At 41.2% G+C, this 60,948-nt stretch overlaps 2 protein-coding genes across 3 annotated transcripts; both read left to right on the top strand.

Moving 5' to 3' along the window:
• The first annotated feature begins 1,039 nt into the window (after window positions 1–1,039).
• On the top strand, window positions 1,040–14,668 carry LOC129754808 (DDRGK domain-containing protein 1). Its single transcript, XM_055751052.1, has 3 exons — window positions 1,040–1,243; window positions 13,781–14,268; window positions 14,359–14,668. The coding sequence occupies exons 1-3, from the start codon at window positions 1,153–1,155 to the stop codon at window positions 14,626–14,628; spliced, it is 849 nt and encodes a 282-aa protein (XP_055607027.1). The 5' UTR covers window positions 1,040–1,152; the 3' UTR covers window positions 14,629–14,668.
• A 33,264-nt stretch (window positions 14,669–47,932) lies between these two features.
• On the top strand, window positions 47,933–49,034 carry LOC129754811 (uncharacterized). Of its 2 annotated transcripts, XM_055751055.1 has the most exons (3): window positions 47,933–48,045; window positions 48,101–48,220; window positions 48,284–49,034. In XM_055751055.1, the coding sequence occupies exons 1-3, from the start codon at window positions 48,031–48,033 to the stop codon at window positions 48,578–48,580; spliced, it is 432 nt and encodes a 143-aa protein (XP_055607030.1). In that variant the 5' UTR covers window positions 47,933–48,030; the 3' UTR covers window positions 48,581–49,034. The 2 variants fall into 2 exon arrangements, with proteins under 2 accessions (XP_055607030.1, XP_055607029.1); XM_055751054.1 differs by having other exon boundaries at window positions 47,981–48,220.
• The last annotated feature ends 11,914 nt before the right edge of the window (window positions 49,035–60,948 follow it).

Genomic DNA, 60,948 nt, shown 5'->3' with positions numbered 1-60,948 from the left:
CCGGTGTTCCAACCAAAGTTCGCCCGTGGAGCGAGACCTCCGATAACGGGGATTGGCCACTGCTACGCCCTGTGACAGATATTAATTAGAAACATGAGGGATTTGGAAACTTTCAGATGAAACTTACTCTCGTCGTTCTTGGAGTGTAGAGGACTCCATTGACATTCGTTGAAGTAATCCGGCTAGTAACCGGTGTGGCCAATTCGTCAACGCTGTTGGAACGACCCACTTTCCCAACCGGGGTGCTAATGATTTCCTAAACCATTCGCAGCCTTTCCTCCTTGTCGCGCATCTCTTCCTTCAGCTTGCTCTTCTCCTCTTGGAGTTTCGATTCCAGCTCCCGGCTCATTTTTTTACGATTTTTCTATTGAAATAAGAGGAACACAATCAAACTTATTTCCAAAATAAATTTTTTATTCCTTCGCCTCACCTCCGGCCCCTCATCCAGAAACTGGCCCACGGTGAGGGCGTCGTTAGCGATGCCTCCATTGGAATCATGAACACCTTCGATTACGGCTTCAGGCATGCCCGGAAAATGTCCGGGAACTTGGTCAAGTTGACGTCGTCATGACGGAACCGATAGAAACGCGCTCGCCACTCAAACAAACTGCTGATGAGCACCGACGAGGCCTTCCGTGCTATCGTGGGCCAAGCTTTCCCTTCGATGAACTCAGATGTCAAAAACTAATTCAGTTATGACCATTCCATACTAAATAGGCTTAAAGTTTGCCAACTAAATAGAGTCCTACGAAAACCTACTAAATTAACCGATCCCCCCCGATTACGTCGATCAACTTATTGTGCTACCAAATCATGCGTAATTGTGTGAGCCTACTCATCAGTCGATTTAGTATGGCACCTATTTCATATTGGAGCGTAGCCCGATTAATCGGCAAACTAAATAGGGTCATTGATTTAGTATGGTGATTCGTAGCCAGACTAAATCGGCACCCTACTAAATATGTGAACGGCGAAATTTTTCATCTGTCAAATTTCCTATCGGGGAACTTAATTTTGAGTTTGAAATCGTTAGCGTGCATGGAAGTCAAAATAAAAAAAGTCAAAACGCTAAACATCTTTCATCACAGCGACACGAGTACAATTCAATTTAAAATATATGTTGTAATTGTAATAACTTAGTTTCCTTTTAAAATGGATTTACTTCTATTATCTGGTGTAGCAACCGCCCTTCTTGTCGTGTTAATAACCTTGTGGTTCTTATCGAGACAGAAGGACACAAAAGGTAAATTAACATAACTTAAAAAAAATATTTGTAATTTTATTGATTATCAACTTCAACGTAGCCTGTTAGTTACAATTAATTTTATAGTCAGGTTAAGGAAAACAATTTGTAACGTAAGCTCAAGGCCTTCATCAAAAGTTTTAGTAATTTATCAACTTTAACGTAGCTCTTCAGTTACAAGAACTAACAACATAACTTCGTACATAAAACTTGGAATGTAAGATTTGCTCCGCATAGATCAATAACAGTCACAACCCCGCTTTTCCGAGCCATGGTGAGCCCTTCACAAAGTTCGATACCGATTTTCTTTTTAATGTTTATTGTTAGAAGTACGTGAGACTGTCAGTTATTAACTATGATTCAGGTTAAGGATAATTAATTCAAACTGGTTTGAGAAAGATCCAAATCAAGCATAACTCCATTCCGCGTATTAATCACTGGAGTTTATTTTCCTCCTTGAATCCTATATGCATTTCAGTTAATGTTACAACGCGTCTACGGCATCATTCTAGTTCGAACGCGCACCGTGATGAGGCGATCTCTTATTTCTGATCTATGTTTCTAAGCCGGCCCCGTTTTTCTAGGTTTATTCAAAAATCTAGGAGGCTCAATATTTCTAGGTTTACCCAGAGCTAGGGACGATGATCTAAGGACATCCTCGCAATCCTGATTCATGTTTCTAGGACCGCCTTTTGAACATTTGAAACACGCCGCGAAGTGAGTTAGTTGCCAATTATCCATACCGCCAAAAGGCTTATCACAAATCGGGAAACCGCGAAGTTTTACAACCTGCTGAATGGTAAATCTCCAAACTGGTTCATACGCGAAATGTCATTGCGCCAAAATGAATACCGCGAAATGATTTATGAAATAATCACTAAGCAAACATAAAATTTATATCCTCAACAGACTCGCGTGCAAGTTTGTTGTTTATATACCACGTGATACGTGAGGTGTTAAATAAACGGTTTTTGCAAGCGAACGAAACAGTTAAAGTCCTTTTCAAGGATTTCCGGGTGACTCATAAGATATTGTGTACGCGACCTAACTGGAGTTTACTCGTGACATTATATCGGACGACGAAGATTTGTTACTTTATTTCGATCATTGTGGATTTTACATAACCGCCACAACTTGCATACAAGTTGCTGTCGGTCGTAATGGCGGAGCAGTGTCGAGAGCCTCCTGATAGGAGAGGGGGTAATAGTACGTCATATCCTGGATGGATGCTAGGACCAGATGACCTAGGCGAGACACGGATCCTACTAATGAGAGCCAAACCTAAACCAGACAAGAAAGGTGAAGAACGACTTCCATCTAAACCTTTCATGATCGCTCAAACAATACAATTGACCGTTGGGTATCACGAAGCTTCCAAAATACACACTACAAAAGAAGGGCAAGGTAGTAGATATGTTTTTCGGACTTCCTCTAAAAGCATCTCGGAAAAACTAATGGGAATCAAAACTCTACTAGATGATACCGAGGTTGAAGTCATACCGCATCCCTCACTTAGTTTCGTCGAAGGTGTTTTGTTTGATCATGACACCATTGATGAGGATGAAAGTTTTATTTTGGAGCAATTAAAATCCCAAGGGGTTACAAAAGTGAGAAGGATAATTAAAAAAATCGGAGAAAAAAGGAAAAATACACCTCTTCTTATTTTGACATTCCAAGCTTCCAAACGCCCGGAATACATATTTATTGGCATGATCAGATCGAAAATTCGCCCGTACTATCCATCGCCCATGATTTGCTTCCGCTGTGCAGAATATGGACATGGAAAAAACAAATGCCCTACTGAAAACCCGGTTTGTTTGAAATGCTCTAAAATACACACCCTTGAAGAAAACGAAACGTGCCAGAATGATCCATATTGTTTACACTGCCAAGGCAACCACTTTCCTATGGCTAGAGATTGTCCGAAATATAAAGAGGAAGCAGCAATAATCAAGCTGAAGGTCGACCAAGGTTTATCCTTCGGGGAAGCACGAACCATCTTCAGGGAGTCAATAAGGAATACAACGTTTAAAAGCATCGTACAACAACGTCTATCGACAGAAATTGATGAAAAAGATCGCACTATCCAAATCCTTCGGGAAGAATTGGCCGCAGTAAAAAACGAACTACGAAAACTACAAGAAACGGTCACACAAAAATCGAATATGGTCAGTACCGATATGATCCGATCGAAGCAATCTTCAAACAAAACACGGTCATCATCCCCACGGGCACTTAGTATCAGTCCAACCACTGACTCGATTATGAAGCCTTCCGGTAGTGATAAAACCACTGAGCAATCACCAAGATTATCCCGCATAGATTCAAAAGGATCCTATACATCGAATAGATCATACCAGCAAAAAGCTAATCCACAACATAACCGAAATTTAAGTAAAAAAAGAACTACTACTCCTCCAAAACTTAATGCCAAAAAAGGGAAAACCAACGGACCCCAATTAAGTGGTCCGTCTCCGATGGAACAATAATGGCCTCTCAACTTAACAAATCTCAAGATAGTTCAACCACCAACCTCACAGTAGTCTCTTCATCACAAAGTACCAATTCAAATAACGTTAAACAGAACACCACGGCACAGGACCCCCTCTCTCACCAGCAGGTTGATTCCTCCCGTGATATTATGAAAAGTCCTCACTCGGCAGTCTTGCGTTTATCCTCAAGACCAGACGAGCAACCGGGACTGGAGCTTGAAGAAATCAATGAACCAACTCCAAATCAAACATCGATAAACAACATCTACAACACCCATATTAGGCGGATTCCAGCAACCAGGCATTTTCCAGTGCCAACTACCAGCCAAAATGAACAAGATAATTATAATGAAGATATGGCAGGGGTTGGCACTGGAAGCCCGAGCAACCCTCAGGCAAGTATCTCTCGCACGATTCCATTCGAAACCCCTTCTGTCGCTTCTTCGTTTTCAAAACCAGACGAGCGGACGAGATTAAGGAATAAGTGGACGGGAACAAGGATTACAGAACGTTATCCCACGGAATGGTTCGAGGTCCAGCATCACGATCTTCTGGAAGGTTCCATTTTTCCAAACAGGCGGATTCCAGCAACCAGGCATGTTCCAGTGCCAACTACCAGCCAAAATAAACAAGAGAATTATAGTAACGATATGGCAGGTGTTGGCACTGGAAGCCTGCGCACTCCTCAGGCAAGTACCCTCCATTCTTTTCCAACCACAAATCCTCCTGTCGCTTTTTCATTACCTATGCCAGACGAGGGGACGAGACAGAGTATCCAAACAAAGATTACTGAATGTTACCCTACGGAAAACTTCGATAACCAGCAATACGATCCTATGGAAGGTTCCAGTTTCACTATCAGGCGGATTCCAGCAACCAGGCATGTTCCAGTGCCAACTACCGGCCAAAATGAACAAGAGAATTATAGTAACGATATGGCAGGTGTTGGCACTGGAAGCCTGAGCACTCCTCAGGCAAGTATTTTTTGCACTATTCCATCCGCAAATCCCTCTGTCGCTTCTTCGTCCTCAGATATCACAGAGTTGCAACACAAGTCGTCCAATACTCTGGCCATCCAATGGAACATCAGCGGCCTGCGATCACATCGGGATGAACTCCAGGTTCTCATCGCCAACTACCAACCTCACGTGGTGTGCTTACAAGAAACAAACCTATCCCCAAACAAAACGAATTCTAACATCTTAGGCCGAAACTACGAATTGCTTACTAGCTCATGCTCAACACACGGCAGACAAGGAGCTGGACTAGCTGTTAGATGCGGTACACCTTTTGAACGTCTTGTTATTCGAACTAATATCCAAGCTGTAGCCGCTCGGATCCACATTCCAATAGCTGTAACCACACAGAAAAAAAATCTGAATCCTTAAGAGCAAACGCACCAATACGAGAGTATACGCGGCCCGAGTTTGCTCATTTCAGCGGACCGATTTTGGTATACACACTCTTTCGCGCACCGGGTGGAAGCATATTATTTTTAAATTGTGCATTGCACTGAGAAAACTTTAACAGAAAATATTAAATTAAATTTACTGATCGAATAAATTTTCGGAGTCGATAGTTTTTTCGCTTCAATTTCGGTTATTATCATTTTTATTAATTATTAATTATTATTATGCATAGCGATTGTTGGAGGTTATTCGACGGGTTAACTGCTATCCGTTATGTGACGCCAAAGTCGACATGCTGATTGAAGATGCCATACAGCAGCAACAGGGCCACGCAGTTTCGAGCGACCAGCAACCGGGTCAGGTTGCGGATGCAGCTAGAACTTAAGTGAATTCTGTGCAGTGTCAGCCGGAATCATCCGAAATTCAGCGGAACTTGCGCGAAATATGCTAGCTGCTGTGGAGTTCCACGATCAAACAGGAGGTTTTCCGCCGCTGGTCCAAGACTTTGGCTTCAGTGAGTCGGAACCGTTTTCCCTGGTGCAGCGCAGCGAGAAGGAGGATTGTATGCGTCATTGCCCCGGTTCAAACTTATCTGCTAAAGATGCTGCTCATGGCCCCGGTCAGACAGTGAAGTTTTTTTTTCTATCTGCTGCCTATACTTTTCCAACCTGTACGGAGGGTAGAAAAAAATTTTAAAAAAATAAATTTTCGCTAAATAAACAGTTTTTTCACTTACCTGCATTGCTTACGTTGTTGTTACTCGATGCTGGTCAATTGCAAGTTCTGCACTGTTCAAAATTATGCTAATTCCGACGACCCACTCGGCTGCGAAGAACAAACCCTGGGCCACTGATTCCGAGGGCCTAAATTTTCACCTCTTTCGACCCAGCACAGAATACTTCCAAAATGGCTCTATATAATTTTCGACACATTTCCGATCCCCCCGCGAACAAAATTCCGTCCGCACGTTCGAACGAATCAAAAGAAAAGCCACAATTGCTTAATTAATCAACAAATTGTTTACCAAAATTACAAAATTTTAATAAACATCGTTTGTTGAACTTAGCCTTAAATGGTAGATTTTTTTCAGTGCATGTTTGCTCTCGCCCCTTTCTAGTGAGCAAATTTGGTGATTTTGTCGGTCCCGACGGCAACGGCCCTATTTTGCTCACCCACATACTAACCCCCGGTGCGGTTTAAAAGTGATCAAACGCGTGAGCATTTTCACTATACTCGCGATTGCTGCGGATGCCCTAACAACACTGAAATTGAAAACCTGTATCATTACATTACGTGGAACGCGATTTATTGATGTAAATTTACAAATTAAAAAAAGTTGAATCATTAACAGCACTGAATTCGTATGACACAAATATTACTTGACACGGAACACGATTACTTGATGTAAATTTACATCACATATGATGTAAATAAAAAGAACCATCACATACGACGGTATTTTCAGTGCGAATTAAATATTACACGTCTTTAATATTTTACATGTCTTTGAATTTTACACGTCTTTTGAAGTTTACAGACATGGAATATTCAACTCGCACTGAAAATCCAATCATATGTGATGCTTCGTTTTTATTACATCATATGTGATGTAATAGAAATAGAAATTTCTTAAAATTACACGACATGGAATGTGATGAGGACATTGAATTTAAATTTAATAGGATCAGACAAATTTAAACAAAGTGTCAAGTCAAAGTCGTGCACCAAAAAGTATTTTTTAAGCAGTTTTCCCGCGATTAAAGTTCCCAGAGATCTTCGTGAAGCAGGATGCGGTTCTGGAAGCGGCTCCAAGTTATTCAACTTTGGATCCGGTCTTCGAGAAAAAATAAAAGTGTGAATGTGACTCCTAATATAAAAAAAATGTGAGATTAAGAAAATCATTGTCACCAAATGAAATAAATTAAATTAATTACAAAAAGGTTTTATTTTTATTATGACATGAGATAATTCCATTATTGAATCATAATTACCAATAAATAAAACAAAACAGATTCCAATTGGAAAGTTTTTCTTCCAATATTCAGTGGTTTTATAATTTACATCATTTTTATTTTACATGTTGTAAAATTTTACATCATTTTTTATTTTACACGTTGCAACATTTCACTGACGTGTAATTTACAGCTAGCACTGAAAACTCCGTCATATATGATGCTTCTTTTTATTTACATCACATGTGATGTGATTTTACAGATTTTTTTCGTAGTGTGCATAGTATCTGTATATCTGTCTCCGAATGAAGATACCAATGTGCCAGTCAACATGTCTAATAACACCGTCAGAGAGTACACGAGGATCCTGGAGTCACACAACATGTTCGTTGTTAATAATGCTGTAACCCGTCCGGCCAGTGGGAATATACTCGACCACGTTGCTTGCTCTCAGAGTATCATCGGCTCGACAATAAACGAAACCATTTGCATGGATACAAGCGACCATAGTATGATCGTTACCACACTGTCAACTAGTTCCGATAAAAAGGCCCAATCCCTGAGCAAAAGCATCGTCAACCACCAGCAGCTGAACACTGAATTTGCAGAAGCCTTGATGAACATCCCAGAAAATCTATCCGCAAATGAAAAAATTGTTTTTATAGTTGACACATATAATAACACTCGAAATCGCGCCACAAAAACAATAACAGTGAAAGCAAAAGTGAAGAGGAATTGCCCGTGGATGACCTTCGACGCTTGGAACCTAATATCAACTAAAGACAAGATCTGGAAGCACTGTAAACGGAATCCTGCGGACGAACAGTCTAAAGCTGCCCTGAAACTTATCTCTAAAAGGTTGTCAAAACTTAAAAGCCACTGCAAACGGACCTACTACTTTCGACTTATGCAAACGGCAACCCCGAAGCAATCCTGGAAATTCCTAAATGAAGCCCTGGGTCGTAACACCAAAGAACACAACCCCATCACCCTCAAGTTTGGCGATGAAGTACAAACCGATCCAGCCCAAGTATCGAACAGTATCAACGAGTACTTTTGCAACGTGGGGCCTCAATTGGCTACAAATATCGTCAGCACCAGAGATATTCAACAGTTCAATGCTATTCGTTCGCATCCGCCCTCCCTGTTCTTGAGACCGGCATCTGTTGCAGAGGTTCTGTTAGAGATCAGTAACCTTGACACCAACAAATCATCTGGTCCAGATAATATTTCCGTAGCTACAGTGAAAGCCCATCACTTGGCTTTTTCCAACATCTTGACAGACATCTTCAACGAAACAATCGAAACTGGTGTCTATCCTGATGCATTGAAACTAGCCCGCGTAACTCCTGTCTTCAAGTCAGGTGACAGATCAAATGTATCAAACTACCGTCCAATTTCAACGCTCTCTGTCTTGAATAAAGTTATTGAAAAACTACTCGTCACTCGAATGAATGAATATTTAACTAGATATGACCTCATAAGCCCACGCCAGTATGGTTTCAGAAAGGGATGCAGCACTCTAACTGCAACAACCGAACTTTTGGAGGACGTGTACGATGATCTGGATAACCGTAGATATGCTGGTGCCCTATTTTTGGACCTGAGGAAAGCGTTTGACACCATTGATCATGCCTTGCTGTTACAGAAATTGGAATGGTATGGATTACGTGGACAACCCCTTCGGCTTATCGAAAGCTACTTAACATCTCGCCAACAATTTGTTTCCCTCAAAGGAGCTTCAAGTAGTAAAAGATTCATATCAACGGGAGTACCGCAGGGAAGCAACTTGGGCCCGCTGTTGTTCTTGATATTCATCAACGATCTCCCTCTGTTGAATCTGCACGGCAAAGTTCGGCTCTTTGCCGACGACACATTGATATCGTACAGCAATTCCAATCCTCTCCAGATAGTGGAATGGATTGGAAACGATCTGGAAATCCTTCAGCATTACTTCGACTGTAATCTTCTCTCGTTAAACTTGTTGAAAACTTCGTACATGCTGTTCAATTCTGGTCGTCGCTCCATACCTCAGCTGCCAATAATCCGTATAGGCAACACTCTAATTGAACGAGTGAACGAGTTTAAATATCTAGGACTACATTTCGATGATACCTTAAGCTGGGCAGCCCATATAGAGCATCTTAAACGAACACTCGCTCCGGTCGTTGGTGCCATATGGAAAATTTCTGCGTTCATTCCAACCCACTGGCTGAAAAATGTATATTTTGCGCTGTTTCACTCGAGACTACAATATCTGGTGTCACTATGGGGTAAAGCCTGTAAAAGCCGCCTAAGGGAGTTACAGGCCATGCAGAATAGAGCGCTAAAGGCTGTCTTTAGATTGCCGTATTTGTACCCTTCCGAACTGTTATATAGTATGGACGATTCAGTACTTCCCATACGAGGTGCCCAGGAATTTCAAACTCTGGTATATACCCACAAACTCCTAACAAGCAGGGATTCCCATCACAACATGCACTTCGAAAGAATGACGTCTCACCGCTCGTCCAGAAATGCAAATCACCTTCGTCTGCTCAGGGTTAGAACAGAATTTGGAAAGAAGAAACCCAGTTACTTCGCAAGTAAACTATACAACAATCTACCAGACACATTAAAGCAATGCCCAACGTCCTCCCGTTTCAAATCACAACTGCTGTCGATCTGCAAGCAAAACATCCATCGTTTCCTCCGCTAGTATCTTCTTGCCACATAGCTAAAAAAATTGTTATTCTTTTTATTCTCGCCCCTCCACCCAGACCACCGCCGCCCACAAGCCACTCCATCCAGCCGCCACCGCCAATCATCAAAACACCTCATCACCCTCCACCGCCACCACCACAACGCTGCAAACTAATGAATATACCACAACTCTATATTAAAAAATTGTGAAATAGCCTACGAGTAGTCCCTACCATTCCTTCAAAGAGCGATAATTTGTTCACTGGAATGGTTTTACATTTTGTGAAAAAAAAAAAATTGTATTGAAATGAAAAAAAAAAAAAAAAAAAAAAAAAAAAAACGCATCAACTAAGCTTAGAGAATTGATTGAGGAACTACCTAAACCTCTTCTACTCTTGGGGGACCTCAATGCACATCATCAAGCATGGGGTAGCCGAATCTCAACATCTTCGTATGCAGCACGTAGAAGAGGAAGCGAAATAATGCATATTATTATAGACCATGATATGATTGTTCTGAATACCGAAACACACACGCGAATCAACCCAGCTACCGGGAAAACTCAAGCACTTGATGTCTCGTTATGCTCCCCCTGCGTTTCATCGAAGTTAAGATGGAAGGTCATATCAGATTGTTGTGGAAGTGATCACTTCCCGATCTTAATAAACTTTGCACAAAATTCGCCTGAACCAATCAAACAAAGAAATTGGATCTACGATAATGCAAACTGGCAGCTATATGAGGAATTGATTTCTGAAAACCTTCATCCCGACGAGGAAATAAGCGTTACTGAGTTTTCCAACCGCATAATATCAGCAGCACAAAAATCCATTCCCAGATCCAGCGGAAAAGATGGCCCAAAATCAGTTCCTTGGTGGAACCAAGAAGTTGCCACTGCCATCAAAGACAGGCGAAAACACCTACGAGCGTTAAGAAAACTTAAGGAAGACGATGACAGAAAACAGGAAATTTTAGTCCAGTTCCACGAAGCACGTTCCATTTGCAGAAAGCTCATCAAAGATGCTAAGCAAAAAAGCTGGGAAGATTTTGTAGAAAGTATCAATCCTGAAACCTCTAGTAGGCAAATCTGGAACAACATTAACCGATTGAGAGGCAAACGTCAACACTCTTCTATAATCCTAACTACACCCTCCGGTATTACTGATGACGCTCTACAAATTGCGGAGACACTAGCTGACGCATATGAAGATCGTTCTAAGCGCCCTGATAATACTAATCGTATAGACGAACTCCTACCATCTCGGTTATGTTCCGATCATTACAACCGTTCTGGGTCAACTAAACTATTTAACCAAGACTTCACATTAGAAGAACTTTTATGGGCTCTAGACCGATCCACAGGTCGAGCCACTGGATTAGATAATATTGGCTATCCATTATTGCAAAAATTGCCCATAAGTTCCAAGACATCTTTACTCAATTTATTCAACCGCCTTTGGCACAAAGGAGAATTTCCCGAGGAATGGAAAGAGGGGAAAATAATTCCTATCCCAAAACCAGACGGAGATTTAGATAAACCAGACGGATTTAGACCGATCTCTTTACTCAGCTGTTTCGGTAAAGTCTTCGAAAGGCTGATAAATCGTAGACTAATAACTGAACTGGAAGATAATCGACGAATTGATAATCGCCAACATGCTTTTCGAACTGGTCGTGGAGTGGACAGCTACTTTGCCGAACTTGAACCGTTGATAAAACCGGAAGAAGAAGAACATGTTGAATTAGTTTCATTAGATATATCGAAAGCATATGACACCACGGATCGTCTCTGTATTATTAAAACCCTGCAGAAGTGGAAAATCACAGGACGGTTACTTACAATGATTAATAACTTCCTCTGTAACAGATCCTTCCGAGTTATGGCAAATGGTACCCTTTCATCTAACAGGATTGCTGAAAACGGCTTACCACAGGGATCCATACTATCAGTTACATTATTTTTGGTTGCAATGCAACCAATTTTTAATGACATTCCACAGGATATCTCCATCCTACTTTACGCAGATGACGTTCTCCTCATTTCTAAAAGCATCTGTAACAAAACTGTCAGAAAAAAACTAAGAGCAGCGGTTAATAATGTAGTAAAATGGACATCCAAAGTGGGATTTTCAATAGCACCAAAGAAATCAAAGCTAATGCACATCTGTACCATGAAGCATCCCCGAAAAAAACGTGCGATAAAAATTGATAAAATACCAATACCCCGGGTCAGAAAGATGAATATCTTAGGTATCCTTGTAGACCAAAATCTTAACTTTTTACAACATTTCCAAATAATTAAAAAAAGTTGTCAACAAAGACTCAACATAATTCGAATACTGGGTCGAAATCTGATCAGGAGTAACCGGACCTTGCTTCTTAAAGCGGGAACTGCACTTGTTGTATCTAAAATCTTTTATGGCTTAGGTATCACAAGCCTCAACATCGATGGGATGAATCGAACGCTTACGACCAAATATAATGAACTAGTGCGATTAGCCTCTGGAGCGTTTCGATCCAGTCCTGGGGAATCTATCCTAGTCGAAGCTGGTTGCTTGCCCTTCTATTATCTGATGATTGAACGTTTGTCATCCTTATCGATACGATTATTAGAAAAAGATTTTATTTCTGAGAATCTTCCACTACATCATCGAGTCGAAAATTTGTTACATACGACTGCAAATCTGAATTTACCTGAAGTTGCCAAAGTGAAACATAACTGCCAACGCAAATGGTACTCATCAAATATAAATGTTGACCATCACATGCGTAAGCATATAAAAGCAGGCACAGCTAGCACGATTGTAGTTCCCGTATTTTATGATTTTATATCTAATTATAGCAACCACGTTCAAATTTACACAGATGGATCGAAGGAAGACAACAGTGTCGGAGCAGGCATCTTAAAAGGTGAACTTGGTGAAAGTTTCAGCCTTCCAGGTATATGTAGCGTTTTTTCGGCAGAGACATTTGCCCTGAAACATGCAGTTAATAATGCTGATCCAAACAAAAACACCATCTTTTTATCGGACTCTGCTAGCTGCATTGATGCAATTCAACTAGGAAATTCAAAAAACCCTTGGATTCAACAGCTCAGTACAATGTTGGCTAACAATAATTTCACTCTAGCCTGGGTTCCTGGGCATGCTGGTATACTGGGTAACGATAAAGCTGACTCTTTAGCAAAAGCAGGAAGAAATGAAACACCTTTAGTTATACCTCTCCCAGCCCAAGACATAAAACGCTTTGTTAAAGACAAAATAAGAGCTGAATGGGAACAAAATTGGTACGCTTCTTCAAATTTCCTGAGAAGGATTAAGAAATGTACCACTAAATGGAATGATCGCAGGAACGCTTCTGAACAGCGAGTCTTGAGTAGGTTAAGGATAGGACATACTCGATTAACTCATTCATTCCTTTTTGAGAAAGACTCGCCACCTGTATGTCAATTCTGTGGAGTACGGACTTTTTTTTTTTTTTTTTTTTTCTTATTATAGAGACTTTCAGCCTTGGGCTGGTTCGTCTCTTTCTAAGCGCACATCTTTCGAAGTAATGATGGCTAGCATCTCACAAATGCTAAAACCACCAGACCACAGAAAGTGTACTATGTATGCCATGACCGGGATTCGATCTCATGAACTTTGGCGTAGATGACTTGAACTCTAACCACTACGCCGAAGCCGCTGGCGAGTACGGACTTCTGTTCAACATATTCTCGTTGATTGTGATGGATATGACCAAGCCAGACGAGATCATGGAATAACCGGAGATATCAGTGGAATTCTACATAACGATTCATCGAAAGAAACAGCAATTATAAACTTCATGAAAGCTATTGAAATGTTCGATAAGATTTAAGTTAGGATATCATTATGTAAATTAGCTTTTAAGAAACTTTAAGACACGAATGCCATGAAAATGGTAAAATGTCTTTAATAAAATAATAATAATAATAATATCCTCAACCATAGGCACATCTATTCAACTACATTTTTATTATAGATGAACGCCCACAAGCTCAAGATCTAAACCTGCCCCGTCGGGCTCAAGTCGTAAGAAATCAAAGAAACAGAGCGCGGATAGCTGCACCAGCTGTTGTTGCTGCCCAGGAAAATGATTCGGATGATGAAGGAATACCCCATGCTGCTCAAGATCTCAGCGGTGAAAAGATAGGCGCTAAAAAACGTGCAAAACTGGAGGCCAAAGCTGAAAAAAAGGCCCAACGTGAAGCTGAACAAAAAATGCGTGAAGATCAAAAAAAGAAGGATGCATTGCTTGAAGAAGAGCGTAAGCGGCAGGAGGAAAAGGAAGCCGAGGAAGAACGAAAACTGGAGGAGGCAGCCAAGAAAGCCCGTGAAGAAAAGGAACGACAGGAGTATGAAGAATACCTACGAATGAAGGAAGCATTTAGTGTCGAGGAGGAAGGATTCGACCAGGAAGAGGAATCCGATAAACAGAACATGGTGCAAGAATTCATCAACTACATCAAGGTTATTACATAATTTTTTATAACTATATAGAAATCTACTATGTATTGCAATTTTCTTTGACTATGTTCATATTAATTTTGTTTTTTTTAGGAAACCAAAGTTGTGGTATTGGAAAATCTGGCCGTTCATTTCAAACTGAAAACTCAAGCTGTCATCGATAGGATAGTTGATTTGCAAAAAGAAGGTCGCATTAGTGGAGTTATTGATGATCGAGGAAAGTTTATCTACATCTCTGAAGACGAACTTAATGCCGTTGCTAAGTTTATCAAACTACGAGGGCGTGTGTCAATCACAGAATTGGCAGAAAATAGTAACAATTTGATTAATTTAACTCCTGTTGAAATTGAAGGGGTTCATTGAAGCCCCGAATAATTAAAATAAATGTTTTCTGTTCTTACTACGAATTCCTTTTATAGCTTTGAACGTATTCGGCTTGTTTTCGTACACGGCACTTTTGAAGACAAAGACTAATGTTTTCTGAGAAGGATAAAAAATAGTCTTAAACGACGAAAATTATTATTATGTTAAAAATACCGGAAATTAAACACGAACAGGCTAAAAGAAAACCTACAGGCAGTGCTACAGGTATCGACAAAAGTCTGACATCTGGTTTTTCGCCCTACTTTTTTCATTCTTCGTTTTCCATTAAAATATTGTTTTCGTCCATTTCTTTCCATTTCGCTTCTACCTATATTTCTTTTTAGATTTTAGTAGTTTTATTAAGGCATTTAACTCAAAGTTTTTTTTGTGCCGAGTTTTAATTTCATTTTTGTGTGATGCTAGTAAGGCTGATGTCAAGCTGAGGCGACAAGCATCGCTTTGCGTTATAAATTCCAATAAGAAATCAATGCAACGCGCCATGGCGCTTTCAAAATTCACTACAAATTATCACTTCTCTACATCTGATAATGCTTGGAATCGTCTCCTTTCTTTCGGGAGCAATTAAACACTCATCAGATCATGATCGGAAAATGTCGGAATTTCAACCGACAAAATAATTTTTTTTTTGCGGGAACTAAGAATTTATGAAAAAAAAAAAACGAAATAACTGCTTAAACCGAGAAAAATCAACATTCCCATTGAATTTTCTATTTGTCGCGCTTCAAAACACCCTGGCATCAGCTTTGTCGCGCTTCCAATGCGCTCAGCATGACGGGTCTGTGCTTTTTCCATGGAGATCAAATGAGAGCAGGTATGTCGCGTGAACCCATAGTGAGACTGCGTCATTGTCGAGACCGACCAACCTATGCTGCATATTTTCTCCCTCCCTACTCACTTCTCCTATTTTCCATCGATTCTGCTATTTCGTTTAAGTTTAATTTTTTTTTGCACAAAAAACAACGCGACCCGTCTCTCGCAATATTAGTCAGAAAACTGATTTGTCTTTTCCTTCTAATCCGACGTTCTTCATCCTAAACTCTACACAATGTCTGTTCAATGAATTCTAGTCGAAACAAGTAGTTGGAAAGTGTCCCTTTCCAATAATTGGAATTAATTATTCAATTATTGACTTCGACCGATTTCTACCAAGTCGAAACGAATCCTGCTGTCGAGCTGGATTGGTTTCGACTATAGTTTCTACTTGCTCCATTGAACAACGACCTGACTAGCTTCGACCAAAACATTGGCTCGTTGAATATCTACCAGTTGACAGAAACCAGTTGAAACCGATTTTTACCAACCGTTGAACGAAGCTACAGTTCTCAAACGAAACGAACGCTTCTCTTCCCAAGCAACCAAAAGTCGCGTATTTTCTTAAACATGGGACTCCCAAGTTCACATTTGGCTGAAAAACGTATTTTCGCGACTTCTGGTACCTATATACCGTAGAAGTTACTCTGGAACTTTCAGCGCCTTTTGAAAGGTAGAAATGCTGAATACGGAACCTCTAAGCGCTTTATATGCGACATTTTTCAAGAAGGTTCCAAACATTCGCTAAGCACCTTCTAATGAACTGTTAAAGAACTATCTAAGTATCGAAAAGAACTTGTTTGGGACTTTTAAGAGAAATGTCAGAAATTTCTGTCAAATATCTGTCAAAATTTTTGTTGATTGTTTTCACGAGAGAAATTCTGAAAAACAACCAATAACGAAGAACGAAAACTGTTTTTTTTTTTTCGTTCGATAATAAGCCCGATCAGGATGGAGCAGGTGGAAATTTTATAAATTCACCATTACTTGGTTTAGTGGTAATGATCAATTGCAACAGGATCCAGCAAGTACCGTTGAGGATAGAAGCCGAGTCTACACACGACCGGTGTCCACCATAACAGTAAACAGCTACGAACTATGGCAAGTATTTTTGAAGAAATACATTCTGTCGATAAGCGAGGCCGCCGATTAATGACACCCGCAAACTGCTCGTTTTTTTTTATTAGAAAAGTAAATATCCTCTTTATATATGTGTATAAACAGAAATTGCTCACAAAGTGTAAATTTTTTTTTTAAAATGAAATAAAAGTTTAAAAAGAAAGCTTGTGTATTTATTGTCTTCAATTCATGGCCAAAATCCTAGTGGGAAAAGTAAACAAAATAAAATGATCCGCAGAAAGCCAGATGAAACATTTTCAAAAGTTTAGTTTAAATACCTCATAAAACCACAGTTAATAATAAGCAGCTTTGGTCAGGGGGTTAGCGCGTTTCATAGCAGCTTAGAGAGCCGTGGATCGATTCTCTATAGTCGAACAGCAGTTTATTTGTAAAAACAATCAAGTAAACATTGAAATCAATGAGATAAAACATGATAGACCGGCAACCTAGCAATCTGTCATCTGGTTGTCAGAGCAATCTGTCAACCGATTTTTTTTTTCGGCGCGTGGAAGTTCCTTGACATTCTCTTAGAGGCTGAATAGCGTTCTCTTCAGCCACATAAACGAACTTCAAAGTAGCTTTAAGAACTTAAATTTTGGGCTTATTAGCATTCTCTAGGACCACCTGCAGAAGCTGATTAAGCTTCTATGGTACCTCTTTATGGAACTTTTGGTTGCTTCCCAAGCAACCAAAAGTCGCATACTAACTTAAACACGGGATTCTGAAGTTCACATTTGGTTGCAAAAAGGTTTTATGGGACTTCCAAGGAACTCATATTACTTAAAAGTTACTCAGGTACTTCCATCGCCTTTTAAAGGGCTAAAGGATTAAAAATAGTACTTCAAAGGACCTTTTATGCGACATCTTCTTAAAGGCAATCATAGGGTGTGCTATGCTCTTCCTAACGAACCAATAAGTTAACATCTGGAATCTTTAGGAGAATTCCAAGCGACATGTCAAATATTTCTGACATTTCTGTCATTTTTTTTTTGGATTGTTTACATCTGCAGAACATTCAATGCAATTCGATAATTCAGAGTTTGTGCTAGCCAGGAGAGTGAGTTCCACCACCAGGAGGGAAAATTACTTAAGAGCCCTTGGCGAGCATTAACTGGACCTGGATCAACCGGAGATCAACTGTACCTATTTAGGAAATTTTTGAATCGTCATGGATATTATAAAAACCAGGCAGTTCCGCCTGGGCGAGGCTAAATTGTTACTCGTCATCAACCAGTTTCCCGTCTGCGAAATCGGAAATCCTTATGGTCAAGACCGGTGGCCTTAAGACTCCCAGCCAGCTCTTATTCGGATCATCATCGCAAAAATTGTCCACCGAAATTCCAAGAGAACCTTTAATCCAATCAAAGTCAACATCATAGACCGGGGAAAATCCTACGGCAAGTGTTTTATTCCGTGTTAGTAAATATCCGTTCAATTAACCATGCCGGCGATTTGTACACATCCACATCGTTTTGGAAGCCCGAGCCGCTGGACAAATCAATGGTTTGCGATTTTTTTTAAATTTCAAATGTGTAAATTGTATTGCTGTTGAAAATCGTGCGATTGAAAAAACCAAATGAATAAAAATTACGATGAGAAAGTGTGTTTCTTTTTTTAACCAATGCAAGTCCATTGTTAGTATAGATATTTTAAACTTTGACTACCTTGACTACCTTACACTTTATTTTATCATATAGAATTTATTTTCTAGCTAGAGAGCTCAAAAAACTCTTTAGTTTAAATACAGCTTTGAACAGTAGATGGGACATGAGTGGATGTGGTCGAGCGGCTAGAGGTTTTTACTTCTAACCTAGAGAGCAGTGGATCAAATCTCGAGGCGGTGAGCAGCTGTTTTTGGTTTCGAAAGTAAGTAAACAACGAAAACATACCTATAATTATGTAAACATTGAAGTCAATGAGAAAATTCTAGATAGACCGGCAATCCAGCAGGTTGTCAGAGCGATCTGTCAACCGATTTTTTTTTCGGCGCGTGGAGAGTTTTTTATATTCCCTTAAGGGCTGTATAGCGTTCTCTTCAGCCAATGAAACGAACTTGAAAGTAGCTTTAATGACTTAAAATTTGGGCTGATTAGCATTCTCTTCAGACAGAAACGAGAGCTGATTAAGCTTCTATGAACCCGTTTAAAGGGAATTCTGGTTGCTTGGGTTGGGTTTCTACCGACCAGTGCGAAGGTTCATAATTTTACTTTCTTGTTTAGAGATTTTCAATAACACTTTTCTGATGCTGAAAAGCACTTTTTTTACATTAAACAATTATTTAATTAGGTTTTTTTTTCACTCTGGCAAATTCTTGCATGTTCAGGCGTATTAAGTCGCTCAAATTTCGTTGCCGTTTTTGAAGCTTATAAATAAAAATTGTTTGATCAATGTATGCGGCCGGCCCAGGAATAAGGAAGGTTCCCTGCGACTGGATGGTTCTCGTCCGGCTGCGTGGCCCATCAAATTTATTTTTGCCGCCTCAATCTTCGACCTTTCGTTTTTTGCCGATCAGCTTGCTGAAAAGTAAACAAATAATGTATATTAGTTTATTAATATATTAAACGATCACACTAAACACATCCAATCAAACTTACCATTCCGGAGATAACATTAACATTTAAAATTGAAGGGAAACTACAATAACTATGAACTGGCGATTGCTTCGTACTGTTAAATGATGAAAAAAAAAACTGATTCCATGAATGAATGTGTTCATTTTTTTTCACAAAGCCGTTTCTTCTATTTTTCATAAGAACATCGTTTGAAAATTGAAAGAACTTCATAAGACTCTTATGAAACATTATTTTGCACTCTAAAAAGCGGTTCATAAGATGCATCTTATGAAAATTATAATAAGAATTTGCCTGAGTGTACAATATGAAATTCAGATTGCGCAGTTCAAGGTTCCTAAATAAACGATCGAAACTCTGAATAACAAACTTTAAATTAAAAATTTTGATTTCTGAATTCCTAATTTGAGGTTCGAAATTTGGAATTGCGATTCCATATGTCTTCAGATTTGATTTTTAATTCTGAATACCGAAATAAAGAAAGAACAAAAAATGAACACACCCTAGGTCAGACAAATAGAAATTTGCTGCAGCATTTTTTTTTCCTTTTGGACAGAAAAAGGAGCACATTTTGAAAATATTTTTAATCGGTTAAGATCAAAATTCGTGCCGGTGATGAGGCATGCTCAGTTTGGTGAAACTTGCAAACATACCCAATGCAAAACTCTCTCAAAGACTTAAAAAAAAAGTTTTAAGAATGATCATTCTAATGAAACAAAATTTAATACCTGCTCGGATACCTGGTCGGTGATTTAATCAGATCGATTTGAAAATTTAAAATATATTTTTTTGAAATGAAATTCGTTTTAAATAAATCGTCATATGTCACTTACCGAATGTTGCATTGCATCCTTATTGGCGATGTCTTTTGCACAACTTGACACCATTTTTTAAGGAATATCACTAAATCACAATAATTATTTAACACTACATTTTCTCAACACTTCACAATCCTTTGTGTCATTCGTTTCGCATCACTCGCCGAAGACGGTCGAGTATTCTTTCGCTAGTGTTTTGACAAAATAGTGGTGTGAAAAAAAAAAGTCTATTTGCTCTTCATATTCGGGTTTGTATACCGCAAAAGGTTACTATCCGATGTGCCGTTGTCGGATAGCGAAATAAAACGCTAGTGCAATATTCATTATCGTGTGTTGCTGCATCGAAAGTTATCACAATCGATATCGTTCCACTGACTCAAGACAATAGACCCTGGTGCTGTACGGCTGCGACGACATTCTGCCAGCAAACAAAGAACCACGTTGTTGGTTCGACACCAGGTTTGATTAGAGTGGTTCACAAATCATAATTGGTTTTTTTTCCAAAAAAAAAAAAAATTTTTTTTTGGTTTTTCTTTTCTTTTTGGTTTTATATTTATTTTCCTCCTCTTTATTGTTCAATAGTAATAAGTATTAGTTATATTATTTTTTATTTTTTTTTTTATTTTTATTTTTTTTTTATTATTATTAGTTAATTTTGGTTTTGCTCTCTGCTTACACCCATTAGCTCGGAACGTTGCCGACTAATGGATGACGACGGCGAGGCAGGTAAGGATCCTCCATTTCGAGAGGATCTCGTTTCTGAGGAAATACTTTCCGAAGAAATTGTCCCTGAAAATGAAGACCACGTTATGTGCATGTCGGACATGGAAAATACCGACTCCACTCCTGCTCAACCATACACCCTATCCATTTCCCCGATACCTTTCACGTTTGGTAGCCCCCGCCCCTCCGTTACGAATGTAATCCCTGCATCATCAATCTCACCTCAAATTAACTGCCCCCCTGCAGATCATGAAGATGAGCCTAAACCTCCTCCTCGCCGTCGGGTTTACCAACCTGAATCGACGGGACCTTGGGTGGTTTACATCCGGTCCAAAACGAATGGGAAATCACCTAATGTGATTTCAATCGCCAGAGACCTCGACAGATCTTACCCTTCCGTAATCAGCTACCAGCCGATGAGACCGCACAAGATGCGCATTGTTGTTGGTAGCCTGAAGGAAGCAAATGCCATTGCTTGTGACCCGAAGTTTACGATCGAATACCGTGTTTACGTTCCCGCTCGTGACGTGGAAATCGACGGAGTGGTAACCGAAGAGGGTTTGACCGTCGATGACCTAATGGAATCAGGGGTTGGCCGATTCAAGGATCCTGCTCTTCCAATGGTCAAGGTGTTGGACGCGCGACAATTACAATCAGCATCTGGCGAGGGGAAAAACGAAAGTTTTCCCTGTCGAACTCTTTTCGGGTTACCTTTTCCGGCACTGCACTTCCTGATTACGTTGCGATCGGGAAGGTTCGTCTACCTGTGAGACTTTATGTGCCTTCGGTCATGTTCTGCCAGAATTGCAAGCAGTTGGATCATACGGCCGCCTACTGCTGCAATCAGGCACGCTGCTCTAAGTGCGGGGAGAAGCATGCGGAAGCTTCGTGTGAAATACAAGCAGTAAGCAAGTGTTTGTATTGCACAGGCGAGGAATCTCATGCTCTCTCAGCGTGCCCAAAGTACATATCGCGCCGGGAAAAAATCAAGACTTCTTTGAAAACTCGCTCTAAAAAATCATATAGAGACATGCTGATGAAGTCTTTGCCAATCGTCTCAGAGAACCAGTTTGGCCTTCTAAGTGAGTATGAATCCGAAGGGGAGGATCCATGTGAAGGAACATCAGCTGGGCCATTTGTTAAAAAAAATGTTTCACAGGCTCCAAAAAGGAAACGCACAACCAACACACAACCCCGATCAGCTGCCAGCAAAGTTAATAAAACAAAAAATCCTCAAAGTGGAAATAGTTATTCTACCCCTCCTATTCAGAGACCTCCGGGTTTTAATCCGTCCCCGAAGGACTTCCCTCCACTTTCTGGTAAGTCAAAACCCCAGACTTCCCTTCAGAATTCAAGACCATCAGTAGCAAACAGGAATGCAACAATTCTCAGTGAAACTGCATCTGATCCATCGTCGAACAGTTTGCCCAGTTTTTCGTCTGATGGTAAGATGAAATTTTCGGAAATTGTTTCGTTCATCTTGGACTTTTTCAGTGTACCAGCAGGTTGGAGGACTATGATTAATATGTTTGTACCTCTTTTGAGAGAAGTCTTGAAAAAGAAAGCTTGCACTATGACCCTCATCGCAGAAGCAATTTCTTTTGATGAATAACTCGTCCACTGAGGTAAGAGAAATTGTTTCTGTATTACAATGGAACTGCAGAAGTATTTTACCAAAATTAGACTCCTTTAAGGTATTGGTACACAATTTGAATTGTGATGTGTTCGCCTTATGCGAAACTTGGCTCTCTCCAAACACTGATTTCAACTTCCATAGCCACAATATTATTCGCCTGGATCGAGATGGGCAAAGAGGGGGTGGCGTTCTTTTGGGGATCAAGAAATGCCACTCTTTCTATCGTATTCCACTACAACCATCTCCAGGTATTGAAGTCGTTAGTTGCCAAGCTAGAATTAAAGGCCAAGACCTTTGCCTAGCCTCGGTATATATTCCGCCAAATTCAAGCGTGAGCGGGAACCAATTGGCGAATATTATTTCACTTCTCCCAGAACCCCGGCTAATTCTGGGAGATTTTAACTCCCATGGCGTGGGCTGGGGTAGCTCACGTGATGATGAACGTGCTAACATTATTTATGAGCTGTGCGACGACTTCAACATGACTGTCTTAAACAATGGGGAAGTGACTCGAATTAATGGATCCCAATCACAGCATAGTATTTTAGACCTTTCTTTAGCTTCTTCCTCTCTGAGTTTGGATTGTACGTGGAAGGTAATCCAAGACCCTCAGGGAAGCGATCATTTGCCTATCAATATTTCTATCATCAGTGGTCGTAGTCCACCCGAAGAAATCAATATTCCTTATGACCTCACAAGGAATATAGATTGGAAAAAGTATGCATCGGATGTCATTGAAGCCATCGACTCAACAGACGAACTGCCTCCGGAGGCAGAGTACAGTTTTATTTCCGGGACAATTGTGGAATGTGCAATCGGGGCACAGATCAGACGGAGTGACAATTCGACGATACAAAAACGGCCTCCCACTCCGTGGTGGGATGGAGACTGCTCACGTGCGCGAGGAGAAAAGTGCAAGGCGTTTGTTGAGTTTCGCAGAACCGGATTGCCAGAGAAGTTCCAACGTTACTTGGCCTTGGAACGCAAGTTCAAGAACTTGATCAGGGGCAAGAAACGTGGGTACTGGCGGCGATTCGTGGATGGGTTATCTCGAGAAACGTCTCTGCACACGCTTTGGAAAACAGCTCGAAACATGCGAAATCACACACCTACGAACGAAAGTGAGGAAAGCTCGAGTCGTTGGCTCACACAATTCGCGAAAAAGGTCTGTCCGGACGCAGTACCAGCTCAGAAAAACTATCGGGATACAGAGAATAGTTCCGAAACGGAGGATCAATTCTCGATGGTCGAACTTTCACTTGCGCTCTGGTCTTGTAACAATTCTGCTCCCGGACTGGACAGAATAAAATTCAACTTGTTGAAGAATCTGCCAGATACCGCTAAGAAACGCTTGTTGAATTTATTCAATAAATGTTTAGAGATGAACATTGTTCCGCATGACTGGAGACAAGTGAAAGTCATCGCCATCCAAAAACCGGGAAAACCAGTTTCTGATTACAACTCGTATAGGCCGATTGCAATGCTCTCGTGTCTCCGGAAATTGCTCGAAAAAATGATTCTCTTTCGGCTGGATAAATGGGTTGAATCGAACAATCTGTTGTCAAGTACACAATTTGGATTCCGTAGAGGCAAGGGTACGAACGACTGTCTAGCATTACTTTCATCAGACATTCAATTGGCGTTTGCCCAAAAAGAGCAGATGGGGGCAGTATTTCTGGACATCAAAGGGGCATTCGATTCGGTGTCCATAGAAGTACTATCTAGTAATCTTAACTCTTGCGGGCTTTCACCAATATTGAATAATTTTTTATATAACCTGTTGTCTGAAAAAATCATGCATTTTAGTCATGGAGAAACCAAAGTTGAACGAATTAGTTACATGGGTCTACCCCAAGGCTCATGTTTAAGCCCCCTGCTATACAACTTTTATGTCCGAGAAATCGATGCTTGTATGGCACAGAATTGCACGCTAAGACAGCTTGCGGATGACAGTGTTGTTCATATCACAGGTAAAAAAGGCACTCAAATTAAACCTCCGTTACAAGAAACTCTAAATAATTTATCACATTGGGCCAGGAATCTAGGCATCGAGTTTTCGCCTAGTAAAACCGAGTTAGTAGTTTTTTCAAGGAAGCATTCCCCTCCTCAAATAGAGCTCCTTATGATGGGTAGAACTCTAACTCAATCTCTTAGCTTTAAATATTTGGGTGTCTGGTTCGACTCTAAATGCCTCTGGGGAAAACATATTAGGTACTTGACACAAAAATGCCAAAAGAGAATCAATTTTCTTCGAACGATTACTGGAACCTGGTGGGGTGCTCATCCACAGGACCTCATCAGGTTATACCAAACAACGATACTGTCGGTCATAGAATACGGAAGCTTTTGCTTTGGGTCAGCCGCGGATACCCACTTGATTAAACTAGAACGAATACAGTATCGTTGTTTGCGTATTGCCATGGGTTGTATGCAATCGACACATACGATGGGTCTCGAAGTACTGGCGGGAGTAATGCCGTTGAAAAATCGGTTCTTCGATCTATCGCTACGTTTCCTAATTCGAAGTGTAACTATGAATCCTTTGGTGATAGAAAATTTGGAAAGGCTTATGAATATTAATCCGCAAGTAAAATATGTAAATGATTATAAAACTTTTAGTCAATTAGAAATAAATCCTTCTTTATTAAATTCGGACACGAGTCACTTTTACCCTATTAGCAGTTCCTTGATAAGATTCGATCTGTCCATGACCGCTGACATCCGTGGAATACCAGATCACGTCCGACCCAACATTATTCCTTCAATCTTTGCTTCAAAAGTACGTGAAATTGATCCTTTAAAAATGTTCTTTACTGATGGTTCTAGAATCGACAACGCGACTGGCTTCGCAGTGTATAATGAGGGCTTTGAAGCTTCGTTCAAGCTTCGAGAGCCATGCTCCGTTTACACTGCTGAGCTAGCCGCTATTTACTGCACCTTGGAACACATTCGCACACTGCCCGCAGACCACTATTTCATCTATTCGGATAGTCTCAGCTCCGTTGAGGCAATTCGATCGATGAAACTGATGAAGCGCTCTTCCCATTTTTTGCTGGAAATTTCAGGGATATTGAGCGCTCTGATCGAAAATTCGTATAGGATTACCTTAACTTGGATCCCGTCTCATTGTCTTATTCAAGGCAATGAGAATGCGGACTCATTGGCTAAGGTGGGCGCGTTACAAGGTGAAATCTTTGAGAGGATAATAACTTACAATGAATACTTTTCAATACCTCGCACTTTAGCGATTAACGCTTGGCAGTCTAGCTGGGATAATGGCACAAAGGGACGTTGGCTCCATACGATTATCCCTAAGGTTCCGACGAAGGCATGGTTCAAGCATTTTAACATGAGTCGCGATTTCATTCGCGTGGTTTCTCGGCTCATGTCAAATCACTGCCGGCTTGACGCGCATTTGTTTCGTATACAACTAGTTACAAGCAATGTTTGTGTTTGTGGGGATGGCTACCACGACATTGATCATGTTGTGTGGACGTGTGAACGGTTTGATCGATCGAGGGCTTGGCTACTGGATACCCTTAGGGCCCGACGTAAACCACCTGGTGTTCCAATTCGAGACATCTTGGCAAACTTAGATCTTGAATATTTGTATCCTATATACAAATATCTTAAAATGTCTGACTTGGTCGTTTAGTCCTCTTCCCCTCTGTCTTACTCTATCTAATGCTCTTTTCGTCTATTCATTAGAACAACCTCTCGTCCGACCGGTCCGATAACACCGGGAAGAAGGCTGGCCAGGAAGACAATACCTGAGGTAGCTAACGAAACCACGCTACAGGAAGCCACCACCAACCCAAGACGGAAATCTGTACTCGAGAGCGACCCTACACAATCCTCTTTCCTTTCCTCTAGTTAAATTAATTAACAGTTGAGTAGCCGCGACGATTACGGCCCCCCTCTTACTAACATCACACAAAAGTGAAATTAATACTCGGCACAAAAAAACTTTATGAGTTAAATGCCTTAATAAAACTACTTGTAAAAAAAAAAAAAAAAAAAAACAATCCTTTGTTTAAAATTTACCGCCCGCTATCACCCGACCACACCACACGAGGGTACGTCTGGAACTGACAATGCTGTGCTTGCACACAGTTTATTCGAAACGAGTAACCCGGTGATATAATAATAAGAATAATATCAAACGAGCAGCTTTCGCCCGTCGGCCCAGTTAAGTTCTTCAGAAAAATGCTCCCATGACTCCCATGTCGAATAAGAAGAAATATCGGACACGGCGTGTGCGAGTGTCACCGAAATATAATCGTTTTTTCCTAAGTCGAGATACCCAGTACTCAATTTTCTGAATTCTCTGTCGATTTTTGAGAGGACGTGCTTACTGGGTTGCGACGTACGCTACACTGAACAAAATCCGGCTATAAGGTTTATTGGGAATTTTAGTGCTTTCGCACTAAAGGAAAATCCAATACTTTTTATCAGTAGACAAATGATTTATTTTATAAGAATTTTCAATAAATGTTATAGAGAGCGAAATTATTACAATTTATTATTTAACTTAGTGTAATGAATGGTTCTATTGTTGCAATGAAATATGTCTGTATTTTAATTTCTATTTCTCATCTGATTTATAAATAAACAAATTTACTTCGTTAAAACATTTATTATAACAATTAAATCAAGATATTAAAAAATCTTACAAAAATAAAGTTACACTGCACTGCACTTCAAACACTTTATGTGGGTGATGGGATGTGCTTGCATGCCTGATGCATATTGATCTTGGCTGGTGCATAAATAATCCTGTTTCCGTTGGTCGGGTGCTGCAGATCTGGAGGAATGATGTTCTTCCTGGGAATAAAAATCAGGATTTAGTTTGAAACGAATTATGTTATTTTGGAAAAATATGAATTACCTATGCATGGCGAAGAATGGAACCGTGAGTGTACTAGCTAAAGTCCGCGATCTGTATTTCTCCGCTGCTGGCCGCCATTTTAAGTCCCGTGTTTTATCTGTTAGGAGAGATATCAAATTATCAACACCAAGTCGTTCAGCCTTTCCACTTTTCTAACTTACGTTTTTAAATGTTTAGGTTTTATCAAAGCGATGGAATTTCCGTTTTCTTTGCTGCCACTCAACTGGTAAATCCTTCCTAAAAAATTACTGGCCCAACACAAACAATCGTTCTTCTTGATTTATGTTCCCCAAACAGTTGAAACGGACACGCCAACATGTACACATACTTTAGAATGATGGAATTTATAGGAATTTTATATATGTTTTCCTAGGTATAACAAGCTTCTGAAATTCATTGGATTTTTCTATATTTCGTAATGGATTTATCGTTAGTTTCTATAACACACTGTATGATAAGATCTATTAGATTGACCCTATAAATGTTATAGCCCAATTTGGTTCAATAATTATTGGATTGTTCTATGCATTTCACCAAGTGAGTGAAGCAGATACAATTTATTGGATTTTGCTATATCTTTTAAAGGATAATTTAGTAGCTAAAATTTGACTGTGAATAGTGAGATTTATTGGAATGACCTTATAAATTTAATCGCCCAATTTGGTTCAGTGTATGCTGTGTAATAGTGTAATATGCATAATTGAAAGGGCGTTTCTGAAGGCATTGAAATATAGCGCCACACACAATGGTTGTTCTTAAAAATAGAATTAGATTTTGGGTAGTTCCCATGGACCGAAAAACCTTTTTATATATTTCAAAGTTTATATTTACGACGGAGTTGACAGACTGGTATTGGATTATCTAGCTGGTGTATTCGACTTCGATGTTTACTTTTCAATCTGCAGCAATTAACTCAGAAGACGTAAATGTAGCACCTAAACAACTGAGTTACATGACTCGCTACACAAAACCTGATAATCGAAAGTTAAAATTTGAACGATTACAAATCTTTTCAACAATTGCTAGTAAAAAAACGATACAGCGAATGTCAGTCTTCCTTCCCCAGGTGAACGGTAGACAATGTGCAATTCGAGACCCCATATACACCCAACCTTCGGGTAGTGGTCATATCACCTCTTGTCTGCAACTCCGATTCTCTACCTCCCCGTGGTGCTAGCTGGGGTGCGAGCAACCTAAGCGGAGATCGAGTACCCAACCCCGGTGGATGCTTTGGTCGCATGCAGACTGAGTTAGGGGGCTTCGTACGCGTCTGTTCTCCATGTCAGGGGCGGCGTGCGGAGTGCAACAACATCCTGGTGGTGTTCGGGACTCAAAACAGCAACATCACGACGGTCCTCCTGCGAGATAGTGGGGTTAGCTGCGGGCCTTGCGAGCCCGTGGCTACGAAAAACATAAGCAACGAACAACAAATTTCGGATGGAAATCGACAAAGACCCACGCGACGAAAAGGGACTAGCGATTGGAAACTTGGAACATGGATCTCAACATCGATCTCTAAATTTTGTGGGCAGTATACCCACGTGCTCTCCAACGAATCATTAACGTGCACAGCCCTCACCTCTGAAGTGACGACAAAGACGAATTTTACGCGCAGCTGGAGCGTGAATACGACCGTTGCCCAAAACATGATATCAAGATCGTCATCGGAGATTTTAATGCTCAGGTCGGCCAGGAGGAGGAATTCAAGCCGACAATTGGAAGGTTCAGTGCGCACCAGCTGACCAACGAAAACGGCCTCAGACTTATAGATTTCGCCGCCTCCAAACGAATGGCCGCATGTAGTACCTTTTTCCAGCACCGCCTCCCACACAAGTACACCTGGAGATCACCGTATCAAACGCAATCACAGATCGACCACGTTTTGATCGACAGCCGGCACTTCTCGGACATCATCGACGTCAGATCCTGTCGAGGCGCCAACATCGAGTCAGACCACTACCTGGTGATGGTGAAGATGCGCCCAAAACTCTCCGTAGTGAACAACACACGAAACCGGCGCCCACCTCGGTTAAATATCGCACGACTGAAGCAACCTGAGGTCGCGGCAGACTACGCGCAATCGGTCGAAGCAGCGCTGCCGGCAGAGGGCGAGCTTGACGAAGCTTCTCTCGAGGACTGTTGGGATACCATCAAGACAGCCATCAACAGTGCTGCGGAGAACGTCATCGGTTATGTAGAGCGAACTCGACGGAACGACTGCTTCGACGAGGAGTGTAGGAGGGTGATGGACGAAGAGAATGCTGCGCGGGCGGCAGTAGTGCAAAGAGGCACCCGTCGAAATGTGGAAAATCACCGACAGCGGAAGAGGCAGCGAGTCCGAATTTTCCAGGAGAAAAGGCGTCGCCTGAAGAAGGGAAGCTCGAGGAGCTGGAGCAGCTGCATCGTTCCCAAGAAACACGAAAGTTCTATCAGAAACTCAACGCATCCCGCAAAGGCTTCGTGCCGCAAGCCGAAATGTGTCGGGATAAGGACGGGGGAATCCTGACGGACAAACGTGAGGTGATCAAAAGATGGAAGCAGCACTTCAATGAACACCTGAACGGCGCACATGCAGAAGATCAAGACGGTGGGAGAAGGTACACCGCCGGCGTAGCCAACAACGTAGAGGAGCTACTGCCAACGATGAGGGAAGTTAAGGAAGCCATTCGCCAGCTGCTATTTGCCGCTGGTAGTGTTCGTGATATTATGTTGGTTGTTTCACCAGCACTTATCAGTTTTGGGACAATCAACCTCAAAAACAACCATGTGTGCCCGTTTTTTGTAGGTTAATTGTCCCGAGAGTTTTTGAGGTTAATTGTCCCGTCTCATCTGTACACGCTCAGCAAGTGTGCGTAAGAAATGTCAAAAACAACTCTATAGAAACAAATCGGCAGGGAAGGATGGCATCGCAGCTGAACTCATCAAAATGGGCCCAGACAAGTTGGTCGATTGCCTACACCGGTTGATAGTTTGGATCTGGGACATAGAACAGCTACCGGAGGAGTGGAAGGAGGGGGTAATATGTACCATCTACAAGAAGGGCGACAAATTGGACTGTGAGAACTACCGAGCGATTACTGTCCTCAATGCCGCCTACAAAGTGTTTTCCCGAATCCTACTTCGCTGCCTAACGCCACAAGCAAACAGATTCGTGGAAAGTCATCAGGCCGGCTTCACGGAGGGACGGTCTACGACGGACCAGATATTCACATTGCGGCAAATCCTCCAAAAATGCCGTGAACACCAAGTCCCTACGCATCATCTATTCATCGACTTCAAAGCCGCATACGACACGATCGACCGTAACGAGCTATGGAAAATCATGGACGAGAACGGCTTTTCCGGGAAGCTGATCAGACTGATCAAGGCGACGATGGATGGAACGCAGTGCTGTGTGTGGATTTCGGGTGAATTGTCGAGTTCATTCGAATCGCGCAGGGGGCTTCGACAAGGTGATGGTCTATCCTGCATGATGTTCAACGTGGCGCTAGGAGGTGTTATACGACGAGCGGTGGCCGAAATGCGGGGCACGATTTTCAATAGATCCAGTCAACTTATCTGCTTTGCCGATGACATTGATATAGTCGGCAGATCATCTGCGGCAGTGGGAGAGATCTACCGCAAACTGAAACGCGAAGCAGGAAGGATTGGGTTGATGATTAATACGTCCAAGACGAAGTACATGCTGGCCTGCGGATCCGAGACCGACCGAACCCGCTTGTCCAGTAATAACAAGGTCACAATCGACGGCGACGAGCTGGAGATAGTCGAAGACTTTATCTATCTCGGCTCACTGGTGACCGCAGACAATGACACCAGTCGTGAGATCCGGAGGCGAATTATCAGCGTAAGTCGTGCCTACTATGGACTCCACAAGCAACTGCGGTCGAGAAGACTTAGCCCTCGCACGAAGTGTAACCTGTATATGACGCTCATTAGACCGGTTGTTCTCTACGGGCACGAGACATGGATATTGCTCGAGGAGGACCTGCGTACACGCGGAGTATTCGAGCGACAAGTGTTAAGAACCATATTTGGCGGCGTACAGGAGAACGGAGTGTGGAGGCGAATGATGAGCCACGAGCTCGCGCGACTCTACGGCGAACCCAGTATCCAGAAGGTGGTGAAGGCTGGCCGGATACGCTGGGCGGGACATGTTGCGAGAATGCCGGACGACTGTCCTGCAAAACAGGTGTTCGCTACGAATCCGGTAGGAACAAGGCGAGCGGGGGCTCAACGAGCGAGGTGGTTAGACCAAGTGGAGCGTGATCTGGCGAACGTGGGGTGCCCGAAAAATTGGAGAACGGTTGCCATGGACCGAGTGAATTTTAGGAATTATGTTCGTCAAGTTAGGTCGTGAGACGGAATACTATGTAAATAAAGTAAAATAATCTACATATTGTCAATGAAGCTGAAATCCGAAGTTTTTGCGCTGGTGATTGGTAACCTTGCCAAACAGCGACGATGAACAATTCTTCAAACACCTCGGCGATTGGCAACCCGTTCTTTATTTTGGTTCCGACACTCGGAAGATGTTTGACAGGTGTTTGGTCAACATAGAATGTCGTCAGTTAAGGAATATTGAAAGAACACACTTAATCTTTTCTCCTGTGGTCGGGACGATTTCGTCCTGTATTTTCAACAGCTGAAATTACAGGACGATTTCAGGACAGCAAAACAGTACAGGAAAACAACTGTCAAAATGTCCTGTGCGTTCGAAACGCTTTCCTCCCGAGATTTGTAGGGAATTCTGAATTGGTTTCCTGTACATTCGGAACCGTTTTTTTTAAATGCCAACCATGCAAAAAAAAAAAATTAAAAGAAAAAGCAACACAGATTATGAATATGAATAAATAGAGTATTTATTTCCAAACATTTCATTTTATCACAAGATCTATTTAAAAAATTGTCGCACGAAGTTCACAATAGCTGGAAGAACACACGGAACACTAATAACAAAAACACGGATTATGGAACCTGTTATGGGAAGCCTTCCCAGGAGTTTGGCAGCGGAGGCATAACTGCCCCTGTTGCGGAGAACTCGCTCTTTGACAACGCCTTCAAATCCTTGGAAATCAGCAGCTAGACACTGTTGTCATTGCTCTTGAACTGGTAATTTTATCGTACTGATTTAACTTACTTTGAACAGCGATTAAATCTGTCGTGCAAGAAGCTGTAAAACGAACTTAACACGACACACATAGACAAGTTGCGAAAAAAACTTTTGTTTTTTTTTTATTCACGACGGCGAAACGTGATTCAGGAAGAAACGGTCCCGACATTCAATCAAATACCTGAAATCTTGTTCGAAGTTTCTTTCGAATTTCAGGAGAAATTAAGTGCTACGGGAGTCGGTTTGCTATCTCCCAGTGCCACAGGAAAATCTTTTGTTTTTGACATTTCAAGTGTCATTTTGAACTGTTTTCCTGTGATTCAGAGGATCATAGTCCCGAGCGGAATAATTGCAATCTTAGTGTGAAGGTAGTGCCGAGAGCCATATTGGATTTTTTTTCGTGACGTCACTGTTGCCAAGCTGTCGAAGATTTATACTGGTAAAACTCAAATTTCAAGGTAAACACATTAAAGAACTAAATTAAATGCCAATTTGATTCGGATTGCGTTGTAAGGCCACTTGTTGATTGTGCTATGAGGTTTCTTTGTGTTTAATAGACTGCAGTGTGTATTATTCTTGAATTTGTTATTGAATGCACTGTCATGCTCTATGTGAAACGAGCAAAAATAATAATTTTCCCCTTTCAAAAGGTCTGATTGGTAGTTTATGGCAGTGCACCTCATCGACACCTCATGATTTGAATCTAACATGGTGTACCATGAATTTCTAATTTTGAACAATTAACCCCAATAAAACCATTGCCACTTTACTTTGGTTTACTAAATTCCAATTAAAGATTGTGGTTGGATTCGGAAAATACTAATTTTGGTTATTTTATTTTATCAACGATTCAAACCTAACTAGATACAACATTTACAAGCAAAATTTTGAACTAATTATCAAGTTTTGTCAATTTGAGTTAGGATACCTCAGCAACTTCAATCGTCTGAATTAAAGCAAAACAACTACTACATTTAACTTTTTTAGTATCAGTCTTAAAGAACAATAATATTTCTAGAATTGTGTGCCTCCAAAGTTGAAAAAATCTTCAAATTTTTTTAATTGCTAACAAAAAAGGAAAAATGTCCATATAAATTCACAGATTATTGGCAACAGTGACGTCACAGGCGGTACTAATACAAAAGCAAGGCTGCCTCGGCACTACCTCCTTTAAATATTCCTTGGTCGTCAGTGATGTCGCCAGTGATGTTGTCGTCGCTGATGTTGACGAAAACTCCGGTTTGGGGATTCAGCGACAATATATCTGGTGTAAAATTATAATAAACATATTTTGTTAAAACATTTTTTGAATACTTTTTCGAAAATGTCAATACACGAACGAACACAAACACTTTTCTAAATAGCGGTTCTCATTTTTATTTTATTCTTTAGAAACGGTATATGTATTGCCAACAAACTTGAAACCTATCTATAATTTTCGTGCATTCAACAAATGAATTTCAACGAATGACAGAACATCGTCTGCATTTTTTCACTATGATTCACATAAGTAGAAAGAACACAACAAGGATTAGGATAGAGGAAGAAGAAAAGTTTCAGTAAATATCATAATGGAAAACCAACATGTCCTCAGTTGGTTTCGCAAGCGCTAGTCTTGGCGAATTTGATCAATTAAGGTGCTGGGCCAGAGCCGGAGTCGGAGTCCTCCGTCGTTTGTTCTCGTCCTCCGTCCTCTATAGACGTAATCCCATCCTGCAGTTCGGACACTGTTTATTCACAACCTCCGAAGCACTTTTCTGCCATTTTGTGATACATTGTATGTGGAAACGGTGTTTGCATTCCGTTATATAGAGATCGTTGTTGTTTATGACGGAGAGACAAATTGTACATTCATTGCTGCAAAAGAAATTTCTATCAGTTTTTTTTTGTAAAATGCTAAGGGACCATTAAAATATTACGTAACGACTTTAGGGGATAGGGAACAGTTGGTTACGATTTGGAATTTGTGATTTTGAGAGAGAATTTTTTGTGAGAATGTATACGAATTTGTTACGTAGGGGGGACGAAAATTGTGTTACGTTATATTTGAACGGTCCCCAAGCAGATTTAGTAATGTTTACACATAACTTGCAAAGCCGAAAGAGGGATGAATAACACAAAAGTGTTAAAATCCTAGCAAAACAAACAAAAAAAAAAAAGAATGCAAAGCCGAAAAAATAAAAAAATTAAACTAATTTTGTCTAGAAAGTAAAGATAATGGCACACTGGGACGTTGGCTCCACACGTGCACTCAGGCAAATTCTTATTATAATTTTCATAAGATGCGTCTTATGAACCGCTTTTTAGAGTGTAAAATTGTTTTTCATAAGAGTCTTATGAAATTCTTTCAGTTTTCATAATAATATCGTATGAAAAATAGAAGAAACGGCATTGTGAAAAAATAATGAACACATTCACTCATTCTATCAGTAATTTTTCCATCGTCGCGTCGTACGGAGTTATTGAGTTTTTTTTTATAGTTAGAGATAGTATAGAAATAATTTTCTAAATGGTAAGTTTGAGTAATAGTTTATTTTTTATGACGCTGAAAACATTTGTGAATTAAATTACTTTTTCATTCACTTACTTTTCAGAAAATCACCGGCAAAATGCACAAGGCCAAAGGACCGGATGAGGAAGAAGAATTGTGTTGGATGGAACCGGGTGATTATGCCCGAATACGAAAATATTGTAACATAACAGTTCCTGTAGTAGTTATAAAACGATTAGAAACAGTGTAAAAAAACGTTAATAAAATTATATCTGAAACCATAAAAAACATTGCACTTATCTTGAATTCCAAAACGACGGTCTGTTGAATATGGCGTTAAGTTATGTTACTGTTTAAAACTGTTAAAACTTCTATATGGAGACACTGTTTTAGCAACAGTTAGGGAATGGTTTATAAAACGCTTATGGATAACGTTTTCAGGGCATTGAACTGTTTCTAGAATGAACATGTGTAGGCATATTTTTAACGGTTTGTCAAACCGTCAATCGAACTGTTACGGAAATCGAAATGATCATTGTACGAACCGTTTGTACTAAGATTACTGTTTTTTTGATGGTACCTCATATAACGTAACCATTGAAAAAGCTTTTAGATTATATCATTAAACTGATAAGAAACGTTACAAAAATACTGTAATACTTACAGTCAGTTTAAGAATAAAAAACGCTAGTCAGTAAGGTCTCAATGAAATATAACGATACAAATATTTTTGATAAATTTCTTTATTCATTGTATTTATTTAGTTCACATTTTAACACTTGCACTCTCATGTGGCACTTGCACTGTTACCCACCTTCGAAATAACGAAATATATCGGGTTTCATGTCCCTGCTGTTTAATTCCATGTCGCAATCGGCCTTTCCTCTGAATGTAAATAAGTGCCTCAGGAGCACTCCCAGGATGCTGAAAAATGCAAATCGATTACTTAAAATCTATCAACACACGACATTATGTTTAAAGCTTACCTTCATTAGCTGTTTTCCAATAAATTGCATCTTTTAAAAAGTGCCCAATTGATTTTCGCCGCAATAAGAAAAATTTTTGAACAAAAATGGCTGACTTGAACATGTGCTAGCAGCTGTCAATATTTGCTTAGCTCTGTTCAATGATGAATTACAATAAATGTTTAATTATTAATAATGGAAACCAAACGATTTATTTTACCGTTTTTTTTTCTAGACCAAATTTGAATGTACATAGAACAGGTCTGTAACATTTGACAGAAGACATGAACGCTACAGATAACGGTTCGAGATCTTTTGTACGATTATTGATAAAACTGAAGTAAATCGTTGAATGGTATCTTTCACCTTTTCAGAAACCATCACATTTTCATATTAATGTTCATTAAAGATTCTTATCGTTGTCGAAGTAAAGTTCAATATAATAGCTACGTTTACAGTGACAATCACTATTTACACAGCAGTAGACGAATCGTAGAGACTGTTTGAGATTCAGTTTTTTGGTATGCGGGTGTGCTTATGTGTGTGACCATGGTATAGTTTCGATCAAATATGCCGGAAAAATAAAATAAAAGTTTTATCCATCAAATTTCTTGAACTATTTACATTAAACATGACATTTCCTGTTTTCATAAGACTCTCTTATGAAAAACAACAAAAGCTCATTGGAGAAGGTGTTCATCTGAAGAATTCATTCGCGTCATAAGACAATCTTATGAATTTCAATGATTTCTCTTATGGCGCCACTTCATAAGAGAATCTTATGGCATACTTAATAGTATTTTTCTGAGTGTTATTATCCCTAAGGTTTCGACGAAGGCATATGGTTTAAGCATTTCAACATGAGTCGCGATTTCATTCGCGTGGTTTCTCGGCTCATGTCAAATCACTACCGGCTTGACGCGCATTTGTTTCGTATACAACTAGTTACAAGCAATGTTTGTGAAGCCTTGATTGAGTGCGGTCGTGTTTTTTCTGCTCGTGATTTTTTTGCTTTGAAGTTCCCGGGGAAAATAAAATTCAAATTTTCGTTTATTGTTGAAGTGTACTCAACCCCCTGGCAACTTGACAGTTCTGGCGAGTTTCGTGTGCCTGATTGAAATCCGCAGGTGTCGCTTGTGTACCGCTTGTTTACATACTTTTCGAGCCATGCGTATGGAAAGGGCAGATTATCAAATGTGGTGCAAATCATAAAATTCGAATGAATGAAAAAACATTTCAACCGAAATTATTATTTTCATTGAATATTCTACATATTTATTTATTGTATAGGAACAGTTTTCCATAAACCGAGAAATGTTCTGCTATAATTTGAAAGTTTTGTTATACTAAAATTATCATATGTATCGCAGTTTATAAAAATCATTCGATGATTGTTGTGGTAATGTTTTGTTTTACATTTATTTTGTACGATCGTCATCAATAGTTTTGGTGGAAGGGGTTCTTTTCCCAAAAATCTGCCGTATATCAGTGAATTATTTTGATCAGTCCAAAAGTTTTAAACGTAATAAAGGACATACAGATTTACGTCTGTGTGCCCTTTATTCGACTGAACTTTTGAAAACAGATTCACTTTACGTATAACAGAACTAATTTTCAATTCTGAACGTTTTTTTCATTTGTTGAATCGGTTAAAAGAAAACATATTTCCATATGGGTCCTTCCGACATGTTAAGTCGCTTGATTTTCGATTTGACAGAACCAGAGAACCAGAAAAAACTGGCACACGCGATTTGTATGGGAAACGTCAAGTTGCCAGGGGGTTGAGTGTACTCCAGTGTTTTCTAAAGTTTTTTTTTTTGCAGAAATATTAGAAGGAAACGGTTTTTTTCCAAACGATTAGGAACGCGATGTTTATGGGCTCGTGCAGGGTTTTTCAGAAATTTGGATATCATTCGTTTTTTTCGCTTATGTTTAGTTTTTCCTTATAGGTATCTTTTGTGCTAATCTTTGAAAATAATTTTCCGAAGTGAAGAGCTATGTAAAAAGATATGTGGCGGCCGTTTTGAAGAAGAGTTTGAAGTGGATTTCCCGCAACAGCAAATTTAGAGATCGCAAGAGGTTGATCGAAGCTGTTCGCTTATTTCCCGGAGCTTGTGCATCGATTGAAAAATATGGTTATCATTATCAAACTACTCGCGAAGTGTTCGGGAAAACCTTGTTGTTCCGTTGATCATAATGCTGAAAACATTCTTAGTTCGAATTGTGTATTTTCAATATATATTTTGTGCTTGTTGGTGTTATTATGCTTTTGCTAACTGGGTTGATTTGATGGGATGCAGTTTGCCGCTTGGTGCCTTTATCTCACCTAGAGCTACAGTATTCTGTTAAAATCATTTTATGCCACATATGGAAACTTTAAGTGTCGTAAAAAAGGTAAGATGCAAAGCATGATTAAAAATGTGTTAATATTTTTTTTATTTTAAATAGCTCAACTCTATTATTGGGGATAAGAGAGGGGTAGGACAGGGCATCAAACGAGCGAAAAACTGATATACAATGGATTGTGGGTTCAAGCCAGCCGGAGTATCTCGGCAAATCAGGAATCTTGAGTAGGCTACCTAGGTACCTTATCAGGATTCTTTATTTGTTTCGAACAGTTGGAAGCGAGTAAGATGAGTCAAACCTGTCCCAAGCCAGTGGTAACGGATCCCTTGGTTGTGCTTTCGACTCGGGTCGAAAGACCTATCAGCCACTGGTGGGTCAAACATACATACATACATACACAACTAGTTACAAGCAATGTTTGTGTTTGTGGGGATGGCTACCACGACATTGATCATGTTGTGTGGAAGTGTGAACGGTTTGATCGATCGAGGGCTTGGCTACTGGATACCCTTAGGGCCCGAAGTAAACTACCTGGTGTTCCAATTCGAGACATCTTGGCAAACTAAGATCTTGAATATTTGTACCCTATCTACAAATTTTTAGATTTAGATTTATTTGTAGGCATCTGTAGTGAATTCATGATATAGCATTCCTAGCGAGCAAGTAGTTGCTCTTTTAAAGGAATGTAACGTTGTTATGTTACAATGTTATTCGGATGAGTTTACATAGTTCGTGTAAAGCTGGATACATGACGATGAAGCGATGATGTAGATATTGCAGTGAAGGGATCGATGTGTTGAGGTTTGGTGGTATGGCGGTAGGCTGCGGCGGTGGCGTGTTGAGGCGGTAGTAAGTTGAGGCGGTGGTATGTTGAGGCGGTGGTGTGTTGAGGCGGCGGTGGTCTAAGCGGAGAGGTGGTAAATAAAAAAAAAGTATACAGAGGTATTAGTATGGCTGTTATCTCAGCGGAGGTAGCGACTGATTTGTTGTTTGCAGGTTGAGGTCAACTGTATTTTGAAGTGATGGATAGTTGAGGCTTGTTTCATTGTTTCCGGTAGGCTGTTGTACATCGTGCTGCCAAAGTAACTCAGCTTCCTTTTACCGAATTCGGTTTTGACCCTGGGTAACCGAATGTGGTTGATCTGCCGAGTCGATGTCACTCTGTTCAGCACTGTATTGTGATGCGTGTTTGGGCTCGTCAAGGGTTTGTGTATAAACGTTTTACTCTGGAACTCCCGTAAACCGCGGATTGGTAGGATTGAATCCTCGGGGTCATTGTACAGCGATACTGAAGGGTACAGGACGGTTTCCTGAATACAGCCTTTAACGCTCGGTTCTGCAAGCGCTGCAATTCCCTCATACGACTCCGAGCTGAGCTTCCCCACAGTGATACCGTGTATTGCAGTCTCGAGTGGAAGAGCGCGAAGTTAAGTTTCTTGAGCCATGCAGTTGGAACGAAGGAGGACATTTTTCACAGTGCGCCGCACACTGGTGCTAACTTTTTTTTTAACTGCTCGATGTGCACACTCCAGGTTAGATTTTCATCGAGTGTTACTCCAGGTATTTGTAATCTCTGACTCGATGTATTTCGGTGTTAACAAGGGATCGTTGGCAATTCAGGAATGGCGCGACGTCCGACATTGAATAGCATGTATGTTGTTTTTGTTGTGTTCAATGAAAGCAAATTACAGTTGAAGAACTCATTCAAACTGTCCGACTTGGTCGTTTAGTCCTCTTCCCCCTGTCTGTACTGGTTGTATACTGTTTGCCGGAATTCCATTAACCGGAAAACCATTTACCGGACTGCTATTTACCGGAAATTCATTTACCGGAATGAACCATTTACCGGACTGCTATTTACCGGAATGAACCATTTACCGGAAAGTCATTCACCGGATTAAGGTCGAATTCACAGTGCGCGCGAAGCGAAGTGCGAAGCGAATTTCCAATTCGCGCGAAAAACCGCTTCTCATTGAAACACGTTGAAAAAAACAGCGACCGGCCACAGTGCAAGCGAATTCTTGTGCGAAGACCCGGCTTGATCGCGCGAGTTCGTCCTGTTCATCCGGACATACACTGAAAATATTCTCTCGGATATTTTGTATCGCAAATGATTATTTTATCAAAAAAAATCTTTTTCAAAAGTTTATTTATTTAATTATCATTGCCGTTTCTGTGTTGGTTATGAAAAATGCAAGGTTTTTTAGCACGGATTTAAAAAAAAAACGCGGTTTCAGTATTTTTCATTTGAAACAAATTCTAACTGGCAATAAACGACCGGTGGCATGAAAGCCCCACAATATGTGTATAGGGTGAAGAAGCTGAACGGATAGAAGTTGGAATTCGTTGTCCGACGCCATCTTGAAATCCAATATGGCCCCTTCGACTCAACTTTAAAATGCTGGAAGTGACTGGAAAGCACATGAAACTCTCAAAATATGGGTTTCAGATGAAAGTGCTCAATAAGTAGAAGTCGAATTTGGCTGTCCGACGCCATCTTGAAATCAAAGATGGCGATTTCCGCTTTATTCAAAATGCAGTAAATAACTGAAAATTGCTTGATCCGTTCACAATATAAGAAATGAGTAAAAGTGATCAAAAAGTAGATGAAAAATGACTGACAAAAGTTTAACAAAAATTTTGAGAAGATTGCAAAAAATCACTGAAAGAATTAAACAAAAATATGACAAGTGTTATATAAATGAAGTAATGTTGACAAAAATATAACCAAACTATGGAAAAATATGAATAACTATTACTAAAATTTAAAATATGACAAAAATATGACAAACAAAATAGTGACAAATGACAACACTTTGAATAAAACACGACAAATGTGGTAAAAAAATATGAAAAATATTACAAAATTAGACAAAAATATGAGAAAAAAATCCCAAAAATGGCAAAACTATGACAAATGAGAAGAAAAATATATATGACAAAATTAGAATCAAAATTTGACAATAACGTGACCTGACAGAACTAATATAAGGACAAATATTTGACAACAAATTAACAAAACTGACAAAATAATAATAAAAAATTTACAATAAAATCACAAAAATCTGACAAACATATATGGCCGGCCTTCGACCAGACCGAACTGAGCGCCATGAGAAAATTTAAAAACAACAGAAACTCAATCTCGAGTTATTCATATTCTACATCACAAAACTATAAACGATTGACTAAGATGAATTCCTTGAATTATAAAATGTTGATTCTAGCCCACAAACTACAAAAATTTTGTTCCTAGATGAAAATATTTGTACATAAAGTTCAAATGTCTCGAAAAAATGCTGCGATGGCGTTCAGTTCGGTTTGGTCGAATCCCGACCATATAAAACTATAAAAAAATTATTACATAGGTGGTAAAAATATGTAAAAAATTTGACATAAAAATGAAAAAATATAGGCTACAATATGACAAAGTTCTGAACCAAATTTGACAAAATAATGATAAAAATTTGACAAAATTATGAAGAATGAGATAAAAATATAACAAAATACTTTCAAATATGTGTAAGAAAAATGATAAAATGATGACAAATACGACATTAAAACTACAAAATTTTAACAAAAAAAATGACAACTCTGAACATATAATGATGAATATGTTACAAATATTTGGCAAATATGACGAAAAAATTACAAAATCAAGACAAATCTATGGGCTTGTGATATGTGTAACTCAGTTGGCAAGTTAGCTCCCTCCTAAGCCAATGTCCGTGAGTTCAAATACAAGAGCAATCAACTATAACTATAGTAACTATAAAAAAAAATCAAATGAACAAAAAATCTCACAGAACTATGACAAAAATACGACAAATGAAAACATGGCAAAATTATGATAAAAATTAAAGAAAATGACAAAAATCTTACACTAGTAGCTCGCACAGTGCGGACGCGTTTCCGTTTACTGCAGTGCCGGGGTGTTTTTTTTATCTCTCGCCAAATAAAGTGAGTTTTTTTCCCGCGGAGTGATTTATTGTTGCTGGTTCGGTCGTTAATGTTAATTGCCGGACTTCCTCACAAGGACAATTGGCAAGTGTTCAATCGCCAAGTTGGAAGCATCATTTTGTCACCATCACCATCGCCTGGCCATAACCGTCAACAAGTGCGTTCCAGTTCGCCCTGCAAATCCGGGTTTTCAACACCGTCAGGGCGGCAACTCGGTTGTTATTTGCCGTAGCCGAGATCTCAGAGCGGTCAAGCATTCGTTTGGTTGGTTTCCTCCGGTTGACGTCGCCATCTTGTTGGATCAACGGAGGACCACGTTGATTGTCGTCAACTCCAAACTGCCACCGTCGTTAATGGAGTTAAAAAGTACTCCCCTTCGGCCTCATTTCGTGTGACCTTTGCGGGTACCGCCCTCCCTCACTACGTTTTGATTGACGGAGTTTTAAGGCTACCCGTGCGACTCTTTGTGCCTCGCCCAATGGATTGCAAAAATTGCATTAAGTTGGGGCACACTGCGTCGCACTGCTGCAACAAGCGGCGGTGCCCCAAATGCGGGGAGAATCATGGGGATGGAGCGTGCTCAGCAATAGAACAGAAATGTGTCTATTGCGGGGGCTCACCCCATGAAATCTCCTCGTTCGAGGCATTCAAGAGTCGCTGGCATAATCAAAAGCGTTCTTTAAAGGAACGATCAAAACGGTCTTATGCCGCCATATTAAAGGGTGCGGCGCCTCCGATCCAAACCCATACGAGCAACATTTTTTCTGCGTTGCCAGTTGACAATGTAGACACGGACACAGCTGACGAAGAACCAGTCATATTTAAAGCTAACTCTCGTAAACGTCCAAAACCAGCACCTAAGATCACCAGAATCCCAAACAAAATTCCTACGTTTAGCCTTCCAGTCGTCGCTAAGCAAAAACCATCAACAGTAGAGAAAGATAAACCAGTCCCTCCTGGATTCCGAATGAGTTTTACACCTCAGAATAAACCCGAAGTAGCGGGAACATCTAATAGCTTCAATCCCAACGTAGTTTCACCTGAATCAACTTCCCATTCTGGACTTTTTAAGTTGTCGGATATCTTGGATGGAGTTTTCAAGTTCTTCAACGTATCGGAATCAATCAGAGGCATTGTACTCTCAATGTGAATTCAATTGTGAAGACATTTTTGAAGCAATTGATGCAAACTTGGCCCCTCATTTCAGTGTTTATCTCTCTCGATGGCTAATTTACGCCCAGAGGTCGGAGATATCACTGTGTTACAGTGGAATTGTCGTAGTATTATCCCTAAACTGGATCCGTTCAAATTTCTTCTTCATGAAACTAGTTGCGATATTTTTGCCCTTTCTGAAACATGGCTTTCTTCTGAATCAAACATCTCCTTCCACGATTTTAACATCATCCGTCTGGATCGCAACGATTCTTATGGAGGGGTGCTTTTGGGGATCAATAAGCGCCACTCCTTTTATAGAATCCACCTCCCTTTATCAGGAGGAATTGAAGCTGTTGCATGTCATACAACTATAAGAGGTAAGGACTTATGCGTTGTCAGTTTGTACTGGCCTCATAGAGTTGCAGTGGATCGAAGTCACCTAGAGGACCTGTTCTCAGTACTTCCTGAGCCAAGGTTGATCCTGGGTGACTTCAATTCACATGGAACTGTCTGGGGAGAACAAATTGACGATAGTCGTTCTACTCTTATCTATGACATTTGTGACAGTTTCAATTTAACAGTTTTGAACACGGGTGAAAAAACACGAGTACCTAAACCTCCTGCAAGACCAAGTGCAATTGACCTCTCACTCTGCTCAAATTCACTATCATTGGATTGCCAGTGGAAGGTTATCCCTGATCCCAATGGTAGTGATCACTTGCCAATCAAAATTACAATCACCAATGGGGCCAGCTCTTCGAATTCTACTAATATTACATATGACCTTACAAGACACATCGACTGGAAAAAGTACTCGGACGAAATAACAACAGCCATCGATTCTATGAATGTTTTGCCTCCTTTAGAGGAGTACCACTTTCTTTCACGTTTGATACATGAAAGTGCACTTTGCGCACAAACAAAACCCATCCCAGATTCATCAGTTCCTCGAAGGCCTCCAAACCCATGGTGGGATCAGCAGTGTTCCAAGCTTTATAAGGACAAATCAAAAGCATTCAAAGATTTTCGGAAATATGGAACTCTCGTCCTTTTTGATGCTTATGTTTCCCTTGAAAATCAGTTCAAAAAATTAATCAAAGGGAAAAAGAAGGCGTATTGGCGGAATTTTGTGGGTGGTTTATTACGGGAAACTTCCTTGAGTACCTTATGGAAAGTTGCACGAAGCATGCGTAATCGATCATCAACAAATGAAAGTGAAGAACATTCACATAGATGGATATTCAACTTCGCACGGAAAGTCTGTCCAGATTTTACACCTGTGCAAAAAATAATCCGGAACGTGCCTCCTGATAGGTGTGGTCTGGATTCCAGCTTCTCGATGGTCGCATTTTTAACTTGCTCTCCTCTCTTGCAACAATTCAGCTCCGGGAATTGATAAAATCAAATTTAACTTGTTGAAAAACCTTCCGGACGCCGCAAAATTTCGCTTGTTAAATTTATTTAATCAATTCTTGGAGAATAACATTGTTCCCCAAGAGTGGAGACAAGTGAGAGTTATCGCTATCCAAAAGCCCGGAAAACCAGCGTCCGATGCGAATTCGTACCGTCCTATAGCGATGTTGTCTTGTATACGAAAATTGATGGAGAAAATGATTTTGTTTCGTTTGGATAAATGGGTAGAAGCAAATGGTCTCCTTTCAGATACTCAATTTGGGTTTCGAAGGGGCAAAGGAACAAACGATTGTCTTGCTTTGCTGTCTTCAGAGATACAAATGGCGTACGCAAAACGTGAGCAAATGGCTTCAGTGTTTCTAGACATAGAGGGAGCTTTTGATGCCGTGTCAATAGAGGTGTTGTCAGACAAATTGCACTCCCGGGGTCTGCCTCCTCTATTGAACAACATCTTATACAGCTTGCTTTGTGAGAAACATCTGAACTTTGCCCAGGGAGATATTGCAATTAAAAGGACCTCTTACATGGGCCTCCCACAGGGTTCATGTTTGAGTCCACTTTTGTACAACTTTTACGTAAATGACATCGACAGTTGTCTCTCTGAAGGCTGCACTCTAAGACAACTTGCAGATGACGGCGTGGTATCTGTCACAGGTTCTACTGAGTCTCATCTGCTCAGACCTTTACAAGATACTTTAGACAGATTGTCATCCTGGGCTTTGGGGCTTGGGATTGAGTTCTCTCCTCAGAAAACGGAGATGGTTGTTTTCTCTGAGAAACGTAGACCTGCTCAACCTAAGCTTCAACTTCTAGCCCGAACGATCACTCAATCGAGGGTATCTTGGGGTTTGGTTTGATTCCAAGTGTACTTGGAGAGCCCACATTGAGTATCTGAAAGGAAAATGCCAACAAAGAATGAATTTTCTCCGATCAATCACTGGCACCTGGTGGGGAGCCCATCCAGAAGATCTTTTAAAATTGTATCGAATCTTCTGTTTCCAGTCAGCTGCCAAAACTCACCTCCTCAAACTCGAGCGTATCCAATACCGTTGTCTTCGCATCGCTTTGGGCTGTATGCCCTCAACGCACAACATGAGTCTTGAAGTTTTGGCAGGAATACTCCCTTTGAAAGATCGATTCAATCTACTATCACTTCGGTTCCTCATCAGGTGTGAGGTCATGAACCCACTGGTGATTGTAAATTTTGACAGGCTACTTGAGCAAAATTTTCAAACCAGGTTTATGTCTATATACCACACAGTTAGAAAAATCCTTGTAACATTACATGCAACTGCATGGGTAGAAGGGAATCGGGTATTTACATGTACCAATACGGCTTAATTCATGTAAACTTCCCATCGGCTTCAACTGATTTGTTTACTGTGAACCTACATTTCCAATCATTTTTTTTGGTATGGTTGTTTATCCAATAAGAAAAGCATCGATATTTGTCGATAAGAGATTTTAATGTCTTACACATTCATTTTACGAAAGTGGTTCTATAGAGTATAATACTCTGGGCCAAAAATAATGCCAAACCAATACATACATACATTCATTTTATTTGATCCACACAAGAAAAATTGGTATTCAATAAATTTTCACGAATACCGGTTTTTTTGGTGCTATTCCCTCGACGACGGCAACGGCGATTGACATACTGGTAGGAAAATAAGTTGTCATGCACTTGGGGTAGCCCGAGCTTTCGTTGACAACAATTGGCATTTTTTCTGGAACAAATAAAATTGATATAATAATTACAATAATAAGAAGGATATTAAATTTTATTTCTCACTTACTTGCTTTAATACTCAGCGTGCACCACCTCGATTCGAACAGAAGCGAACAGCACACGAGCAGGTACAAATAAAAAACGGTCGAACGTTGCGAACGCTAAGATTTACATGAAATTGCAAGCTAATTGACGAAACTCGCCTTTGATGAGAATCCAATAGGAACGAAAACAAAACAGAATTGGCAAACTGACGTTGACGCTGGATTTCGCATGCCGTGACATGTAAAGTTCATCTTAGCCTTTAAATGTTATACTCTTTTTCATATTTTTCGTGGCTATGATGTGAAAACGTGCAATGTAAGATTACATTTTTCTTTCTGTGCATGTCCTCATGTCAATGCAGGTAAACCCTTCTTCATTCTCTCCAACTCGTGTTTGTAGCCCAGACTACGATCATTCTTCTTTCCAGTTTGATTTGTCTATGCAGCAGGAAATTTGTGGAATCCTGGTCTCGCATCGCCCTCTTCTGATTCCAAGAATTTTCGAAGCTAAATATAGACACGTCGATGCTGATAAAATGTACTTTACCGATGGATTACTTATAGGGGAACCAACAGGATTTGGTGTGTTCAACGAAATATATAGCGCCTCTCACAGTCTCCAGTCACCATGCTCTGTATATGTAGCAGAGTTAGCAGCTATTCACTGGGCTTTGGACAGTGTCGCTTCACGGCCAGTTGGACACTACTATATTGTAACGGATAGTCTGAGCTCTGTTGAAGCAATCCATTCAAAAACACCGGGAAAGCACTCGCCATACTTCCTCGAGAAGATACGGAATATTTTGAGTGCTTTATCAAAACGTCGCTTTACCATCACCTTTTTTTGGGTTCCCTCTCATTGCTCGATAGTGGGCAATGAGAAGACAGACTCTCTGGCAAAGGTGGGAGCGACGGAAGGCGACACGTATCAACGTGAAATCGTCTTCAGCGAATTTTACTATTTGGTTCGAAAAAACTCTCTTGTCAACTGGCAGCGCAAATGGGACGAGGATGAGTTGGGTCGGTGGCTCCACTCGATTATCCCAAAGGTAAGCCTTAAACCATGGTTTAATAGATTGAACTTGAGTCGGAATTTTATTCGTATATTTTCCCGTCTCATGTCCAATCATTATTCCTTAGACGCGGTACTCTATCGTTTTGATTTTTGTTACATTTGATTTATTATTCTTATATGATATGGTATAGAGCATTCTCGCAAACAATTTTCTTTTTACCCATTCTCTCATTTAGTATAACAAGCGTGTTGAAACGAAAGCGGACAAATAAAACGCTATCAGATATTCGTCAGCAAATACACTGAAACAAACAAACACCGAACGCAAAATAAATAGTCAAGCGGAAAACGGGCAAACATTTGACTGAACTCATGGCAACATTAGCCACAACGCAGAGAGCGGAAAAGTTCGGCAATCGACTGTCATCAGATGACAAACAAAATTTTGATTTGGCAATATTGGCAACATTGAAGCTGTCATTCGAGCGGGCTTCCGGAAGAAAAAACGACACTAATCGTTTGGAAGTCGTAGTGGTTGCGTGCTCGCCGCCAGTCGGCATCTTTTATCGTGGTTTTGGACCGAATGAGCACCCGGAAGGTAAGCGAAAGCATCCGATGTGTGTCGGCATATAACCAACCCCCCTTTCGAATAGATTTCGCTTCACGGCAACGGTCGATTGACGAATGGGACCGACGGAGGAACGGCGAGGAAAAAAGCTTCCCAAGCCAGAAACGGAACGCAAAAAGAAAGCCGCGCCAAGAGGGGTCGGAGCGTAAGTAATTGCCAATCAAAATTAAGTCGTCAAATCTAACGGGAAATTCCTCCTGTTAAGCAGGACCCCTTTTTTAAACTCTTTCGATTCCGCCGCGGAAGAGCAAAAAACTGGTCTTCGATGCGAAAATCTTCCGGTGTTGCTCCATTTTTCACCAACGGAGATCCAGTGTCGGAACGGCCAGGTCCACCGAAAGCCATCTTCCGGACTGGGCGTTCATCGAGCTTGGCGAAAGAAAGCGGGTCGACGATTCAGGGTGCATGTGGTAGTCCTGAAAGCAGAAAATCGTTTCCCGCGACGTTCGGACTTTCCCGAGAGATCCACGTGGTGCAGGAGGTCAGCACTCAGACCGAGCGGTAGCATGGCAGTGATGGTAGCGCGGGGAGGTTTGTGCAACAGCAAACCAAACCGTGTTGCTCCAACGAGCAGTCGACGAAGGAGGAACCGTGGTGTAGGAACACCGCCAAAGTTCGAGCCGAATGGGTTCGGTGGTGCAAAACACCGCGAGTGATGAGTCTCACGGGTACGGTGGTGCAAAACTCCACCATGTCACGAATCGAGCCGATCAGGAGACGGATCCCGAATCGACGGCTAAAGCAGCCCAGGTCGATGGTTGATGCGGCGCGGGGAGGTCCATCCGAACCGTGGTGCTCAAAACGAAATCGAGCTAGTGCGTGGGCGATGCACAACAGTGTGCGTGAGTCTCATCCGCAGGGATTGAAATGCTCTTGCTCAAGCGGCTGAGCATCAAAGCTCTTGAAGCTCAATAGCGAAGAAAGTTGGAGCCAATTCTAGCCCACCAATAAATGCTCAAATTAAGCTCATACCTCTTCTGGCTCTAGGAGACAAGGTTTTGCATTTTGCTTTGAGTTTGTTAGCTCAAGGAGCCGAAATTTCTTGAGCTTGCTGGCTCAGCAAAATTGTAAAACTTGAGCCAAATGATGTGTTTTGACTTTGCTATTGTGGTGCTGTGTGAGCCAAGTGCTGGTAACTTTTACTAGTTACTATGTAGCGGTTATATTTAAAACTTGGTTCATTTATGTGTTTTATGAACCAATTCGGATAAACATGTAAAAAGATTAAATAAAATAAAATAGTATTAACATACAAGAGAAAAAACTCAGTGCAAGTTAAGCTCCGTGCACCAAAAGTGTAAGTCGACCTGAATACCCGCTGTTGTCAAAAGGAAGAAAATCATGCAATACGAGAACGACTTCAAGAAAATACAACAACAACCACACGACGACACGTTTCCGCTTGACGAGCTCTCTTTTTTGCTGGCTGTCGTTCGTGCAAGTAGCGGTTTTTATTTGTCGCGTACCGTGTGCCGTCGTGTGTCGTGTGAATTCACCGAGATCTTCCGGAATCCGACTGCAACAGACTCTGGCCAGCCGGACAAGCGCGGAAAAAACTGACAAAACCCACCGCACGGGAACGAAAAGACGGTCCGCATAGAGAAGGAAACGGACGAAAAGAGTGCTGGAAAGTTGATAAGTCACCACGAGTCAAGCAAAGTGCTCAGAAAAGCACTAGGAAGAAGGGAAAAGAAAGCCCAAAAGAGCCCCAGTTAAAGGGTGAGTAAGAAAGAAAAAGAAGAAAATTAAGCTGGCCATGGTTCTAACACCAAAATTGCCACAGGGTTCTTTTTTCTTCCTCTCTTCCTTTTCTTCTTCGCAGCTTTCTGGATCCTTTCCGCATCTTCTTGGAAAACTGACAACGCGGGTGGTCGCATCATCCGAGGGCCGAGCTGCAACCGGAACCCTCGAGCCGATAGAGGAGCTGGACCGACGAGCCGAGAAAGGCACCGAATCCGCATGCCGAACGGGAATCGGAACGGCAAACCGGACAGTGTTGAAATCCGGGAGCAGAGCCTGCGAGCCAACCAGGAATCATCGCAGTGGAGCGAGCCTCGCTCAGGGAAGCGACATCCATCTGAATCGCGCATGGAGCGGTTTTCATCCGGGATCAAAGTGCTCATCATCATTCCGCCGTCGAAGCGTAGGAGTCAGCCGGCTCTATTTAGAGCCAGCCACGCGCGTCTGTTGTTGGTTGGTCGGCCGATGACCATTTGCAAGCGAAAAAATGAGCGTTTTCGCTGCATTTTCGAAGCCGTGTCGGAGAGGCCCAGAGGCCAAAATGTAAGTGCCCAATCATCATTCTCTACATTGTAATGTTTAGTGGGAGGAATTTCCTGCTCTTATAATACGAGCAAAGTGGCAATGGCCAAAATAAAAAGCAAAATTTATTTGATCTAAATACATGTTAAATTTCATTTCGGAATAATTCCGAAATCTCTTTGGCTGAACATTAATGAGCTAGCCGGAGCAAAAGCAAAAGAAAAGGAAGAAGAAAACTTCAATCTTCTTTCCTTAGCCAACCCCATTTCTTCTTACATTGGCGCCCAACGTTAAAAACCCACACAGCACAACAGAAAATTTTGGTTTTTTGATGGTTTTTCCTCCTTATCGTTAATTTTCGAAATCTTGCTAAGATTTCATCGTTTGGTTCGTTTTTGGATTTATGTTTCGATTCTGCTGCTTCAGAATAAGTAGCAATAAAAGTCAACATTATTATTAGTACAATACAAAGTAAGTAAATTATTTTAAGATGGATTTTTCGTTGCTATCAGAAGAGGAGATCGCTTACGAATTAGCGTTGCGACACATTTTGAATGTGAATTCACTCACACATCGCAGCAAAGTGTTGCGTTTAAAAGCACTTCTTCAAGAAGAACAAATTAAGGACCTTTTTCACAATAGTTCGATTCATGTTATGAGTCCAACAATAAATATTGAGAATTGCACAGTTGGCATTAAAGATCTACAAACTTTTGCCGATTTAGCTTGCAAAACAAATAACAACCAGGATCTTAAAATAGCTAGAGCTAGATTGCTTCATTATGACCAAAGATTGAAAATTATAGATCCACCAAACTATCTTATTGATGTCCTCACTTCCCTTCAGTCAATCGTAAGCGAGTTGCTTAAAAAAGTGCGTGCGCATATTGAAAACGGTGCTAGTGCAAACTCTAGTTTAGTGGCAGTGGAAGAGGAAGGAGTCGGAGGAGAAAGCAGTCTGGCAGAGATTTTCAACGCTTCAGCAAGCATTCAAAACACCACAATCCAGGCAGGTTCACCAATCAACACAAGCCGAGGACGAGGGCGAGGAGTTTCGCCACATCAACAGACAGGAGCCGTTCCAAAGCAACGAGTGTTGAACAACGACTTCGAAACCAGCAACCCTCCACACCTTCTCCCCAATCCTCATGCGCAACAACAACGGGTTTTGAACAACAATGCATCTGCAATCAACCGTGATCAACAACTACAGCAATCAACTGAAGACAACAACGAAGGTAATCGACGTGACTTCAGATCAACACAGGCAGGAAACAGCAGCACGGAAAGAGAGCGTTTCGACGATCTTAGGAACGAGCTCTTGAACAACCTGTTGCAGCTACAACTTCAGCCACGCAGAAACGACGAGGATAGCAGGATGCAGAAGGCGATACACCACTGGCGTTTCTTCTTCAAGGGGCGCGAAGACGTCGAGAATCTCAACACGTTCCTGGATCGAGTGGAAAGCTTTGCGGTTTCGGACGATATTTCCGATGAGGTTTTGCTATCAGGCGTCAAGCATTTACTTATGAACGATGCGCTAGAGTGGTATGCAGATAACCAACGTCAACTGGTGTCGTGGGACGCGTTCAAGCGTATTATTCGACGTGACTATCTAGGTGAAGAGCATGGTCAGTTGCTGAGGGCTGAGGCGTTTTTTCGTTACCAAGGTGAAGCAGAATCGTTCGATCAATACTACAAGGACATTTCTACGTTGTTCCGGTTTGCCGATCCACCGATGTCCAACGCAGAAAAGCTGTTCCTGGTAAAAAAGAATATGCGCATGGATTACTTATCAGCAGTCACAGCAGCAAATCCTACAACGCTCGAGCAACTAGTTCGGACGTGCAAGACTCAAGACAACATGAAGCTTTTACTGGACAGACAACAGCGCATGTCTATTCCGCGCGAATCATTATTAGCACCGAGGTTGGCCACTCCGAAGAACCAACAAAAACCGTCGTACAACCAGCGTTTTTCGAAGGTGAATCTGGTGGAGAAGAACAACGCAGGAGAATCTGCAGCAACAACTCGACTACAAAAAGAAGCGACAGATGCAGACGACGATGAGTATTGGCACCTGAAAATGGAAGAGCTGACGGAGCAGATCAACGCCATCAAGACTTTCGTGGATCGTAGACATCCCAGAACCATGAACAGGCAGAATCAACCGTCGATACCCAACCAACAACAGCAGCCACAGTATTCGCAGTACACGCAACAGCAACAGCTGCAGGCTACACAACATCAGTGGCAGAGGTCTCGGTATCCGGTAGAACAGCAACAGTTTGAAGGTTCGCAGCAGTATTCAGGGAATCAAAATCATCAGTTCCAGTATTCGCAGCAACCGTGGCAAGGTCAGCAGCAACGATCTTCGAATTACAATCAACAGTATCAGCCCATCCAACCGAATCATCAGTACCTGAAAGCTCAACATCAATTTCAGCAGCACAGACAACCCTGGCAAACACAAGAAGCACAGCCTCCAAAACAGCACTCTCAGAACCAGCGGAAAACTCTGACAACTTGTTGGAATTGTGAAGAAGCAGGACACCGTTTCGTCGATTGTGAGAAGGAGCAGACTTTCTATTTCTGTCATGGCTGCGGCAAAAAGGGATTCACCCTGCGCAACTGCACTTCGTGTCGTTCTAGCGCGGGAAACTACGAAGCGGGGAATCGTCAGTAGAGAGGGATGATTCAATTAACCCAAGCGACACTCTCATTGAAACCCTGATATTGACACAACTCAACTCGATCATCATTAATCCCGGACAAGACAACAGGCCGCATGCTGTCATCGGAGTTCTAGGCAAAGAACTGAAAGCTTTATTGGACAGCGGAGCCACTTGCTCACTACTAGGCGGCAGCAACGTGAAAATTGTAGACGAACTAGGATTACGAAAAGGAAACGCTAAAGGAGGGATACAAACAGCTGATGGGACGTGTCATAAAGTTGTCAGCTTTGCTCGCCTTCCCATAGCCTACAATGACCGAAACGAAACCCTTCCAGTATTGTTAGTCCCGTCGATTCCAGACTGTGTAATATTGGGCATGGACTTCTGGAACACCTTTGGTGTTAAGGCCGTGTGTTGTACACTGGAAACCATACCTACAGTAGCAGAAGGAGAAGATCCACCAGAAAAACACGTAACGAAGACACTATCGGATGAAGAACAGAGACGGTTAGATTCGGTTGTGCAGCGATTTCCTAAGGCAGAAGATGGCGAGTTAGGCAGAACACAGCTGTATGAGCATCGTATCGACGTCGGAGATGCACCGCCGAAGAAACAAAGACATTACCCGATGTCTAAATACGTGCTGGAGGAGGTGAACAAGGAGATCGATAGGATGTTGGCCATGGACGTCATCGAGGAGGCCATGTTCTCCCCTTGGAACAACCCACTCGTCGCTGTTAAGAAGAAAAACGGGAAATGTCGTGTCTGCCTGGACGCCCGCCACCTGAATAGCGTGATGGTTAATGAAGGCTACCCGATTCCCCAAATTTCGTCAATCATCAACAACTTAAGCGGTTGTACATACATCTCGACCATCGATTTGAAGGACGCATTTTGGCAGCTTCCATTGCATCCAGACTCTCGTCCACTAACTGCATTCACAGTACCCTCTCGCGGTCATTTCCAGTTTCGCGTTGTTCCTTTCGGTTTATGCACGGCTAGTCAAGCGCTGGCGAGAGTAATGACGCACATCTTCGCCGACATGGAGCCGCACGTGTTTCACTACCTTGACGACATCGTGGTCTGTTCAAAAGACTTTGAGGAGCATCTGAAAACACTGGATGAAGTCGCTCGAAGGCTGAGAATAGCAAACCTAACAATATCCAAGGAAAAGTCGATGTTCTGCCGGAAGGAGATTAAGTACTTAGGATATGTCTTGAACGAGCAGGGTTGGAAAGTCGACGATGAAAAGGTAGCATGCATAGTAAAGTTCCCAGTTCCGACTCAACGAAAGGAGTTGCAGCGTTTTTTGGGCCTCTGCAATTGGTACCGTCGCTTCATCCATAATTTTGCCAAGCTTGCAGCACCACTTACGGAACTCACCAGAACCAAGGTCAAATTTCGCTGGACTAAGGAAGCAGAAGAGGCATTTTTAAAGCTGAAGTCCATGTTAGTGTCCGCACCAATTCTTGCCATGCCGGACTACTCCAAGCCGTTCGCGATCGCATGTGATGCCAGCGATGTCGCCATTGGAGCTGTGCTCACCCAAGAGATTGACGACGAGGAACACCCGATATGCTACTTCTCCCAAAAGTTGTCAGCATCGGAGAGGAAGTATTCGACTACAGAACGGGAATGTTTAGCGGTGATAAGGTCAATAGAGAAGTTTCGCTGCTACGTGGAAGGAGTTAAGTTCATCGTGCATTGCGATCACGCTGCATTGAGCTATTTAAAATCGATGAAAAACCCAACAGCACTATTAAGTCGCTGGATTCTTCGTCTGAACGCCTTCGACTTTGAAATCCGATATCGAAAGGGCACAATCAACGTCGTTCCGGATGCCTTGTCGAGAGCAGTCGCCACAATTACACTCTCCAAGGACGACACGAAGGACACTTGGTACATCAAGCTTGTTCAGCATGTGGAAAAAGAGCCGGATAAGTATCCAGATTTCCGGACGATCGACGATGAACTGTATAAGAACTGTCGCTGTCGTGACGAAGCGGGACTGGTGACACACAAATGGAAGAAAGTTATTCCACTTGAAAATCGGCAGGAGGTAATCAAAAGGTTCCACGATTCCGCTACAGGAGCTCATCTGGGATTCTACAAGACGTTGAACAAAATCCAAACCCACTTCTATTGGCCCAAAATGCAGGACGACGTCAGCCGTTTTGTTCGAAGTTGTGACACTTGTAAAGCTAGCAAGGCGCCGAACACGAAGATGATGCCACAAATGGGCAACGCCAAACCAGCTAAAGTTCCATGGGAGCTGATTTCGGTGGACTTCGTGGGCCCTCTGACTCGCTCGAAGCAGGGAAACACCGTGATGTTCGTCGTAGTGGACTGGATAACAAAGTACGTGGTAGTGCAGCCCATGAAAGCAGCAGACTCAGTTCGGATGGTACGCTTCTTGGAAGAGCAGGTGTTCCTAAAGTTCTCCCGTCCCAGGATCATTCTTTCCGACAATGGCAAACAGTTCGAATCAGCCGCATTCAAATCGTTACTGGCACGCCACAAGATCATCAATATGCGAACTGCCTTCTACTGTCCTCAAGTGAACAACGCCGAACGCACCAACCGTGTATTGATCACATGCATCCGCTCACTAATAGACGAAGATCATCGCTGCTGGGATGAGAATCTACCGGCGATCACCGCAGCGATCAACAGCGCGAAGCACGAAGTCACTGGAGTCAGCCCGCACTTCGCGAATTTCGGCCGTGATTTGATTCTTCACACGGATCTCTACGCACAACAGCACTTGAACGCCGCGGATGATCCAAAGATCACACAGGATCTACGACTGTCAGGAATCAAGCGAATCCAAGAGTTCATCACGAAGAGGATCAAGAAAGGTCACGAAGACTCCAAGCAGCGATACAACTTAAGGAAGCGGACGGTAGATTTCAAAGTTGGTGATGTAGTATGGAGAAGAAAGTTCAACCTGTCATCGAAAGCAGATCACGTCAACCAAAAGCTGAATCCGAAGTTCGTGCCAGCAGTCATTCGAAATGTGCTAGGTGCGAATCTGTATGAGTTAGAAGATGTCTCGAGCGGGAAACGCGGACGCTATCACGCGAAAGACATCAAAGCAGATTAAGTAATCAAGCTATGTACACAAGGCAAAGCCTGTCAACAACGAGCACAGCTCCAAACACAACATCCAAGGTGTGACGAGCAACAACCATCTCTCAACCAACTCTCCACCTGAAAATGTTCAAGAATACCACAATTATGCTAACGCAGCAATCAACCAAGCTTGATAGAACGAAGCACTAGAATCCGTTCTCAGACCGTGACAAACTGACAACTTAACCAACACCCAACCATCAACCTATACGAACTGAAGGAAACTTCGAAGGCAGAACCAGCCCCTTCAGGCTCGGGATATTGGAATACGGGAAATTCAAGTACAGTAGCTCCAAATACCAAGTCGCTGCTGTCGAAACGATAATCAGGACTTCAAAACGGGCGAAAGAGTTAAGCACCTACGGAGTTTTGCGCAGAAGTTGTGAGGGGTAGACATTATGACGGTCGCTACTTCCATATCGACTCTCGCAAACTGCCGAAAGCACCATGCACTAAGAAATCAAGCTATGTGAACACGGCCATGCCGGTCAACTACGAGAAATCTCCAAAAACAACATAAATGGTGTGATGAGCAACAAAATTCTCCGCAACTACCTCTCCACCAGAAAATGTTAACAAGTACCACAACCATCATTGACACAGGAAAGAACCAAGCTTGACAGAACAAGAAATCAAGAGCAACAACATTTAGCCGTTCTCAGATCGTGACAAACTGACAAATAGCCATGAAGACTACAAACCGATGACGAATAGAAAGAAGTACTGAAGAAGAAGAAACCGTTCGCCGGACGAGATAAACCGTGCACACAGAAAGCGACAACCATCACAATCTCTTTGTATTTGTACTACGTAGAGGATTTGAAGCTACTTTCTCATACTAATAACTCTTATTATCAAAAAAAAAAAATCCAAATACAAACATTCGTAGAAATTTTCGGGGGTCAGTAAGAAAATTCAAAAGGAACGCGAATTGGAGGCGCGGTAAAACCTCTACTCTGGGCTCTTTCTGATTTAGGAGACTAAATCCTCCTTTACCTGGAACTCTGCGAATCACCACGAACCTGTAAATAAAACCATCATGTTTCTCTGTAAATATTTGTACATAGTATCGTTAGTTTCGTCATCATTGTTCGATCTAAATCCTTTTGATTAGTAAAGATTTTTGATCGTTTCTGCGTGTTGGCTGCAGCAGAAATTCTTTGACAGAAGCAAGTTTAAGATATTGGTCGGTGACTCTGTCACATTTCGGGGACGCAATCTTGATCACCATTTACCAGAATTTGCTGGTGCTACCTTTGGTTAGAATAAGTATCTTCGTTTTGTACTATGTGCACTACTTCTGGTGTGCCTTTAGGGCCACGCAACTAAGCTAGTTAATAAGTATTTTGAGTTTAGCTCAAGTCTTCTGATCATTAATAGCTCCGACCAATTTTCTAAGTAAGTTGTAATTTTTTTCATGAGCCGCCTTACACCGTCTCATGAAAAAAATTTTCTGTTGTGGCAATGCTGTGTAGCGGTTATATTTAAAACTTGGTTCATTTATGTGTTTTATGAACCAATTCGGATAAACATGTAAAAAGATTAAATAAAATAAAATAGTATTAACATACAAGAGAAAAAACTCAGTGCAAGTTAAGCTCCGTGCACCAAAAGTGTAAGTCGACCTGAATACCCGCTGTTGTCAAAAGGAAGAAAATCATGCAATACGAGAACGACTTCAAGAAAATACAACAACAACCACACGACGACACGTTTCCGCTTGACGAGCTCTCTTTTTTGCTGGCTGTCGTTCGTGCAAGTAGCGGTTTTTATTTGTCGCGTACCGTGTGCCGTCGTGTGTCGTGTGAATTCACCGAGATCTTCCGGAATCCGACTGCAACAGACTCTGGCCAGCCGGACAAGCGCGGAAAAAACTGACAAAACCCACCGCACGGGAACGAAAAGACGGTCCGCATAGAGAAGGAAACGGACGAAAAGAGTGCTGGAAAGTTGATAAGTCACCACGAGTCAAGCAAAGTGCTCAGAAAAGCACTAGGAAGAAGGGAAAAGAAAGCCCAAAAGAGCCCCAGTTAAAGGGTGAGTAAGAAAGAAAAAGAAGAAAATTAAGCTGGCCATGGTTCTAACACCAAAATTGCCACAGGGTTCTTTTTTCTTCCTCTCTTCCTTTTCTTCTTCGCAGCTTTCTGGATCCTTTCCGCATCTTCTTGGAAAACTGACAACGCGGGTGGTCGCATCATCCGAGGGCCGAGCTGCAACCGGAACCCTCGAGCCGATAGAGGAGCTGGACCGACGAGCCGAGAAAGGCACCGAATCCGCATGCCGAACGGGAATCGGAACGGCAAACCGGACAGTGTTGAAATCCGGGAGCAGAGCCTGCGAGCCAACCAGGAATCATCGCAGTGGAGCGAGCCTCGCTCAGGGAAGCGACATCCATCTGAATCGCGCATGGAGCGGTTTTCATCCGGGATCAAAGTGCTCATCATCATTCCGCCGTCGAAGCGTAGGAGTCAGCCGGCTCTATTTAGAGCCAGCCACGCGCGTCTGTTGTTGGTTGGTCGGCCGATGACCATTTGCAAGCGAAAAAATGAGCGTTTTCGCTGCATTTTCGAAGCCGTGTCGGAGAGGCCCAGAGGCCAAAATGTAAGTGCCCAATCATCATTCTCTACATTGTAATGTTTAGTGGGAGGAATTTCCTGCTCTTATAATACGAGCAAAGTGGCAATGGCCAAAATAAAAAGCAAATTAATTTAATCTTAAATACATGTGAAATTTATTATCGGAAACAGTTCCGAAATCTCTTTGGCTAAATTTAATGAGCTAGCCGGAGCAAAAGAAAGGGAAGAAGAAACTTCAATCTTCTTTCCTTAGCCAACCCCTTTTCATCTTACAACTAGAACTCTCTAACATTGATTTCAATAATCCTCGCAAAAAGCCCTTTCATTTGGCGTTTTTCCCGAAAAATTTTAAATTTTACTATTTCATAGTTACTAGTGTTGGTAACTTTTACTAGTTACTAGAACTCTATAACATTGATTTTAATAATCCTCGCAAAAAGCCCTTTCATTTGGCGTTTTTCCCGGAAAATTTCTAAATTTTACTTTTTCATAGTTACTAGTGCTGGTAACTTTTACTAGGTACTAGAACTCTATAACATTGATTTTAATAATCCTCGCAAAAAGCCCTTTCATTTGACGTTTTTCCCGAAAAATTGTAAATTTTACTATTTCATAGTTACTAGTGCTGGTAACTTTCACTAGTAACTAGAACTCTCTAACATTGATTTTAATAATCCTCACAAAAAGCCCTTTCATTTGGCGTTTTTCCCGAAAAATTGTTAATTTTACTATTTCATAGTTACTAGTGCTGGTAACTTTTACTAGGTACTAGAACTCTATAACATTGATTTTAATAATCCTCGCAAAAAGCCCTTTCATTTGACGTTTTTCCCGAAAAATTGTAAATTTTACTATTTCATAGTTACTAGTGCTGGTAACTTTCACTAGTAACTAGAACTCTCTAACATTGATTTTAATAATCCTCACAAAAAGCTCTTTCATTTGGCGTTTTTCCCGAAAAATTGTTAATTTTACTATTTCATAGTTACTAGTGCTGGTAACTTTTACTAGTTACTAGAACTCTATAACATTGATTTTAATAATCCTCGCAAAAAGCATTTGGCATTTTTCCCGAAAAATTGTAAATTTTACTATTTCATAGCTACTAGTGCTGGTAACTTTCACTAGTTACTAAAACCGTCCAACATTTAGTTTAAAAATCCATGCGACAAGCCCTTTTTTTAGTTACTTCACTGCCGTTCTACGCAAGAATGTCCCATGTGACTTTTGGGTCATTTTCACTTTTTTGCTGGAAACGGTCTCTTTTAGTGTTAACTTTCGAATAAAAACACAAACAAGTATACTTTGTTCTGAACTTATACGAAATTTTCATCAAGGTGGTTGTCTCTATGTTGATAGTTCTACACAAGAATGTCACACTAAAAAAAATTCTATTAAAAATGCAAATTTTATCAAAAAATTGTCTTAAGATGAGTTCAAACTGTTGAATTTAATGTTATTCACTGAAAAGAACACTAAAATAGAGGGCAGAGGAGGAGCGAGAAGCCTTGAGTGTTTTATTCAGAGAAATTTTCACTAAACTCCTTTCGGTAGGCACTACTTACAAGATCCATACTCAACTATACATTTTTATAAACAAAGGAACGTATTTCTCAAATTACGGTTTAGCATGAGTTTTTGGCAAAAAAATAAACTACGCAAGCTTTTAAAATTATAGAAAAATTGTAGCCGTGTGACAGTTTTTCGTAGAACTAGCATCGGCATGCGTACTGATTCTACGCAAAAGTGTCACACGGAGCATTTTTGGCTCTAATTTGCTGTTTTTTTTTGTAGGAAATGTAATTTTTTTGGCAGAAAACATTGTAAAATGATTAACTTGAACTGTTCACTACGAAAAAACTGTCGGTGAATTTTTAGTTTGAGAGAAAAATTGGAAATATAGCTGATATTTCAATCGCGTTTTTCTCGTTTGCACGTTTTTCCACATGGGACAATCTTGCTTAGAACGGTAGTTCACTTGTGTACAAAAATGCAGGCGTTGGCTCGAACAGCAGCAGTGAAATCAAGCTCAACGAATTTGAATCGGTTGAGCCAACAAGCTCAAGCTCCTCTGGAGGCATGAGCTAACGGGCTCACGAGGCAAAAAAAGAGCTAAGGTTTCTTCCAAATAAGAGCTTAGCAATGCGATGCTCCGGAGACAAAAACGATAGGAGCTTCGTCGATTGCTTTGTAAGCGGAGCTATGGAAATAAAGAGCTATGAAGCTCG

This window comes from Uranotaenia lowii, chromosome 3 (assembly GCF_029784155.1).
Source record: "Uranotaenia lowii strain MFRU-FL chromosome 3, ASM2978415v1, whole genome shotgun sequence".
In the NCBI taxonomy this organism is placed as follows: Eukaryota; Metazoa; Arthropoda; class Insecta; order Diptera; family Culicidae; genus Uranotaenia; species Uranotaenia lowii.
The sequence above is the reverse complement of the archived record's forward strand: the minus strand, read 5'-3'. Positions and strand labels throughout refer to the sequence as shown.

Coding starts and splice junctions, on each gene's coding strand:
- LOC129754811 (XM_055751054.1), top strand. CDS start 48,132: ATGGGACCGACGGAGGAACGGCGAGGAAAAAAGCTTCCCAAGCCAGAA. Junction 48,221..48,283: donor GCGCCAAGAGGGGTCGGAGC/GTAAGTAATTGC, acceptor CCTGTTAAGCAG/GACCCCTTTTTTAAACTCTT.
- LOC129754808 (XM_055751052.1), top strand. CDS start 1,153: ATGGATTTACTTCTATTATCTGGTGTAGCAACCGCCCTTCTTGTCGTG. Junction 1,244..13,780: donor GAGACAGAAGGACACAAAAG/GTAAATTAACAT, acceptor TTTTTATTATAG/ATGAACGCCCACAAGCTCAA. Junction 14,269..14,358: donor AATTCATCAACTACATCAAG/GTTATTACATAA, acceptor TGTTTTTTTTAG/GAAACCAAAGTTGTGGTATT.